Source organism: Mya arenaria, chromosome 10, assembly GCF_026914265.1.
Source record: "Mya arenaria isolate MELC-2E11 chromosome 10, ASM2691426v1".
Lineage (NCBI taxonomy): Eukaryota > Metazoa > Mollusca > Bivalvia > Myida > Myidae > Mya > Mya arenaria.
The window spans coordinates 19,250,079-19,322,167 of NC_069131.1; the positions used below are offsets into that span (position 1 = coordinate 19,250,079).

The following is a 72,089-nucleotide window of genomic DNA, read 5'->3' on the forward strand; positions in this document are numbered from 1 at the left end:
TTCGTCGACATGACTCATAACCAAACCTGACCTAGGAGTTAATGAGGGGGCGGGCGGTGATGAAAATCTAGCAATTTATTTATACTCGCCTATAAATGACTCAGTGAAAACCTCTTCGTCGACATGACTCATAACCAAACCTGACCTAGGAGTTAATGAGGGAGCGGGCGGGGATGAAAATCTAGCAATTTATTTATACTCGCCTATAAATGACTCAGTGAAAACCTCTTCGTCGACATGACTCATAACCAAACCTGACTTAGGAGTTAATGAGGGGCGGGCGGGGATGAAAATCTAGCAATTTATTTATACTCGCCTATATATGACTCAGTGAAAACCTCTTCATCGACATGACTCATAACCAAACCTGACTTAGGAGTTAATGAGGGGGCGGGCGGGGATGAAAATCTAGCAATTTATTTATACTTGCCTATAAATGACTCAGTGAAAACCTCTTCATCGACATGACTCATAACCAAACCTGACTTAGGAGTTAATGAGGGGGCGGGCGGGGATGAAAATCTAGCAATTAATTTATACTCGCCTATAAATGACTCCGTGAAAACCTCTTCATCGACATGACTCATAATCAAACCTGACTTAGGAGTTAATGAGGGTGCGGGCGGGGATGAAAATCTAGCAATTTATTTATACACGCCTATAAATGACTCAGTGAAAACCTCTTCATCGACATGACTCATAACCAAACCTGACTTAGGAGTTAATGAGGGGGCGGGCGGGGATGAAAATCTAGCAATTTATTTATACTCGCCTATAAATGACTCAGTGAAAACCATTTCATCGACATGACTCATAATCAAACCTGACTTAGGAGTTAATGAGGGGGCGGGCGGGGATGGAAATCTAGCAATTTATTTATACTCGCCTATAAATGACACAGTGAAAACCTCTTCATCGACATGACTCATAACCAAACCTGACTTAGGAGTTAATGAGGGGGCGGGCGGGGATGGAAATCTAGCAATTTATTTATACTCGCCTATAAATGACACAGTGAAAACCTCTTCATCGACATGACTCATAACCAAACCTGACTTAGGAGTTAAAGAGGGGGCGGGCGGGGATGAAAATCTAGCAATTTATTTATACTCGCCTATAAATGACTCAGTGAAAACCTCTTCATCGACATGACTCATAACCAAACCTGACTTAGGAGTTAAAGAGTGGGCAGGCGGGGATGAAAATATAGCAATTTATTTATACTCGCCTATAAATGACTCAGTGAAAACCTCTTCATCGACATGACTCATAACCAAACCTGACTTAGGAGTTAATGAGGGGGCGGGCGGGGATGAAAATCTAGCAATTTATTTATACTCGCCTATAAATGACTCAGTAAAAACCTTTTCATCGACATGACTCATAATCAAACCTGACTTAGGAGTTAATGAGGGGGCGGACGGGGATGAAAATCTAGCAATTTATTTATACTCGCCTATAAATGACTCAGTGAAAACCTCTTCATCGACATGACTTATAACCAAACCTGACTTAGGAGTTAATGAGGGGGCGGGCGGGGATGAAAATCTAGCAATTTATTTATACACGCCTATAAATGACTCAGTGAAAACCTCTTCGTCAACATGACTCATAACCAAACCTGACTTAGGAGTTAATGAGGGGGCGGGCGGGGATGAAAATCTAGCAATTTATTTATACACGCCTATAAATGACTCAGTGAAAACCTCTTCGTGGACATGACTCATAACCAAACCTGACTAAGGAGTTAATGAGGGGGCGGGCGGGGATGAAAATCTAGCAATTTATTTATACTCGCCTATAAATGACTCAGTGAAAACCTCTTCATCTACATGACTCATAATCAAACCTGACTTAGGAGTTAATGAGGGGGCGGGCGGGGATGAAAATCTAGCAATTTATTTATACTTGCCTATAAATGACTCAGTGAAAACCTCTTCATCGACATGACTCATAATCAAACCTGACTTAGGAGTTAATGAGGGGGCGGGCGGTGATGAAAATCTAGCAATTTATTTATACTCGCCTATAAATGACTCAGTGAAAACCTCTTCATCGACATGACTCATAACCAAACCTGACTTAGGAGTTAATGAGGGGGCGGACGGGGATGAAAATCTAGCAATTTATTTATACTCGCCTATAAATGACTCAGTGAAAACCTCTTCATCGACATGACTCATAACCAAACCTGACTTAGGAGTTAATGAGGGGGCGGACGTGGATGGAAATCTAGCAATTTATTTATACTCGCCTATAAATGACTCAGTGAAAACCTCTTCATCGACATGACTAATAACCAAACCTGACTTAGGAGTTAATGAGGGGGCGGGCGGGGATGAAAATCTAGCAATTTATTTATACTCGCCTATAAATGACTCAGTAAAAACCTCTTCATCGATATGACTCATAACCAAACCTGACTTAGGAGTTAATGAGGGGGCGGGCGGGGATGAAAATCTAGCAATTTATTTATACTCGCCTATAAATGACTCAGTGAAAACCTCTTCATCGACATGACTCATAACCAAACCTGACTAAGGAGTTAATGTGGGGCGGGCGGGGATGAAAATCTAGCAATTTATTTATACTCGCCTATAAATGACTCAGTGAAAACCTCTTCATCGACATGACTCATAACCAAACCTGACTTAGGAGTTAATGAGGGGGCGGGCGGGGATGAAAATCTAGCAATTTATTTATACTCGCCTATAAATGACTCAGTGAAAACCTCTTCGTGGACATGACTCATAACCAAACCTGACTTAGGAGTTAATGAGGGGAGGGCGGGGATGAAAATCTAGCAATTTATTTATACTCGCCTATAAATGACTCAGTGAAAACCTCTTCGTCGACATGACTCATAACCAAACCTGACTTAGGAGTTAATGAGGGGAGGGCGGGGATGAAAATCTAGCAATTTATTTATACTCGCCTATAAATGACTCAGTGAAAACCTCTTCATCGGCATGACTCATAACCAAACCTGACTTAGGAGTTAATGAGGGGCGGGCGGGGATGAAAATCTAGCAATTTATTTATACTCGCCTATAAATGACTCAGTGAAAACCTCTTCATCGACATGACTCATAACCAAACCTGACTTAGGAGTTAATGAGGGGCGGGCGGGGATGAAAATTTAGCAATTTATTTATACTCGCCTATAAATGACTCAGTGAAAACCTCTTCATCGACATGACTCATAACCAAACCTGACTTAGGAGTTAATGAGGGGAGGGCGGGGATGAAAATCTAGCAATTTATTTATACTCGCCTATAAATGACTCAGTGAAAACCTCTTCATCGACATGACTCATAACCAAACCTGACTTAGGAGTTAATGTGGGGCGGGCGGGGATGAAAATCTAGCAATTTATTTATACTCGCCTATAAATGACTCAGTGAAAACCTCTTCATCGACATGACTCATAACCAAACCTGACTTAGGAGTTAATGAGGGGGCGGGCGGGGATGAAAATCTACCAATTTATTTATACTCGCCTATAAATGACTCAGTGAAAACCTCTTCATCGACATGACTTATAACCAAACCTGACTTAGGAGTTAATGAGGGGCGGGCGGGGATGAAAATCTAGCAATTTATTTATACACGCCTATAAATGACTCAGTGAAAACCTCTTCATCAACATGACTCATAACCAAACCTGACTTAGGAGTTAATGAGGGGGCGGGCGGGGATGAAAATCTAGCAATTTATTTATACTCGCCTATAAATGACTCAGTGAAAACCTCTTCATCGGCATGACTCATAACCAAACCTGACTTAGGAGTTAATGAGGGGGCGGGCGGGGATGAAAATCTAGCAATCTATTTATACTCGCCTATAAATGACTCAGTGAAAACCTCTTCATCGACATGACTCATAACCAAACCTGACTTAGGAGTTAATGAGGGGGCGGGCGGGGATGAAAATCTAGCAATTTATTTATACACGCCTATAAATGACTCAGTGAAAACCTCTTCATCGACATGACTCATAACCAAACCTGACTTAGGAGTTAATGAGGGGGCGGGCGGGGATGAAAATCTAGCAATTTATTTATACACGCCTATAAATGACTCAGTGAAAACCTCTTCATCGACATGACTCATAATCAAACCTGACTTAGGAGTTAATGAGGGGGCGGGCGGGGATGGAAATCTAGCAATTTATTTATACACGCCTATAAATGACTCAGTGAAAACCTCTTCATCGGCATGACTCATAATCAAACCTGACTTAGGAGTTAATGAGGGGGTGGGCGGGGATGAAAATCTAGCAATTTATTTATACACGCCTATAAATGACTCAGTGAAAACCTCTTCATCGACATGACTCATAATCAAACCTGACTTAGGAGTTAATGAGGGGGTGGGCGGGGATGAAAATCTAGCAATTTATTTATACACGCCTATAAATGACTCAGTGAAAACCTCTTCATCGACATGACTCATAATCAAACCTGACTTAGGAGTTAATGAGGGGGCAGGCGGGGATGAAAATCTAGCAATTTATTTATACTCGCCTATAAATGACTCAGTGAAAACCTCTTCATCGACATGACTCATAACCAAACCTGACGTAGGAGTTAATGAGGGGGCGGGCGGGGATGAAAATCTAGCAATTTATTTATACTCGCCTATAAATGACTCAGTGAAAACCTCTTCATCGACATGACTCATAATCAAACCTGACTTAGGAGTTAATGAGGGGGCGGGCGGGGATGGCAATCTAGCAATTTATTTATACTCGCCTATAAATGACTCAGTGAAAACCTCTTCAACGACATGACTCATAACCAAACCTGACTTAGGAGTTAATGAGGGGACGGGCGGGGATGGAAATCTAGCAATTTATTCATACTCGCCTATAAATGACTCAGTGAAAACCTCTTCATCGACATGACTCATAACCAAACCTGACTTAGGAGTTAATGAGGGGGCGGGCGGGGATGAAAATCTAGCAATTTATTTATACACACCTATAAATGACTCAGTGAAAACCTCTTCATCGACATGACTCATAATCAAACCTGACTTAGGAGTTAATGAGGGGGCGGGCGGGGATGAAAATCTAGAAATTTATTTATACACGCCTATAAATGACTGAGTGAAAACCTCTTCATCGACATGACTTATAACCAAACCTGACTTAGGAGTTAATGAGGGGGCGGGCGGGGATGAAAATCTAGAAATTTATTTATACTCGCCTATAAATGACTCAGTGAAAACCTCTTCATCGACATGACTCATAACCAAACCTGACTTAGGAGTTAATGAGGGGGTGGGCGGGGATGAAAATCTAGAAATTTATTTATACTCGCCTATAAATGACTCAGTGAAAACCTCTTCATCGACATGACTCATAACCAAACCTGACTTAGGAGTTAATGAGGGGGCGGGCGGTGATGAAAATCTAGCAATTTATTTATACTCGCCTATAAATGACTCAGTGATAACCTCTTCATCGACATGACTCATAATCAAACCTGACTTAGGAGTTAATGAGGGGGCGGACGGGGATGAAAATCTAGCAATTTATTTATACTCGCCTATAAATGACTCAGTGAAAACCTCTTCATCGACATGACTCATAACCAAACCTGACTAAGGAGTTAATGAGGGGGCGGGCGGGGATGGAAATCTAGCAATTTATTTATACTCGCCTATAAATGACTCAGTGAAAACCTCTTCATCGACATGACTCATAACCAAACCTGACTTAGGAGTTAATGAGGGGGCGGGCGGTGATGAAAATCTAGCAATTTATTTAAACTCGCCTATAAATGACTCAGTGAAAACCTCTTCATCGACATGACTCATAACCAAACCTGACTTAGGAGTAAATGAGGGGCGGGCGGGGATGAATATCTAGCAATTTATTTATACTCGCCTATAAATGACTCAGTGAAAACCTCTTCATCGACATGACTCATAACCAAACCTGACTTAGGAGTTAATGAGGGGGCGGACGGGGATGAAAATCTAGCAATTTATTTATACTCGCCTATAAATGACTCAGTGAAAACCTCTTCATCGACATGACTCATAACCAAACCTGACTTAGGAGTTAATGAGGGGGCGGGCGGGGATGAAAATCTAGCAATTTATTTATACTCGCCTATAAATGACTCAGTGAAAACCTCTTCATCGACATGACTCATAACCAAACCTGACTAAGGAGTTAATGTGGGGCGGGCGGGGATGAAAATCTAGCAATTTATTTATACTCGCCTATAAATGACTCAGTGAAAACCTCTTCATCGACATGACTCATAACCAAACCTGACTTAGGAGTTAATGAGGGGGCGGGCGGGGATGAAAATCTAGCAATTTATTTATACTCGCCTATAAATGACTCAGTGAAAACCTCTTCGTGGACATGACTCATAACCAAACCTGACTTAGGAGTTAATGAGGGGAGGGCGGGGATGAAAATCTAGCAATTTATTTATACTCGCCTATAAATGACTCAGTGAAAACCTCTTCGTCGACATGACTCATAACCAAACCTGACTTAGGAGTTAATGAGGGGAGGGCGGGGATGAAAATCTAGCAATTTATTTATACTCGCCTATAAATGACTCAGTGAAAACCTCTTCATCGGCATGACTCATAACCAAACCTGACTTAGGAGTTAATGAGGGGCGGGCGGGGATGAAAATCTAGCAATTTATTTATACTCGCCTATAAATGACTCAGTGAAAACCTCTTCATCGACATGACTCATAACCAAACCTGACTTAGGAGTTAATGAGGGGCGGGCGGGGATGAAAATTTAGCAATTTATTTATACTCGCCTATAAATGACTCAGTGAAAACCTCTTCATCGACATGACTCATAACCAAACCTGACTTAGGAGTTAATGAGGGGAGGGCGGGGATGAAAATCTAGCAATTTATTTATACTCGCCTATAAATGACTCAGTGAAAACCTCTTCATCGACATGACTCATAACCAAACCTGACTTAGGAGTTAATGAGGGGCGGGCGGGGATGAAAATCTAGCAATTTATTTATACTCGCCTATAAATGACTCAGTGAAAACCTCTTCATCGACATGACTCATAACCAAACCTGACTTAGGAGTTAATGAGGGGGCGGGCGGGGATGAAAATCTACCAATTTATTTATACTCGCCTATAAATGACTCAGTGAAAACCTCTTCATCGACATGACTTATAACCAAACCTGACTTAGGAGTTAATGAGGGGCGGGCGGGGATGAAAATCTAGCAATTTATTTATACACGCCTATAAATGACTCAGTGAAAACCTCTTCATCAACATGACTCATAACCAAACCTGACTTAGGAGTTAATGAGGGGGCGGGCGGGGATGAAAATCTAGCAATTTATTTATACTCGCCTATAAATGACTCAGTGAAAACCTCTTCATCGGCATGACTCATAACCAAACCTGACTTAGGAGTTAATGAGGGGGCGGGCGGGGATGAAAATCTAGCAATCTATTTATACTCGCCTATAAATGACTCAGTGAAAACCTCTTCATCGACATGACTCATAACCAAACCTGACTTAGGAGTTAATGAGGGGGCGGGCGGGGATGAAAATCTAGCAATTTATTTATACACGCCTATAAATGACTCAGTGAAAACCTCTTCATCGACATGACTCATAACCAAACCTGACTTAGGAGTTAATGAGGGGGCGGGCGGGGATGAAAATCTAGCAATTTATTTATACTCGCCTATAAATGACTCAGTGAAAACCTCTTCATCGACATGACTCATAATCAAACCTGACTTAGGAGTTAATGAGGGGGCGGGCGGGGATGGAAATCTAGCAATTTATTTATACACGCCTATAAATGACTCAGTGAAAACCTCTTCATCGGCATGACTCATAATCAAACCTGACTTAGGAGTTAATGAGGGGGTGGGCGGGGATGAAAATCTAGCAATTTATTTATACACGCCTATAAATGACTCAGTGAAAACCTCTTCATCGACATGACTCATAATCAAACCTGACTTAGGAGTTAATGAGGGGGTGGGCGGGGATGAAAATCTAGCAATTTATTTATACACGCCTATAAATGACTCAGTGAAAACCTCTTCATCGACATGACTCATAATCAAACCTGACTTAGGAGTTAATGAGGGGGCGGGCAGGGATGAAAATCTAGCAATTAATTTATACTCGCCTATAAATGACTCAGTGAAAACCTCTTCATCGACATGACTCATAACCAAACCTGACTTAGGAGTTAATGAGGGGGCGGGCGGGGATGAAAATCTAGCAATTTATTTATACTCGCCTATAAATGACTCAGTGAAAACCTCTTCATCGACATGACTCATAACCAAACCTGACTTAGGAGTTAATGTGGGGCGGGCGGGGATGAAAATCTAGCAATTTATTTATACTCGCCTATAAATGACTCAGTGAAAACCTCTTCATCGACATGACTCATAACCAAACCTGACTTAGGAGTTAATGAGGAGGCGGGCGGGGATGGAAATCTAGCAATTTATTTATACTCGCCTATAAATGACTCAGTGAAAACCTCTTCATCGACATGACTCATAACCAAACCTGACTTAGGAGTTAATGAGGGGGCGGGCGGGGATGGAAATCTAGCAATTTATTTATACTCGCCTATAAATGACTCAGTGAAAACCTCTTCATCGACATGACTCATAACCAAACCTGACTTAGGAGTTAATGAGGAGGCGGGCGGGGATGGAAATCTAGCAATTTATTTATACTCGCCTATAAATGACTCAGTGAAAACCTCTTCATCGACATGACTCATAACCAAACCTGACTTAGGAGTTAATGAGGGGGCGGGCGGGGATGAAAATCTAGCAATTTATTTATACACGCCTATAAATGACACAGTGAAAACCTCTTCATCGACATGACTCATAACCAAACCTGACTTAGGAGTTAATGAGGGGGCGGGCGGGGATGAAAATCTAGCAATTTATTTATACTCGCCTATAAATGACTCAGTGAAAACCTCTTCATCGACATGACTCATAACCAAACCTGACTTAGGAGTTAATGAGGGGGCGGGCGGGGATGAAAATCTAGCAATTTATTTATACTCGCCTATAAATGACTCAGTGAAAACCTCTTCATCGACATGACTCATAACCAAACCTGACTTAGGAGTTAATGTGGGGGCGGGCGGGGATGAAAATCTAGCAATTTATTTATACACGCCTATAAATGACACAGTGAAAACCTCTTCATCGACATGACTCATAACCAAACCTGACTTAGGAGTTAATGTGGGGCGGGCGGGGATGAAAATCTAGCAATTTATTTATACTCGCCTATAAATGACTCAGTGAAAACCTCTTCATCGACATGACTCATAACCAAACCTGACTGAGGAGTTAATGTGGGGGCAGGCGGGGATGAAAATCTAGCAATTTATTTATACTCGCCTATAAATGACTCAGTGAAAACCTCTTCATCGACATGACTCATAACCAAACCTGACGTAGGAGTTAATGAGGGGGCGGGCGGGGATGAAAATCTAGCAATTTATTTATACTCGCCTATAAATGACTCAGTGAAAACCTCTTCATCGACATGACTCATAATCAAACCTGACTTAGGAGTTAATGAGGGGGCGGGCGGGGATGGCAATCTAGCAATTTATTTATACTCGCCTATAAATGACTCAGTGAAAACCTCTTCAACGACATGACTCATAACCAAACCTGACTTAGGAGTTAATGAGGGGACGGGCGGGGATGGAAATCTAGCAATTTATTCATACTCGCCTATAAATGACTCAGTGAAAACCTCTTCATCGACATGACTCATAACCAAACCTGACTTAGGAGTTAATGAGGGGGCGGGCGGGGATGAAAATCTAGCAATTTATTTATACACACCTATAAATGACTCAGTGAAAACCTCTTCATCGACATGACTCATAATCAAACCTGACTTAGGAGTTAATGAGGGGGCGGGCGGGGATGAAAATCTAGAAATTTATTTATACACGCCTATAAATGACTGAGTGAAAACCTCTTCATCGACATGACTTATAACCAAACCTGACTTAGGAGTTAATGAGGGGGCGGGCGGGGATGAAAATCTAGAAATTTATTTATACTCGCCTATAAATGACTCAGTGAAAACCTCTTCATCGACATGACTCATAACCAAACCTGACTTAGGAGTTAATGAGGGGGTGGGCGGGGATGAAAATCTAGAAATTTATTTATACTCGCCTATAAATGACTCAGTGAAAACCTCTTCATCGACATGACTCATAACCAAACCTGACTTAGGAGTTAATGAGGGGGCGGGCGGTGATGAAAATCTAGCAATTTATTTATACTCGCCTATAAATGACTCAGTGATAACCTCTTCATCGACATGACTCATAATCAAACCTGACTTAGGAGTTAATGAGGGGGCGGACGGGGATGAAAATCTAGCAATTTATTTATACTCGCCTATAAATGACTCAGTGAAAACCTCTTCATCGACATGACTCATAACCAAACCTGACTAAGGAGTTAATGAGGGGGCGGGCGGGGATGGAAATCTAGCAATTTATTTATACTCGCCTATAAATGACTCAGTGAAAACCTCTTCATCGACATGACTCATAACCAAACCTGACTTAGGAGTTAATGAGGGGGCGGGCGGTGATGAAAATCTAGCAATTTATTTAAACTCGCCTATAAATGACTCAGTGAAAACCTCTTCATCGACATGACTCATAACCAAACCTGACTTAGGAGTAAATGAGGGGCGGGCGGGGATGAATATCTAGCAATTTATTTATACTCGCCTATAAATGACTCAGTGAAAACCTCTTCATCGACATGACTCATAACCAAACCTGACTTAGGAGTTAATGAGGGGGCGGACGGGGATGAAAATCTAGCAATTTATTTATACTCGCCTATAAATGACTCAGTGAAAACCTCTTCATCGACATGACTCATAACCAAACCTGACTTAGGAGTTAATGAGGGGCGGGCGGGGATGAAAATCTAGCAATTTATTTATACTCGCCTATAAATGACTCAGTGAAAACCTCTTCATCGACATGACTCATAACCAAACCTGACTTAGGAGTTAATGAGGGGGCGGGCGGGGATGAAAATCTAGCAATTTATTTATACTCGCCTATAAATGACTCAGTGAAAACCTCTTCATCGACATGACTCATAACCAAACCTGACTTAGGAGTTAATGTGGGGGCGGGCGGGGATGAAAATCTAGCAATTTATTTATACACGCCTATAAATGACTCAGTGAAAACCTCTTCATCGACATGACTCATAACCAAACCTGACTTAGGAGTTAATGAGGGGGCGGGCGGGGATGAAAATCTAGCAATTTATTTATACTCGCCTATAAATGACTCAGTGAAAACCTCTTCATCGACATGACTCATAACCAAACCTGACTTAGGAGTTAATGAGGGGGCGGGTGGGGATGAAAATCTAGCAATTTATTTATACTCGCCTATAAATGACACAGTGAAAACCTCTTCATCGGCATGACTCATGACCAAACCTGACTTAGGAGTTAATGAGGGGGCGGGCGGGGATGAAAATCTAGCAATTTATTTATACACGCCTATAAATGACTCAGTGAAAACCTCTTCATCGACATAACTCATAACTAAACCTGACTTAGGAGTTAATGAGGGGGCGGGCGGGGATGAAAATCTAGCAATTTATTTATACACGCCTATAAATGACTCAGTGAAAACCTCTTCATCGGCATGACTCATAATCAAACCTGACTTAGGAGTTAATGAGGGGGCGGGCGGGGATGAAAATCTAGCAATTTATTTATACACGCCTATAAATGACACAGTGAAAACCTCTTCATCGACATAACTCATAACCAAACCTGACTTAGGAGTTAATGAGGGGGCGGGCGGGGATGAAAATCTAGCAATTTATTTATACACGCCTATAAATGACACAGTGAAAACCTCTTCATCGACATAACTCATAACCAAACCTGACTTAGGAGTTAATGAGGGGGCGGGCGGGGATGAAAATCTAGCAATTTATTTATACTCGCCTATAAATGACTCAGTGAAAACCTCTTCATCGACATGACTCATAATCAAACCTGACTTAGGAGTTAATGAGGGGGCGGGCAGTGATGAAAATCTAGCAATTTATTTATACACGCCTATAAATGACTCAGTGAAAACCTCTTCATCGACATGACTCATAACCAAACCTGACTTAGGAGTTAATGAGGGGGCGGGCGGGGATGAAAATCTAGCAATTTATTTATACTTGCCTATAAATGACTCAGTGAAAACCTCTTCATCGACATGACTCATAATCAAACCTGACGTAGGAGTTAATGAGGGGGCGGACGGGGATGAAAATCTAGCAATTTATTTATACTCGCCTATAAATTACTCAGTGATAACCTCTTCATCGACATGACTCATAATCAAACCTGACTTAGGAGTTAATGAGGGGGCGGACGGGGATGAAAATCTAGCAATTTATTTATACTCGCCTATAAATGACTCAGTGATAACCTCTTCATCGACATGACTCATAATCAAACCTGACTTAGGAGTTAATGAGGGGGCGGGCGGGGATGAAAATCTAGCAATTTATTTATACTTGCCTATAAATGACTCAGTGAAAATCTCTTCATCGACATGACTCATAACCAAACCTGACTTAGGAGTTAATGAGGGGGCGGGCGGGGATGAAAATCTAGCAATTTATTTATACTTGCCTATAAATGACTCAGTGAAAACCTCTTCATCGACATGACTCATAACCAAACCTGACTTAGGAGTTAATGAGGGGGCGGGCGGGGATGAAAATCTAGCAATTCATTTATACACGCCTATAAATGACTCAGTGAAAACCTCTTCATCGACATGACTCATAACCAAACCTGACTTAGGAGTTAATAATGCAAGCATTCTAAATAAGATCTATGTATTATGGTAAGGGTGTTATAAAGAAAAAAATCGCCTTATTTCCATAATCCCGATAGTCCATAGTTTGTCGTGTGATACGATTGGTTTATTTGATTGCAATTCAATTCAGCACTTATTTTGTTTTCGAAAGTCTAAAAATGGCAAATACAAATCGTCTTAACAATTGTACTGAAATAAAATGTTTAGACTTGATGTAACACCTTCGCAGATCATAAAAATAACAACATGGACATATTGCGACACAATGTTGACTAAATACGATAGCCGACGGACAGCGACTGATACTAACTAAGAGCACTTCGTGTTAAAAACGCCTTTTATGATAAGCCCATTTCATATTTCTTAGTCAAAGTTCCGATAAAACACAGCTAACAACCTTTACTACAATTTCTGAAATCGTATAGCTGTGTAACGCACTTACGCTTACGTTATGATATCATTTCTCACTGCCAGATTGTAGTGTATTCCCGGCTTAGCCGTCATGAACAAATAAGCCGCCCGCCATCATTTTCTCAGCGCACCCGCAATCATCTCCGTAAATGGATACCGGCGTCTGAGAGGAAATAATATAAAACTTCGAGTAATATCTAAACAGTCACCATAAATATCATTTGGCAAATGAGTATACGTGTAACCGCCTTTAGTTCGATTCCCAGTAGACAAATGTTGCACACAAGTCAATGTTGGTTAAAATTTGGCACACATTGCTAAGGGCAAATTAGAAACTGTATCAGACACGATCTGCACAAAAAATCGAAACATACTGTTACACGTTTAATATCCAGTTCAGACTCAGTTTTCAATATTGACAGGTCGATCAAAATAGTAAAATCTTAATCTGAAACTTCAGTTCAATCTAAAATCGTTATTGAATACGACGATGTACATTTCTATCTGAATACGATTCCGCTGATTTACATTTCTATCTGAATACGAACCCACTGATGTACATTTTTATCTGAATACGACCGCACTGATGTAGGATTTTATCTGAATACGACCACTCCGATGTACATTTCTATCTGAATACGACCCCACTGATGTAGGATTTTATCTGAATACGACCACACCGATGTACATTTCTATCTGAATACGACCCCACTGATGTAGGATTTTATCTGAATACGACCACACCGATGTACATTTTTATCTGAATACGACCCCACTGATGTAGGATGTTTATCCGAATACGACCCCACTGATGTACATTTCTATCTGAATACGACCCCACTGATGTAGGATTTTATCTGAATACGACCTCACTGATGTACATTTCTATCTGAATACGACCCCACTGATGTACATTTCTATCTGAATACGACCCCACTGATGTACATTTCTATCTGAATACGACCCCACTGATGTACATTTCTATCTGAATACGACACCACTGATGTACACTTCTATATGAAAACGACCCCACCGATGTACATTTCTATCTGAATACGACCCCACTGATGTACATTTCTATCTGAATACGACACCACTGATGTACATTTCTATCTGAATACGACCCCACTGATGTACATTTCTATCTGAATACGACCCCACTGATGTACATTTCTATCTGAATACGACCCCACTGATGTACATTTCTATCTGAATACGACCACACTGATGTACATTTCTATCTGAATACGACCCCACTGATGTACATTTCTATCTGAATACGGCCTCACTGATGTACATTTCTATCTGAATACGACCCCACTGATGTACATTTCTATCTGAATACGACCTCACTGATGTACATTTTTATCTACTTACAACTCCACTGATGTACATTTCTATCTGAATACGACCCCACTGATGTACATTTCTATCTGAATACGACCCCACTGATGTACATTTCTATCGTTTGTTCTTTAAGGAAAGTTTTTCCGCTTACAAAAATGATTTCATCAGTATTATTATATTGATCCTGCATTTTATGATAATATAAGTTATGATATGGTGGACATTTGCTGTAACGAGATGTCTATGATAACGCTTTTAAAATTACAATGCGTGGGACGAAAAATACATTTGTAAACTAATGCAGTATTAGCCAAAGTTTGACTCACTGATTCATCGTTTAAGCCTTGTTTATTGAGCACATTGATGCTTTTAGATAATTGACATTTCCTTTAATAAAGTTAGAAAGAGATCCTCGAGATGCGACACTAATTACTTGGCGATCTACGAAAATACAGTTGCTTACTAATGTTGCACTTAACCAAAATTGGATTTACGGAATTTTCGCTTGATCTTAATATACCCTACCGCAATTGCATAATTGTCTAGATCTGATAAGCGCTTGCGGAGACAGTCCCGTCCATGAAGGTCCCCCTAAACCACTGAGGTCCCTGTCGCTACCAGCACATAGAGTTCAGAGAATATTCGGCTCAGATTTCTAGAAGGCGTCGAGCGCGTGTCCACCAAAGTCGAGCATCGAGGTATTCCACTTACAAGAAAACCCGGACAAGCGCTACCAAGTCTAGACAATTGTACCATCGTTAGAGTGACCAAGATTGTAATGTAATTAAATTCATAATGATGTTTTAGCATAATACCATTTATTTAACACGAAATGTCCACCTATACCTTATGTATCATTTGTAATTTGAAAAAAGATAAATAAATTTAAATAGCCAAAACATGCTTTATAAAATGTCCACAATAAAAATCCACAAACCTGTCAACCGTATTTACTTATAAACATAATGTCACATAAAGAAAGCACAAGCATGTATTCAACTCACAGGAAACAATACAATAGTGAAACAATACATATTTATAGTACTTATACAACTTAGCTCGATTTCTGCTTCGTCCGAGTAATATGCCAAACTGCTGGTACTGAAGTGTGAGTATTGTCAATGAAAAAAATGAGAAATACTTTTTTGTCCGTAACTAATTGTGCGCCTTTCATATATATATATATGTATATGTTATATTTAAGTTAAATAATAAACCTGAAATTAAACCTTCTTCTGACTTTTTGTACTCTTATATTGGAATAACATACATGTATGTAATAACATATCATGCATATATTTTTATACATAACATTCCTTTGTTAAGTTTGTTCACAACTTTTTATATGTTGTTTTTTACTGCTATAAACTTTGTAAGTTTAAGCTGAAATAAACGTATTGTATTCTATTTCGTTTTGTAAACAGAGTAGATTTATAAATTAGTTCGTGCGTGCGTGTATGCGAAGATGCGTGCGTGTTTATGGGCGTGCGTGTGTTTGTGTGTGAGTGTATATATATATGTGCGTGTGTGTGTGTGTGTGTGGGTTTGCACACACCGCCAACTGAGGACAATCCTTAGAAATAACAGCAACGATTGAGACCATTACCGCCAACTGAGGACGGTCTCATTTGGCATTTTTTTAAGGTAGTCTCAAAGTTCGTTTTATGACTTGAAACGAAAAATAAAATCATAAAAATAGACTGTCCTCAGTTGGAGGTCAGAAGGGTCAAGTGTATGGGAAGTGCGTGACCGTCCGTAAATTTCCATTTTTTGGGCGATACTATTTCCCGGTCCCGGTCTCCTCCGGTCCCGGTCTCCTCCGGTCTCTGTTTTATAGTAGCTATCGGGCGTGATCAAAAAGGTGTTAATGACCGCGGGGGGTAATAGGATTACAAAAGATTACAGTTGATTAAAACATTAGATATTTGATGATAATTATGTCACTATTTATTTCAAATTTTATATCAATAAAACATAAAATAAATTTAGGCAAAGATAAAAACATGAAATATGCACATGTACTGAAATTAATGTCATGAATAACAAACACATTGAGTGTGTGTTGTTTTCATATTAAATTCAGTTATAAGTATACTATTGATAATAGTAATACAAAAAATAACAATGCTTGACTACATGTAAGTTATCTCAGTACTTCAGGAATTCTATTATCCTTCTTTTGTTTAACTATTGATTTTGTTGCAGCAGATGCGCTTCCACGACCAGTTGCCTTATGTATTTCTGCCAACTGATCGTCTAATTTTAATGTTTATGCCGACGCATTTCATGTGGAATCTTTTCCTGCATGTCCTATTTTCGCAAATAACTAAATTATCGACGAATTCTGGCATTTCACATGAACAGAATGTTTTTAATTTGAAATTCATAGGGATCGCGACTTTTCATTTTCTCTATAAAACGGATTTTTTTTTATTTTCTAGCTGACTAGATGTTCCCTCATTTCACTTACAACAAAATTGACGTTTGTATTTACATAGCCATTCTTAAAACAAAAATCCACAGCATTAGCAGTTGCAAAGACACCACAGGCATGTACATTTGGTTGTTATAGAAGTCGTGGAACTTTTATAAGCTGAGATTTGTTACTTTTTATAAATTAGGAGCATCGTAGTTCCACCGATCATGACGACTTTAAATAAAGATTATTGTATGTTGTAAGTTATATTTCATTTGTAAAATAGCCTTCCGAATATTTCAGAAGTTTATTTATTATCATTTTATTTTGTCAAGGAACTCTTCATAACAGGTTTATGACAATACACAATAATGTCATATCATGAAAGGTGTAAATGCGTTATGCAACGCGTGTCAGAGATTAGCGAATGTCCCTCGATAAGGGCATGATAAACGGATTAGTGTTTTTTATAACACACGCACGGCTACTGTTCGGTTCATACCCTAAAAATATTGTTGTTTATTATAAAGGCAATTTTATAGAATAAATGATTGTTATGCAAAGGCTCTAATAATCTTAATTAGAAATAATACGATGATAACATATAACCAAATTCAAAAATAAATAAAATAATCAGCATCAGATTTCTTAAACAGCTAGAGTTTTATTGCAAACTTCAAGTTGACAAATAAAATATATTCGGCTAAAGTTGTGTAATAATGACGAAGGTATTCAAATGTATTCAATGTTAGCGAATAGCACAAAATTATAAACGAAAAATGGAGACATAATGTGTTGATTACTTCAGAATGGCGCAACTTCAAAGAAACACTCTTCATCTAGTAGCTTTAATGTCTAAGCACACGCATACTTACTATAATAGGATGTTATAACATTGCAACTTTTAGCTCCAGAAAATGTGTTTGTGTACTTTTTCTCCATTCATTGATTTACTTGTTTACATGCGATGAACATTGTATAATGTTTTACGCAATAAACATATCGTATCGTATCGATATGAGTCGGATATGCAAACATGGAATTTTTCAACTGTAATCATTTATGCTTAAAAAAAATTATGTCGGGCGGAGGGGGGGGTAAACAAAAAAGGAAGAACAATAAACAACTTTGACATAACATAATTTAAAAGGTGCAATTCTAAGTTACTTCATACTCTAGCCGTCCTCAATCTTTTATGCAAAAAAACATGAGCATTTGTACTGCATCGCATCTTTCTCTACACCTTTAACACGAATTGCATAAATAGTGTATACCTATAACAAATTGCATAAATTAAGACATAATGTTTATATATTTTATACCATTTTGTTACATATAAAAACAAATAAGATTGTCAAAATCGTGTTATAAACATCAGCAACACAATCCGTTGCCTGGGGCCATAAGTTATGAACCGGGAATTATGAGACCGGATGAGACCGGATTTTACGAGGAGAGACCGGGAAATAGTATCGCCCCCATTTTTTGCCTCTTTTTTGGTCACACTCCAGTGCATTCGGAGCTCCTCGGCCATTTTTTCAAAAACAACCTCGGATGTATATGGACGGTTTACATACTTAAAAAGTGGTACGTTTAAGTCCGCTGCAAATAGATCGCGTAGTAATCTTATTTAGTAGTTAAAATTTATGACTTAACTCTTGGGAATCGTAATTATGTTTGCAATAATACACTTCAATGGCAATCAATTTAAACCGAGAGCAATAAATACAACTCTTAAACACTACATTTAATTAATGATTTTATTCAAAAAAATACGGACTACTTCAACAGATGTACCGGCATACATCCGAGGTTGTTTTTGAAAAAATGGCCGAGGAGTTCCGAATGACTCCAGTGGTCTCGATTGGCGGTGTTACGCGCATCATCAAGTGAGTGAAAAATCTGTTTTCAATTGTTAATTTACTTTATAACAATATTTTATCGTAAAATATATGTTTAAAGGTGTTATCTTATCAGTATGATACGGTCATGACCAGACGTTGTTTACTTCGATTGATATTTGAGAATGTCATATGTTTTCGCGATGTCTGACCCGGAAACGGAAAATTTCATTAAAATGAAGATACAGTGATGGTTTCTACAATTATGATGTGCCCATTAGCTGTTTATATAAGACACTATATACTTTTCTTTGAAATAGAAATTTATTACATTTTTTATGCTAATTTAAAGAATTATTATATGTCAACACGACGAGTTTTCGGAGACATTCAGTGTACAGTATTCTTGTAAAAATGAACAAAACAAGATTTAAGTTGGTCAGCTGTTATGCTTAAACACCAGCTATTCGCCAGTAGTTATTATTGAATGGTTTAATTTATTAAAGCTTATGTATCTACAAAAGCAGTGCATTAAAGCATTATGCTTAATAGCATACATCTTAGTCCAAATAATTGTACGTTGTCGTTGATGAATGATAGCTTCAGTCTTCAGAGACGGTTTTTATTTGGCGACTCTAAGCGTCCATGTCCTACCTGTTGTTTTCCTAGCCAAGAATGACAGAGCCCAGCGCTAAGTTTATTGAGCGGAAAGATAAAGGGCACCTGCTAGGTAGTTTAAATTGGTGATGCTTTGTTGACAGATCAATATGAATTAGCAACCCCTGCATTGGAAAAATGTCTTCCGGGCTTGTTAAAATTCTGAATTTTATATACAGGGCGCAGGGCTTGTTAAAAAAATTGATGCCAAGCAAAAGTTTAAGAATTCAGGCTAGTTCATCCAAAAGTCTAATATTGATGACTGGTTTCATGAAACACTTATGCACCAGCCAATTGTAACCACGGTCCACCCCAAGGTCCAATGGAATAGCCGGGACTTTGACTTTCATTCCAGCAAACCCCGGGTAAAATCCCCGCCTTGCGGGGACGAACTGATTGTTAAACGCCGACCAAATGCCCCCGCACCCCAGAGACTCTATATAAGGCCCAATCTCCGCTAAATTTGCCGTTATGACTAAACCATCGCGATCACCCGGCCCTGCGGGGGCACCTGGAAAATAAAAACACAACCCTTTTCCCCGGCTATCCCCGGTATACCCCCGGACCTGGGGGGGGGGGCGAGGTTACAATTGACTGGTGCATTAAGTGTAATAAGAGAATGGTATTGTCTAAAAATAATTCAAGTGTAACCTTTGTGGTTTAATTTAACAACGCATTGTTGTTAAGCTTGGCATAATTGTAGTCTGTGTTAGTCGAGTTTCGTTTTATTGCAATTTAATGCTTTTTTTGTGCAAAATATATTTGCACAAGTTACATGGTAAAATATGAATATGAACCTTTATAAAATTCTTCTCGAAATAAAATTTCAATACGTGTCAAAAACCCCCTGTTTTTGCACAAACCTGTTTAGACGTTATGTATTGGAAGAATCCTGTATAACACGTCTATTTTTTTAGACTAGCATACAATCATGCTTGTAGCTAACAACCATGCATGAACTTCATCAAACACGTGATTACAAGAGCCGTCGTACCAACACAAACTAGTACTTCTATGAAGTCTCACCATATATAGAGAGAAGGCGCCCCGCATATGGATTATATACGGTAGTACATATTATTTCTGTCAAATTTTACAACATTTATTGGATATCTTTTTTAAAGGTATTTTATTGATTAAGAATTGATGATGGTAAATTAATATAAAGTCTATATGACAAGCTACTTATATGAATCTTCCCATACCGCCTTAAAATACATATGTGGGGCGACCTGTCCGTATATTGCACGACTCGTATTGGTGCGAGTTTGTGTTGGTACGACTTCTGTTAGCAAACTTGTAGCCCTCTGAAAAATAAACTACAATATGATTTGAATAGGTTTTCAAGACAACCAAACCCTACCGACAAAGAATCATGACCCGATTATGTTTTTTTATGTTAAGGTGACTGTGAATGCAAAATTATTCTGTTTAGGGTACAGTGACTAACCTTAACTTTCTAATGTTAATGTTTAAGTCAAGTGTGGTCATAAGGAATTAAAACAATCAAAATCAAAAATAATATAGATCTATATGTCCAAAATTTACTGTCGCTTATGCTCAGAAGTTGTATGTGAACTGATGTGATGTTAAACACTTATCTTTAAGATACATGGTTGTTTTGCAGTCAGATTTATTGTTAATGTAGCAGAAGTCCAAAACAATATCATATTTAACGGCGTACATTTTGTTTAATTTCATCTTTATAAAAAAACTCCAAATACGATTGAATGTTACCACTAGCCGGTTGAAAGCAAGATATGATATAATGTTTATTTTTTATTTCTTTAAAAAACAATCTAAGAGTCTAAATCAGTCTTTACCATGTATATCCGATAAAATACATAAAATTCATCTTAGAGTGACTTACTGTTATATATAACAGTTAAACAGTATATAAATAGCAACAGCTTTCCAATTACAGCCAATATCTAATCAGTTGATTGTAACCAATAATTGATTGTAAAATAGAATACTGTTTAAAACAAGGAAGCATAATTAAAAAAAATGCAAAATATAATTATTATCAAAGTAGAAATGAATGTAAGTGATAATGTGCCATATAAACATTTGCATTCACATATTCTAGTGGAGGCATAATTAATTATTTTATTGCAGACAAAGTTTTTTTCTTGGCCAATTCTTACCTGATTTCTATCAAATGTTTTTTCATAAATAGGACAATCTAAAGGAAAATATTGTCGCAGAATTGGGGAAAATACATACTCACCTATTTTATATGTATAACAGGACATAACTTTGTTGGCAGAAAGTTATAGTTCAGGCCCCAGCATAAGGTGTTAACCAATGATTTTTTAGCTTGACTATTCAAAGAATAAGGAGAGCTATCCTAGTCACCCGAGCGTCGGCAGCAGCGTCGGTGTAACCACTTATATTAAAGTTTGTGTACCACTTCAAATATTTTCAAAGTCCATTGACATATGGCTTCGAAACTTTGCACGCTTGTTCACCATCATTCCCCCAACCTGTTCACAGGAAGAGGTAACTTTATCAAGCATTTTGAGAAAATTATGCCCCTTTTTCTTCTTAGGATTTACGTTAATGTTTACGTACCACCTCAAATATTTTCAAAGTCCATTGACATCTGGCTTTGAAACTTTGCATGCTTGTTCACCATCATGCCCCGACCTTTATTTTAAATGAAGAGTAATTCTTTGGTATAACGTACATGTTTTGTTTACAATTAAAATTACTTGAAAGTTTTTATTTGCCGTCAGTGCAATTGGTAAACTCCAAGGTTGCTCTGTTAAATTGTATTGAATTGTCCCCTGGTTTGAGAAAGCATAAGTGATTGAAGATTTTTGTTGTCTTTCATACGCTTGAAATATGGTGTGTTTTTCTTAACTAGGAGTTGCAAAGTGTTATAATATTGGTTGTCAGTGGGTGTGCTATAAAGAACTTCCAGTAAACGTGCCTCAAGTTTTATGAGACAAAACTGGTTGAAGTGCTTAGCTTAAATGAAATTTTATACCAGAGATATTTAAGAAATAGTTTTGTATGTGTTATTCAAGGGTAATAACTTGTCCTCAATTGGAGGTGTTTGTGCTTGAATTGTCCTCAGTTTGAGGTCATTCACACTGCACTGTATTTAGTAGTTTTTCTTCCAAGTTAAATACCATAATGTATAGTCTTGTTCTGTTTTTGATGCTTCTGTCACTTTTCAGTGATGTGATGTTTTTGTATTGCAGCTGAACATTGCCATGATGTGAATACTGTTGATACTGATGATGTGGATGCTGATGATGTGGATGTTGATAATGTTGATGCCTCCGTTGATCAACCAGGGACTAATAGAGGTACGCTTTTTCACTTACCTTTCTACTTATATGAGATGAATGGTTGCCTGATATTTAAGTAAAATTGCAATTTAATTTTGTTCCATTATAAGCCTTGAAATTTAGTTTTTTTCTTAAAGGTCTAACAGTTGCAAAGTGTTAAATATTGGTCGTCAGTGGGTTTGCTATAAAACACTTTAAGTAGAGGTGTCTCCAGTCTTATGAAACGGAACTGACTTTGAAGTTCCTAGCATAAAAGGAATTAAATGCTAGAGATATTTATGAAATAGTTTTATGTGTTGTCCAAAGGTATTAACTTGTCCTCAATTGGAGGTGTTTGTGCTAGAATTGTCCTCAGTTGGAGGTCATTTACACTGCACTGTATTCAGTAGTTTTTCTTCCATGGTAAATACCATAATGTATAGTCTTGTTCTGTTTTTGATGCTTTTGTCACTTTTCAGTGATGTGATGTTTTTGTATTGCAGCTGGACAGTGCCATGATGTGAATACTGTTGATACTGATGATGGGGATGCTGATGATGTGGATGTTGATAATGTTGATGCCTCCGTTGATCAACCAGGGACTGAAATAGGTTCTTTAATCTTTCTTATAATATAAGATGAATGGGTGCCTGTAATTAAAGTAATATTTCAATTATTTTTTGTTCTAGTATAAGCCTAGAGGAATATAGTTTTTTTCTTAACTAGAAGTTGCAGTGTTTTGATATTGGTCTTCAGTGGGGTTTCTATCAAATACTTTCAGTAGAGGTCCCTCCTATCTTATGAGACAGAACTGTTTGAAGTGCCTAGAGTTAAAGGAATTAGATACTAGAGACTTTTACGAAATAGTTTTATGTGTTGTCCAAAGGTATTAATTTGTCCTCAATTGGAGGTGTTTGTGCTTGAATTGTCCTCAGTTGGAAGTCATTCACACTGCACTGTATTCAGTAGTTTTTCTTCCATGGTAAATACCATAATGTATAATCTTGCTCTGTTTTTGATGCTTCTGTCACTTTTCAGTGATGTGATGTTTTTATATTGCAGCTGGACAGTGCCATGATGTGAATACTGATGATACTGATGATGTGGATGCTGATGATGTGGATGCCTCCATTGATCAACCAGGGACTGAAATAGGTACACTTATCTTTCTTATAATATGAGATAAATTTGTGCCTGATATTTGAGCAAAATTGCAAAAAAAATTGTTTTATGATAAGCCTTGGAATATAGTTTTTAGCTCGATTATTCGAAGAATTAGGAGGGCTATACTACTCACCCCAGTGTCAGCGTCCGGTTAGAAATTGCAATTTAGGGCAAGTTGGGATTTTCACTTAGAGAAGTCCAATACATTCATTCAATTAACTTAATACTTAACATAGTTGTTCATGACCATCAAACAATGAGGTTAGATAACTCCATATTATCCTTTTTACAAATTATGACCCCTGATTGACTATTGAACTTCGGTTAAAGATTTAGGACAGGTTGGGATATTAATTAACAACTTCTATACCCTTTGTTCAATTGACTTAATACTTCACACAGTTGTTCAGGACCATCACCCCTTTGAGGTTACATAACTCCATATTATCCTTAATACAAGTTATGGCCCCTGATTGACTTGGGTTAAACTTTTAGGGCAGGTTCAAGTTTTAGGGCAAGTTGGGATTTTCACTTATTAGTCCAATACCCTTCATTCAATTGACTTAATACTTCACACAATTGTTTAGGACTATCACACAATGAGGTTACATAACTCCATATTATCCTTAATACAAGTTATGGCCCCTGATTGACTTAGGTTAAAGTTTTAGGGCAGGTCAAATTTAAAGGGCAGGTTAAAGTTGTAGGGCAAGTTGGGATTTTAATTAAAAAAATGTCTATACCCTTCATTCAATGCCCTTAATACTTTGCATAATTATTGACGACCATCTTAGAACAAGGAACATAACTCCATTTTAACCCTTAATACAATTTATGGGAATGATTTTTTTTTTCAATTTTTCTTTTTATATTTTTTGAAAGGCACATTTTTATATATATTCTTAACCACATTTTCATAAAGGGAAAACCAGTTATTTGAATGTCAACTTGTGTCATTGTTCGGGCGGCTGGTGGGAGGCAGCGTCAAAGTCACCTTATGAATGGAATAATTTTAGCTAGGTTTGAAATAAATAGACCAAACTTGGTATATAGGAAGAGTTTATAGAGACCTTTTCTGAGATTGTGTTTTGGGCCCTAGAGTTATGGTCTAGGTCAATGTCACTGTTGCTAAAAATAGAAATATGCTTATACTAAATAACTCAAGTAAAGGTTGACATAGTGTGACCAAACTTGGTATATAGGACAAGTTTATGCAGAGCTTTCATGGATTGACTTCGCTCTATGTAACCGAACCTCAACAAGTGGTAGTAAGCCGCACGGGCGGTTACAAGAACCCTCAGGTTCGACACAGGGCAAAGGCAGGGAGGTTGGGTGTGAAGAACAACTGAGATGTTTGCATTTTTTTATACAATCTATTCAAGAATTCAAGTTCATTAATTAAATTCAAATGGAAATAACACTGTAAAAACCAAACTAACTATGAAATTAATAAATGCCTTAGATATACCTAGCTGCTCAGGCAAGCCATAATGCAACTTTAGGCTGTAAGTTTAAAACAATTCTGTTGAGTGTCAAAAATTGACAAACACAGTATAAAAAAATAAACTCCAAGTAACTTATTTCTAACTATCAAAAATCAGAGAAATTTAACATCTCAGGTACAATAATCAAGTTTTTAAATTGGAAAACCTATATGAAAAAATGTGAGTGGCCCACAGGGAATCCACGCACTACCTTAACAGAGCCCAGGAAAGTAAAAATGGTGAAGGTACCTTCAGAGGACAGATAACTTACTGAAACTAATTCAGTCGGTCTTTAAGCAGTAAGAAAAACCAATCCAAATAAAAGTAATGAACTTCTGTAGAACAGGAAAATGTAGTAACAGTTATGGTTGACATACTTTGACCAAACTTAATATGTAGGAAGAGTTTATAGAGGACTTCCATTGGATTGTGTTTGGGGCCAATCGAATCAAGGTCACTGCTACTAAAAATAAAAATATGCTTAGTACTGAATATCTCAAGTAAGGGTTGACATAGTGTGACCAAACTTGGTATATAGGACAAGTTTATGCAGAGCTTTCATGGATTGCCTTTCGGCCCCCTTGGGTCAAAGTCACTGTTACTAAAATAGATTACTGTTTCAGTTATGGTTGACATACTTTGACCAAACTTAATATGTAGGGAGAGTTTATGGAGGACTTCCATTGGATTGTGTTTGGGGCCCATGGAATCAAGGTCACTGCTACTAAAAATAGAAATATGCTAAGTACCGGTACTGAATATCTCAAGTAAGGGTTGACATAGTGTGACCAAACTTGGAATATAGGACAATATGCAGAGCTTTGATGGATTGCCTTTCGGCCCTCTTGGGTCAAAGTCACTGTTACTAAAAATAGATTACTGTTTCAGTTATGTTTGACATACTGTGACCAAACTTAATATGTAGGAAGAGTTTATGGAGGACTTCCATGGGATTGTGTTTGGGGCCCATGGCATCAAGGTCACTGCTTCTAAAGATAGAAGAAAGCAGTTGAAACTGAATCTCTTCTGCCATCATTAAAAACCTGGTTTTGTCACATCCCGCTTCTTGTTCACTTTTTTAATTTGATTGTTTTATTGTGTTTGACAGGCACATATAACATTGTTATTGTTTTCACTTCTAAGTCAAAGCGGCGTAGTCAAGCGCGCTGTCTTATAACAGCTCTTGTTTCTTAACTAGAAGTTGCAGAAGTTTTTTTATATTGGTTGTCAGTGGGTTTTCTTTAAAATACTTTCTTTAAACGTGCCTCCTGTCTTAAAGACTAAATTGTTTGAAGTGCCTAGATTAGGATGATATTTGAAACAAGAGATATTTATGAAATAGTTCTATGTGTTGTCCAAAGGTATTAACTTGTCCTCAATTGGAGGTGTTTGTGCTAGAATTGTCCTCAGTTGGAGGTCATTCACACTGCACTATATTCAGTAGTTTTTCTTCTATGGTAAATACCATAATGTATAATCTTGTTCTGTTTTTGATGCTTTTGTCACTTTTCAGTGATGTGATGTTTTTGTATTGCAGCTGGACAGTGCCATGATGTGAATACTGTTGATACTGATGATGGGGATGCTGATGATGTGGATGTTGATAATGTTGATGCCTCCGTTGATCAACCAGGGACTGAAATAGGTACACTTATCGTTTTTATAATATAAGATGAACGGGTGCCTGATATTTAATGTTTTCATGTATAGATTTGCCCTTGTTGTAAAAGAATTAGTCTTGGAATGTAGTTTTCATAATGGGTTCAAAGTGATTGGAATGAAGTGTCTTCATTTGGACATCAATGGGTGTTCGACCAAATTCATTGTCTTTTGAGGTGATGACTACATGTAGAAATTTGCTTAACAAATAAGAAATTCAAACCACCAGAGATATTAAAATCAGTTTGACATCATTCTAGTCGTAGGTTGAAGGTCATTTCACAATCTTGGTTGTACATCATTGTATGTAAATAACATTATCATTAACCGAAATGTTTAATATATGTACCTGTATGTGCTTACAATCAGTAAAGCTGAATACTTTTTTTCAGTATTATGCTTACCACAGAACAAAATCAAAATACCAGAGGTTCAAAAGACAAAATACTATGTCATTTTGTTGCAACATGTCTCTTTTAGCCTAGTTGTGTAGAGATAGTTGTGTGTGTGTGTGTTTGAGATAAATTATCTCCTGTATTAAAAACACTACACCTTCAATATTTCAGAACCAGTACTGCATTTTAAATAATAGGCATCAAGGAAATTTGAAATACCTGAGATCTCAATACAGGCATGGTGTCTAATAAAAGTAACTGGCCTCCATTGGAGGTGATATTTTTAGAAAAGTCCTCAGAAAGAGGTTTTGTTAATGTACATCAATTTCATTCAAATAATACTTGTCGAGAGACACCTGTTTCATTATTATAAATAGCATTAATTGTTAGCGTTAAGAAACATAGCAGACCTATTTGCATATATAATATGTTTTTGTCTCCATAGGTCAACTCGAAGCAGTCGTAAATGCTGGGATTGGCACAAACCATGTAAGAATCATATTGAAATTTGTAACAATTAGAAATTTCTATTCTTAAAGCAAATTTAATTTAAAAAGTGTTGTTTCTGTAAAGGAGTAAGTGCACTTTTGTGATCAGGCTTTTCTGTTGTCTTCCTTAGTGTACAATTAATTTTGTGTAACAACCATACTTGTAATCTTAAAAAAAACCTATTCAGTGTTTAAATTAGCCAGAATGTGTGTCATGTTACTGATCAGTGTAAAAAGTTACAGTGAAAATATCTAATTGTATTTAACAGAAAGGCCTTGAATTGAATCTCTACATATCAAATAAAATCCTGAAGTCAAACATGTTTAACATGGACAACAATGTATATTATATAGCACTGTAAGACATGTTGCTCAGGTCAGTGCTACAGAAAAATGAGTTTGCTTACCGTGCCCATTTTATTGTACAAATTAAGAAATCAAATAATATAAAGGTTATCAGTGAAAACACATCATTTTGAATACAGGTCATATTTATATATTGACTTGCAGAGGCACTGTTGCTAATTCCTAGACAACTTCAATTGATAAAACATGTTTTAATATAGGATTTTATGGTTATTTGTCCTAAAGAGGACTATCAAGAACACACTTTCATATTTTAGTGCTCAAAATAGATGAAAATATAGTGATTTTTTTTGTCTATGAAATAGCCTGTATTTCTGTGTTTTAGGAAAAACGAACAGCCACAGTCAGAACACCTTGGAGCTAGGCTGAAGAAAACGTGGTAGAAAATGGCCTTAAAAAGTGTTTTAAGCTTAATACTACCCCAAAAATAAGTTAGAATGTCTTGAACTTATAAAGAACTTATAAAGAAGTATCCAATTCTTGCCAGGCGATCAAGGACAATGGTGAAAGGGTACATTAGAACAAGGCAACTGGCCTTGCAATAGGCTCATCAAAAAGCAAACAACTAAACAAATAGATACACAAAATTATAGAATAGACTATATTGCATTTTGATTTAAGCTTTATATCTGAATACCATCAGTGATTGACATTTTCTTTGGATATTGTTCTATTTTTATTTATTTTTTAACAATTAAAAATTTGAAATTGAATATGGTAATAACTTGTCCTCAATTGGAGGTGATTTTGCTAGAATTGTCCATGATGTTTGTGGTCATTTACACTGCAGTGTATTCAATTGTTTTTTTTTGTTCCATGGTAAATAATGGTGTGTGGTATTGCTTTGTATTGAATGCTTCTGTCACTTCTCAGTGATGTGATGTTTTTCGTGTTGTTGGATAAATTGATGAAATGCAAATGAAATATCATCATGTATGAACATGTCAAACAAAAATGTATTAACTTTCTTCTGTTTGCTATCAAAACGTTTAGTATTTGTTTGGTTGAATTGTATCTAGAGCCAATGAATGAAGATTTGTTTATTTCTTAAATTTGATATGCATTAATTTTTGTAAAAGAAAATTTTTCAGAAAAAAGTATCTTGGTATTGTGATATGCCTTGGCACCTGTCAGGGCTGTGGGCATCATGCAGTATTTTACCTAGGACAGTAACTAAATCACTTCATATTTAAATAAAACTTGGTTAAGATGTTGCCAGGGACAATATGCATGTGTACATCAAGGGGCATAACTCTGGCTTTAGTTTGTATTGAGTTATGCCTCATTTTCGAAGGGAAAAAACAGACGAGCGCTGGTGTTCTCTTCATGGCGCTCTTGTTGACCTTGGCAAGATCAAGGTTCAATGTTGAAATAAGATATGCCTTGTAAGTTATTTTAACTAACAGGGGAAAGTCTGACAATCAAGTTTAGACTTTAATAGCTTTAATAGTGATTGTTGTGTAAAGTGGACTTTCAACATATTTTATCATATAAATAAAAGTATGAATTCTGCTCTTTGGAGATAAAAATCATCTACTTTCCGGCTATTGATAATTATGTACTTATTTCACATATCCGACAATGTTATGTATCCGAGGTTCTTTTGACATGTATTTGTATCCATTTGTCTACATTATACTGATTACTTAGTATTGATATATTCGTATTTAATACCTGTCTTGTAATGATCAGCTATATGAATATATCCATCCATCTGAAGTTTCTGTTAATTGACACTTAACTATTACAGTATTACAATCAGACCAATAAAATACTTCTGAAAACTTTACTGACTTGCTGACATTATCCTTGATGTATATGCAAACAGATATCTGTGTCACATCCTGAAAGTGCAAAGGAGTCATTTTAGTTCCACAAGATGATGCGTTGTTCGCATTACATTACAGTATTAGTCCCATGTAACACACTGGGTGATTCAGTTGTTTCAACGCAGTCGTTATCACACGCTGAAATAGCCATTGAAATTAAGGGCAGTTAGTATAACTATCTGTTTTACTTCCATATAAGAGTTACAATATGCAGAGGTGTTACTTTTTTAGAAAAGAAACAGTGAGAAAGATTTTACCAGCTTGACCTATAAACGCACCGACAACATTTCTGTTCTGTAGTACAGTACGAATTCGCTGGATTGATACCCGTCGGCGTCGCTAAATTAGGCATTTTTCATGCATCAAAAATGCAAAAAGTATGGTCTGATCATATATTCAATGAATAGCAACAACAACATAATAAAAGCATTTCACAAATACATTAAAACACCCTTTCCAAGTTCCATCCATTTGAAGGCAGCCAGATCCTACTCGCCGAAGACAAAAAATATTTCAAGTAGCAAAGAGCCTCAACATTACTTAACACTGGTGGATTGAATTTCGTTTATGGACCAGAACTAAGATACATGAATGGCTCTGACTAGTCCGGATGGTGTGTGTGTGGGGGGGGGGGGGGTTGAGTAGGGGCCGAACAAATCAATCCATGTGTTCTTCTTACGATCATATCTAGGAACAAAAATAGAAATAAAGTTTACAGTTAGGAAGATACCAAGCGGGGTATCTTTCGAAACGAACACATCAGGCGCAAAGGACTCCAAATGACATTTGGTCCGCGGAAGGGTTGGGCTCGTGTCACGCCCGGGTGATTTTTTTCAATTGTAAGCATTGAAAGACTCGGATTTCCAGTGAGTTCAGGTTTTGTTTTCATGTTTTTTTCTCTAAACCTTTTTACATTTCAAATAGGTGTTAGATCTAAAACTAATATCGTTTGGTAACATTTATTCACTGAGAAAGAAATTGCTAATATGATAAAACAGTAATACACATGTTATGGACACGTTTGTAAGCACACATTTAATACTAGTAATTTCTATTTCTGTAGCAAATACAAACAGTCACAACAGTCACAAATAGTCACAAATTAATAAATCACACACATTAAATTCATTTTAATCAATTAGGGTAATCATGCCATGGTGACCTGTATATTCAATATCGTGTCAGACATGTATTAATCTATATGCGCGTAGCTTCATTTGAAATACAATTTAAAAAAAATGGTATCAAATTTTGCGGCCCAATTGCCGTTACTAGCTAGAATAATGGGACCGCGGCCACGGCCCATGTGGTACCAGCTCCTACGCGCCTGAACAAACTGAGAAAATCTCGAACAAACATTACATGATTTTTCGAATAAGTGTAGAGCACTCGAACAATGGATTTTTGAAAGTAAAAAATGGGTAATTTATCTGCCTATAGTCGAGGCTGATATTTCTTAGCATTAAAGGGTCTGCAACCCTGCTATTATAATGAAGAGAACTGGTTATTAATTTGCATTATTTTAATAATCATACATAATTATATGCATGAATTTACATTACATGCACCCTGACGATGATTTACCAAGATATCGCTCCATTAAATGAAGTAACCCTTTGCCATGACAATGATATACATTGGAGGATTGTACATAGTTCCATTATACATTTATGCTTGGGTTCACCATAAGTAGGACACTGAAGTATTTTAGGCTTAAGATAATGTCAAAGATTCTAATGCTGGAATTTCTGATGTTTTGAAGCACAGAATCTATGGTTTTGGGTCACAAAGGGTAAATTTTGGTAATAAAAATAATAACTTGAAAACAGATTTGGCGTCAAACCTACCCTTTTTTAAAGATGCACTCTTATACCCATGTAAGATTTACCATAACTAATACGATTGTTTAAAAATACCAAAAAGGATGAATAAATGTCAAAACAATGGTTCTTATGAAGGATACCGAGTTATATTTGAAAGAAAGTTGCAGAAAACACGGTATTCCAACCTGATACGACTATTGTTAATCACAGGAAATCTTTTAGCATTCACCAATCATTTAATATTTTTGCGTTTTTAGCCATTCAAAACACGATAACAATCGTGCTATCAGTAAGTTATACTTTCCATATATGTATTATTTAGTAAGTAGTTAAAGGTTTATCGCTTAAAATGTATGTTTCTTATACATGGGTATGAGTTGATTTTGAATAAGAGTGTCACTTTAAGGCAGGTGACCGGAGACAGAGCTTGTTTGCCTACCTAAAACTTATACCTTTTAAGTTATTATTATGGTGTAAATATTTGCAATAAATACACATGTATCGACTTCGTATATAAACACAAATCAATCGCGGTACTCGATAAATATGGTATAAGCCAACCATCACAAATTTAGTGCAACGCAACCTTTTACAGTAATCAATCGGAACACCTCGGCCGTCGTTTTATGGCGGAGATGGTCAGGGTGTTCCGATTGTAAACTAGTGTAAAATGCGGCCCAAGTAAGGCCCTATGATATTTGTATACGGAAAACACGGCCCTTGCGGGGATCATGTAAAATGTTTATTATTTCTTAATTCATTGTTAAATTTCGTTCGAGCGTTCCGACCGTAAACTTATTTGGTAATAGTGTGAATAACTGTATAGGGTAAAACACCGCCCTATTATGTGATATACGACTCTATAGATATATTGAAAAAAAATCTTTATTCATTGAAGTTCGGCTTATGAAAAAGAAAAAAAAAATGCATAAGAAATTCCCTACCAATACAGCTATCAAAGAACAGTATTAAAATGCTTTAAAATATGCAAGTTTGAAAAGTGACCGTAGATTTCACAGTCTTTGGCGACAAAGTTTTTCAAATGAATATCCCATGGTCCTATTTGTTTTATCTAAATTTATTTTCGAAATTAAGAAAAAAGTTAAGGAAATATATTATTCAAAATCGTAGAATGCTGGCGAAGTCAACCATATATAAGAATATTTATAAAGTTGTCATGGATCACGGCTATATTTATGCTAGCTTTTCTTATGCCTTGGCCCAAAATGATAATGTTTCTATTTGTGTGAATTTCTTTCCCGCTGTGCACTTTTTTATGATGTTGCTTATTATGATGTTAAACGTGTCGGAAAATAGCTCATTTGTTAACACACGTGTATTACAAATAAACATTTCTTGCCTTGTTCTAGTGATACAAAGGAAAGTGCCGGTGCTTTAAAGAACCAAGCGGTTGCATGCTTCGCACACGGATCTCTTGTCACGGATCACTCTGTTTCTTCAAATGTTCATATAAATTGACTGAGAAGTGCAGTCACTGCTATCTTCATCTTACTAAGTTCATTAACCACAACACATCCCAGCAAACATGCACATATGGGTCCCATATGGGCTGTATGTGGGCAAGCCCATATGGGCTTGTCCATAAAGGACCAATATGGGTCCCATAAGGGCAACGCCCATATGGGCTTGCCCATATGGGACCCATGAGGGTCCCTTATGTCGATATGAAGTAAAACACTGACCAATGCAACAAATATGTGTTTAGGAAATAGATATTTATATGTTTTGAGATGGGTGTAAGTCACTCAGATGATGAAAAACGCAGATAGTATTCTTTTGTTTGCCCTTATGGGTCCTCTGTGGGTCCCATATGGGCTCTGCTTATATGGGTTGGCCTATATGGGACCCATTAGGGTCCCATATGCTGCTATGTAGTATAAAAATGATATTTCTGACACTCATCCCGAGTATTGCTTGCAGTTATCAAAGTTATGTTGTTTTTGTATTGTTTCGAGGCACTCGGGTGAAAAAAAAATGCACACATTGTTTGTACATGTACCTATATTGGCCCCATGTGGGTCCCATATGGGCTCGGCCCACATGGGAATGCCCATATGGGACCCTTGTGGGTCCCTTATACAGATGTATAGTGAAAAAAACCTGATCATTGCAAGGACAATGCGTTTGAGAAATATAAGTTTTGATATTATTTCAAAATGTTTTTCTTTTGACACAGAATCTCGAGATCGATGAGAAAAACGAAAAATAATTTTTATGGTTACCCTTATGGGTCCCATGTGGGCCCCATCTGGGCTAGGCCTATAATTATATATATTATATATATATATATATATATGGGTCGTACCCATGATCGAGGGTCCCTTCATACTGCTGCATGTAGTAAAAAACATAGCTTAATGTGTTTTCATTGTTTATTAAAGTCACACGGATCAGATAAAAACGCACGTGTATCCTTATGGGACCCATGAGGGACCCATTTGGATAGCCCATATGAAAAAACAAAATGTTTACGGGTGTATAAGAAAATATCTTTTATCTTTTCTTTTTTCGTTTCGTAGGCATTATGACAAAAATAGTTTCCCATTCTGCCAACTCATTGCGTGTATAAATGGCACGTTTAAATTTTTTATAATACAAAAAAAATACAAAATCCGCGCATGCATATCACGAATTTCCTGTGCCGCCAGAAACAAGATCGGTAAATATTGGTTTCGAAAATCAAATCGTTTTTATAAATAAACCAAGCTCCCGGGAAGTCCTGACATAATTATGTATTAGAGGTATTCCCTATTATAATTACCAACGTCTTTAAACAATATTTTAATTGTTGAAATATCACGGATGAATGGTAATTAATCTGATTCACCTTTAGTAACCTATTTTCGCGATTCTGGAAATTGAATAATCCATCGTTGAATACGAGATTTTGGGCATTGCAGTAGATTTTATATTTATTTTTTGAAATTTTGTTTCTGTTTTAAATTACCGTTTACCACTTGTATATATATTTACGCAATTGACACATTTTTTTTTATCTAATCCACGTTTTCTGGCTTGCTCTCCTTTCTAAATTTGGACTTTGATTTCATGATATGGTAGAAATGCAATATGCCCTTCTCTGCTTAATGTAAGGAGTGTAAAGTTTTGAATCCCAAAAACCGTTGTGATTAGTTGAATTTGAGCTTTCTTGTTCAAATTTTTAGTACATTTTCTGCTGCTTATTTAGCTTTTTTGTTTCATTATGAAGGATGCTAAATATTATAAGGACTATCGTAGTGTAAAATCAAAGGTTGCTAAACATTTATCTTTAATTCAGCTGGACCTTTCCAATGCACATGATGATCATAATAAAAATTCTGACCCTAGCGCAGTTTCACCATCAGGGGACTCTTCTCAGCATAGTGAAGAAAGTTTGTTTTCAAATCTGGGTCATATTCAACAGTCATTGTCTGCATTTGAATGTGACCTCACTGTCCATGAGGATACTGTTGAAAACGAGTCGAGAGTATCTACTAGGTTAGGTCAAATTTGCCCCTCTGTTACTGACGACAGCATCTTTGATATAGATGCTGCATGTGAGAATAGGTGTCTTTCAGATTTTGATTCTGACTCGTCAGATGACACATTGGATGATTCAGAACTTGAAGATGATCTGCGTGTCTGGGTTTCACTGTTCAATATCCCAATAAATGCAGTAAGAGATCTCCTTGGAAAGTTAAGAAAATTCCATCCTAATCTGCCAAAAGATCCACGCACACTACTTAAAACAAAAATAAATTACGAAATAGAGAGTATTGGTACTGGTTCTTACCATCATTTTGGTCTAGAAAACTGTTTGTTGGAACAGATTCAACTTCAAACCGTATTGGATATAGGTGACATACCTCTAGTACAAGTACAGCTCAACATTGATGGTTTACCTTTGTTCAAAAGCTCAAGCACACAGTTTTGGCCTATATTAGGCAGAATATGTCGCCCTTTTGTTTCTAAGCCATTTCCTATTGGGATTTACCTTGGAAAGGAAAAACCCAATAGTGTAAACAATTACCTACAACGGTTGGTCAATGACATCACTGTAATGAAACATTCTGGTATGAAAGTGCCACAAACAGACCGGGTTATTCAAGTGGAAATTTCTTGTGTAGTTTGTGATACCCCAGCTAGAGCATATGTCAAGCAAAATAAAGGTCACTCTGGGTATTATGGATGTGATAAATGTATACAAAGAGGAAGGTACATAAACCACCGTGTTACATTTACAGAGACAAATTCAACTCTGCGAACAGATGTTCAGTTTGACGAAATGGAATATGCTGATCATCACATAGGTCAATCCCCACTTTCCCGATCAGGTTTAGGTCTAGTTAGCCAGTTTCCTCTAGACTACATGCATCTTGTGTGTTTGGGAGTTATGAAAAGGCTTCTTTTGCTTTGGACAAGAGGGGTTGCTAGGCAAGGCTCAATATTCATTTCGCGTGTTTCCGACCGAATCTCTCATCTTGGGTCATTCTTGCCAAAAGAGTTTCTTAGAAAAGGTCGGTCTTTGCATGAAATAGACAGATGGAAGGCTACAGAGTTTCGAATGTTTTTAGTATACACTGGTCAAGTTGCATTCAAAGGAATTTTGTCAAAAGAAATGTATGAACATTTCAGGTTACTGTGTGTTTCCATATATTGTCTGTCAAGCCCAGTTTTATGTCGGCATTATAAGGACTTTGCAAATGAACTTCTCATAACATTTGTGAGACAGTTTGGTCATTTATATGGAGAAGACCAGTATGTGTACAATGTTCACGGTTTAGTCCATTAAGCAGATGATGTTATGAGGTTTGGTGAACTTGACAGCTACTCAAGCTTTCCTTTTGAAAGCTATTTAGGGAATTTGAAAAAGCTTGTTCGTAAACCTAACTACCCTCTTCAGCAAGTCATCAGAAGGCTGTCTGAGAAGTCAAATGCTACAAGAGAGCTGATCATTCCAAATACAGGAATTGTGAAGAAAAGGCATAATAATGGTCCACGCATTCGTGAGTTTGTTGATCATTGTCAATTTGAAGAGGCCATTTTTCCTGGTTTTGTAATTTCGACCGAAAAGGGAGATAATTGTATTCTCTGTGGTGAAAAGGTTGGTCTGGTCAGAAACATTTTGACACCATCTGAGGAATCAGTTGACAGAGTCTTTGTTGTACAATGGTTTAGGTCTCATGTTGTCAGCTCCTTTTACACAGAGCCCCTTCATTCCTCAGATTTAAGAGTGTTCAAAGTTTCCCAACTGTGTGATGATATTGCTACAGTTAGATTGCAAGAAGTCACATGCAAATGTGTTTTGATGCCATACAAAAACAATTCTGTTGTTGTTCCACTAATTCACACAATTTGAAGGTTTATTATATATATCTTGTCGCTTATTGAATTTTGTTTAATATATGTTTCATGATAAACAAATTTGAAATTTATTTAAATCATTATTTTATAAAGTCTATTGGATGTTTCGTTTTGTTTGTGGTCGCTTATAGTGTGATGTCACTGATAAATACGTTTTTAATACCGAAGATTTTACGAATGAATTGGGGAGCGGGCCTTTAAACAATGTAAACAAATACTCTTATTTTGACTGTTTGACTGGCAGCCAAAATACTGTAACAAATGAGAGAACATTATGGATGATTTTTGATATTATTTTGAATACTAACATATCTTGAATTTGATTAACGAATTTTGCAGAGAGTGAGGAGTGACAGCTAGGATATGTTATAGAAATATGACAGGCCTTTTTCACCTCTTGTCCAGGGTCAGAATATCTGACCCTTCCCAATTCAAAAATAGGCTTTTTTCCAATTCAAAAGAAAAATTCCAAATTAAAACCCAGATTTTCACTACAAAAAAGGTTTTGGTAAACAAAGTACAGTTCTGCTGTATTGAGATTGGAATATCTTGAGAGTATGTATTATTGTATAAGGGGATTTAAGCTTTAGTTTGTAACTTAATTTTCCTAAATATTTAGCATAAAAATCCCCAATTAAGACCAGGGGCCTGTATGATATGAAATTAATAATGAATAAGTTTGGTAAGATCATTAGCAAGTATGTAATATAGATTGATCAAAAGAGAACTAATAAGTATAGCTAGTTGAAATATGGTAATACATATGGGTGGTAAGAAAAGAGTCTGTGAGAAGGGACCAACTATGGAGATTGATTAAGATGAAATAAAGTAACAGTTAGGTGTGAATTATGGTAATGAGAGAAAGGGAACATTATATATAGGTGTGAATTATGGTAATGAGAGAAAGAGAACATGGATTCTGGAATGGATGAATATGATTGACAGATAATGATGATGGATGATTGGATATTGTAGAGGTGTTAAGTTTTGGAAATGAGTAGTAATTGGATGTAAGGAGTCATGTGATATAAGAAGGTGTGTTTAGATCTTGGAGGGAAAACTCAGAAAAAGTATATCAGTCAGTAAGAAGTTAGTATTAAGATTGTTAAGTTTGAGCTAGGTTGCAAGTTTTGGAATATTAAATTAAAGGTTGGTTAAGTTTGAGCTAGGTTGCAAGTTTTGGAATATTAAATTAAAGGTTGGTTTCTTTATTTTTGTCACTAAAATCAAATTTGAAATGCGATATTGTTTCACAATGACTTTGTGAATAGGTTGTCCGCTGCTACTTATTGTTGGGTTATTGCAATAATAAATGTTTCGCATTCACCAGATAAACGTTGAAAACAGGTATATTACTCCTATCCTGTTCGCCAGACGAACAAAGCTATTTATAACCATAATAAATAACACGGACAATTTTGTAGTGTAAACTAATGACCATTCATAATGATTTTTTTAGTATTTTTAACATTCACAAGTAAAAATGTGTAAAATGTAGGTTTGTCAACCCGTACATGCATGGTTTTAAAGTTACCAAAAGGTGAATCAGAGAGAGGTTGGGTTTTACGTTTTGCTTTTGACAGCCATGTGATGCTGCATTTATATTTTGGGGTTCAAATTATGACAAGCATACTATTAAGATAAAAGCTGTCCAGATTTGAGAAAAGCTAGAGAACTTTGAATGCACTAGCTAAAATTTTAAACTGAATGCAATTCGTGTATCAAAATTAATAATGTTTGAACAATTTCCATCAGTACATTATTTCTTGAATTAATACCATTGAAATTCATTAAAATGATGTAATTGGTGTTACCGCAGAGCGGGTAAATGTCAGAACTTACCAAGTCCAAAAGAATTGACTTCTAAACTTAGGTTTATATATTAAATGGTCTGTTTAGTTAACAAATCATTATCTGGTCAGTGAAAGTCTATATAAACAGAGCTTGTGTTTCTTGTATGGCACAAGCTTATTTAAGCTGTATAACATATATATGTATTCTTGATTTATAATAAAAATCCTATTGTAGACAAACATACTTTAAAATATGCATCTTGTCACTTACAGAGGACTATGAAAAGGTGAGCCTTCGAATGAAAAAGGCAGAAGAGACCACTGACCTGGCCACCTCTGATGAAGAAAGAAGCAAAAGAAAGAGAAAGTAAGTAACCACATTTTTAGCTCGGGTAAATATTAAGTTTTAACACCATTGTTACGGAGCATAGTTTCCATTTTAATATTATCGTGTAAATTATGTTAGAATCGAAATAATAAGTTCCCTATCGGGATATATCTTTCTCGTTTTCATGCTGAAAATATATCTCTCTATCAGGCCTTCATAATATATTCTTCCGCATGAAAACTCGCAACCGTGGTTTATTTACATATAAACCCCTCTTGGGAACTTTTATTATTTCTTAAAAAACCACTTGGTGCATTGCAATGGAACTTCACACAAGGCTTCCCAGTCATCAAACCTACTAAATTAATCAAGTGAGAAAACTCTTGCTTGCATGTAGTTCTGAACAGCTGTCATTTTTGTCTTCTGTCAGCTTTGTACTTCTCCTGTGATATAGTCTTTCCTTATGTCTTTTTACCATTTAATTTTTTTTCAGCGCTATATATGGCTTAAACGTGTGTTGCTGTGCAGTAAAGTCCAATCAATCAAATACTACAAATATTGAGTACAATACCCTTAAGACACCGTTAATTATGAATGATATTTAAGGTCATTTGGTTAAATCACATTTATTTTTATTTTATAGGCCAGCGAAAAAATTGTATGAATCTGACTCTGATTCTGACTTGTCAGATGACAATGAAGGACCAAAGAGGAAGCCAGCCTCATCATCCGCACTGACTTCTGACAGTCCAGGATCGCAGTCACTGTTTGCTGCTACAAGATGTACCTACACTCCACCACCATTACCATCACTGCATATGTCTGCTGTTTCCTCGCCATCAGTTTCCCACAGGCCACCACAAGCAACACCCAGTCCTGTAGCAGGAGGCTGTTCTAGTACACCAGTTCGTCCAGTGCAGGCCCCACTGGCACATTCCATTGGAACAGGTAATATTTGTTCAGTGCCCACTTTATGATACACAGTCTAGTTTGCATGTGTCATGTTTGTATCACAGTATATACAGATTTGCAGGTTTTTTTACCAGGTTTTCCAAAGGAAAACTGGTTATTAGATTGGCGATTGCAGAATGTCGGCGGAAGGACCCCAAAACCTTAAAAACTAAGATTATCTCACGGCAATGTGCCAAATCACCTGATAAATGTTCACTCAAATACAAAGCCTTTGTGATCCTACTGATCCCTTGTTTATTTATTATTTTTGTGTAAAATTGTAAATGATAAAAGTTTGTTTGCAAGAAGAAATAGAAATGTAGATATAATGTTTTAAAGTGTAAAAATGGGATAGGATGGTCTTATATGACAAACAGATGATATATTAAGTACATATATATTTTAGGTGCGGTCACACAGATTTTGACAATCTTGGAGGAAATGCGGGAAGAGCAAAGGGGGATTAAGAGACTTCTTAATCAGTTGGTGTTGCAAGGAGGCCCGGTCCCAGACAACATGAATGCTCTTCCGGAGGGAATTTCCTTCCCAGTGTCATCCCTGGAAGCAATGGAAGCCTTGGAGGAGCTACTTCAGGACGCCAACAATGCAACAGCTGTGGTAAGCATATTGTGCATTTAGAAGGAAATGTCAGACTGATGAATACTGTTATAAACTTTGAAATCTTCTTAGATAACAGGGAGAATCGGTTCATTTTAACCTTAAAACACTGAGTATTTATAATGAACTGATCAAAAGTCGAGCAGCAGACATTTCATTGAAAATGTAAATCCATGCTGTCAACAGAACATAGCCTGGTTAGACTGAAGGGCAAGCCTTTTACTTTCGCCCTTAGCATGGCAAGGGTTTACTAATATATGCATCTGACTTCCCTAGCGGTTAGACTGATGTTACAATGATATTAAATGTTTTTTGTGAAAAGACATCTTAAACTATAGACTGTTAGGGATTTATAATAAATAATAACTTTGGCAGCATATGGATTCATAATTTGCCATGTTCCATTTAAGGCGAGATACATGTATACCATTGGTGGGGTAGATATAAGAGAGATGGTTGACAGATTTATGAAGGAGACGCTCACCAACAATGTTGCAAAAATGTACAACATGAAGGGGTTGAAGGGCAAACAGAAGTTCGGAGCTTGTCACTGCTGAAAATCCTGTTCCGTAAGTTGATGATTGTGAAAATTTTTTTGTGATTGATTAATCCTTGAAGAATTTATCAGAAAGACATGAGAAAAAGATTTAACAGTATATATATGGCCAGCATCATGCTAAATTAGAAAATGGACCTTGTGACATAAACAATCCAGAAAATAACTGTAAATATTATTTGTGCTAGTCGATCATTTTCTGAAAATTGCATGATACAATTTATATTTAAGTAGATGTTTCAAAGCATCACACATTAAGCAAATTTAAAAACATTTTCAAACGTCAAATGATTACATCTGAACAATTTTGGTTTTATGTATTGTTTTCCATACAGACATTGTAATAAAGACTGAAATACTGTCAAAACAGTCGTAACACACATACAAACAAAACAAGAATTAGCCTGCATTTCAGATTTTATCATTCCTTGACAGTTGCAGACCTGCGTCCTACCCTGCTGTATATTTATAAAAAGCTATCTAAATCCTTTTATAATCTTTGTTGCTAGGATGTGTCCAGAGGAACCCAGCCACCCGTCAATCGACATTGAAGGACGTTGAACTGGAAGTTTCCAAATGGTTGACAGGTTCAAGAGACCGTGATGGGGGGAGGACAAACCGGAGAAAGAGACCAACGCAAGGAAATTCTTCAGACAATGCTGAGGAAAACTGAAATTGTTTTTGAACTTTATAAAAGCATGCCTCAAAACATTTTGTTTGTAGGGACCTCGTGTTTGAAATGTGAGTTCAACCAGTTGCTAGTATGTATGTTGCACCAACACTGTTTATAGGTCGTATGGGGCCGAACAGGACTGCAAATGTTGGAATTAAAAATTCCAGTCCTGTTTGGGGCCATTTGACCTATAAACAGTGTTGGTGCTACATAAAACCCAACCAATAAGTGATCTTATATTGTCGTTTAAAATTCTTGTAAAGTTTTACATAGCGACTGGTTGTACTCACAGTAGGTTTTTCTTATTAATTAGTATAAAACTTACAATGTCAAGGCAATTTTTGAAATATTCAATTAGATATTTTTGTAGTTATTAATGTAAATTGGCACCTCCACAATTTCATTTCTTATTAACACATGTTACTCCACCATCTGTACCAAAACAATAAGTTTTGGAAGCATTTAAACAGTGCTTTTGATATGCATGTTGCAAAAATCTGGCCAAGCAGAGGTGTGCAAATAAACAAACTCGCATTATTTCTTTTCATAAATGTGACTTTATTGTTTGGTCCGTCCTTATTTGTATTTGCTGCCATCATGAGATTCGTTGCTCTTTATATTTTTTTTTTAATCCTTTAATTGTTAGAATGTTTCTGTATTATCAGGGCTCTCACTGGGTCAAAAAAAGTTTTAGCCAATTGACTCGCGCTGAAAATCACGGGGTTGCTAGAAATACCATAGTCATCAGCTTCCCAACCTGATAACCCCCAAAAATAGTACAATTCTTCAAGTTATGATTTTTTGAATATATACTAGAGGCAATATTTAAGATTTCATGTTTTTATTTGTTTTCACAAAAGCTATTTATTTCATCATAATAAATAATACAGCTCTAATTTATCCTTAAAGACGACCATGCAAAATCATGTGTGATATATATATTTAAATATGAAAATTACAACATTTGTATCTACAAAATCAGTTTCATAAGTATGTACTGACAGAGTCATTTAAACTTAATAATTAATATAATATTTCAAATCTTGCAGACTCAACTTAATCTTAAACAAGGAACAATCCATGATGTCTGATCATATCACTGTGTATACAGTAAGCATCATTTTGACCCCCTAATTACACAGGTTTAAACAAATCTACATATTGATTTATAGCCCCAATTTTAAACATGCTGTAACTAGACATTCATTTACTTGAATTAGGGGAAACTGGTTAAGATATATAGATTTTAAAATTAATTTATTTTTATATGGAAACATACATTTTAGACACTTTAGCCAATTCCATCATTTTTTGTAGCCAATTTTTAGTCTTTGTAGCCAATGGAGCCATTGGCGAATGGCAGTGGGAGCCCTGATTATCTAGCCAATCATTTATTTGTTACCATTTATTTGTTAGAGAATTTTTCTGTATTATCTAGTCAATTATTTATTTGTTAAAATCTGTATAATCTAGTCTACGTAGTTTTTCAAGCTCACATTGAGCATCCATCGGTTCTATCGACATTTTGTTGTTGATCATGTACGTTTCTGTATTCTTTCATCCAACATGCGATCTGGAATTCTACATCTTGTGTCCACATAAACTGATTCAAAATTTGGCTATTGTAAATATTTGTCCATTGTTTTTGTTTTGTTGCTTTTTGCAAACAATGATGAGCTGTTTTATTTTATTTACTCCTGCATTGTTTGATAAAGAATATCTTATACCAATTGTATACACCCAAAAAGGGACCTTGTGGGTGGATTTATGACATACCTGTTTCTTAAAATCATATAAGAATAGTGCCTGTTCTGTGGTTAAAACATTTACTTTCAACAACTTCAACCATTATGACAGAGAATTACAAAAAACATCCTATATATGAAGGCAATGTAGAAAATACAATGACGTCAAAATGACAACAAACTTAGCGAGTTCATTTATCGCAATGGCGTTCATCCATAAGGTCCCCTTTTGCGTGGTGAAACACATTTTCATTTTTCTGTTTTTTTAATACCTTTTAACTTTGTTAATGCATTTTTACATGTTTTTTATGCAGTCGTATACCTAATCTAGTCAGATAATTTGAATAAATTGGCAGGGATTGAAACCTTTGATGAGATTTTGTTGTTTTATGAAATTGTTGTTAGAATTTGACTAAGCCATAGTGATTTTGTATGAATTAATTTTTACAGAACCTGTATGTTATTTGTTTGGCTTATCCAAATTCAAAAGGACATTGTGTCTAACATTTCTAGTTAATACATGTAATTCAATCAGTGTGGCTTTGTCAAAGATAAGCTTATATATCACAAAGGAATGACATCTTCCTAGGATCACCGTACACAATGCTTGGTCATTAGTTTTCAAACAAGTGACCCATGCCTTGTATGTACTGGTTTGTAACTTGATTAAATAGTGGATGCTTTCAGGTTGTAGTCCAAAAAGTTCAGACTTGCCGAAGTATTTCAGACCTCGACCCTTCGAACAATACATCAAACTCACAAGGAAGGGCTGCTCATATTGGACCAACATGGGTATAATATTACTTGAATGGACTGCCAATATGGATTGAAAGGACTGCCCATATAGTACCTATATGGGTCCCATATGTAGGACCAATATTGCCTAAATGGCCTGTGTGGGTCCCATATGGGCAAGCCCATATACATTCATATGGGACCCATGTGGGTCCTATATGGGTAGCCCATTTACTTCATATGGGACCCATATGGGTCATAAGGGCTGCCCATATAGGACCCACATGGGTCCCATATGAATGTATATGGGCTTGCCCATATGGGACCCACACGGGGCCCGGTTGCACTTTCCAGATGGGTCCCATATGGGCAACCCATATGGGTCCCATATAGGTGCCCATATAGGACCCATATGGGTCCCATATAAAATGTCTGCTGGGATGTATTGATAGCATCATAAATAAAATAAACATAAGCGAAATCTAGCGAAATTCCATTGAACTGTTTGATTTACATACGTACAACGCCTTATCTGGTCAATTACCTAATTGATTTACTAAGAATAAGTGTCCGCCCAGTGTTATCTTGTATATTGACAATATAGTCTGACCAAGCGCTTCAAAGACCACGACCCCAACCAGTGATACAGCTCTTCAACGACCAAGTCTGTCTTCACACGACCAGGCGCTGGAACGAACATGACTCAAACCCCGCGAGCCTATGTTTCAACGATCATGACTCCTATCCCGCGACCTAGCGCTCCAACAACAACGTCACTCATCACACGACCAAACGTTTCCGCGACCATGACTACATTTCCGGATCCTAGCGCTCCAACGACCACGTCTCTCATCACACGACCCGGCGTTTCAACGACCATGACTCCAATCCCGCGATCTTATGCTTTAAAGACAATGTCTCTCTTCACACGACCCAGCATTTCAACGACCATGACTCCATTCTCACGTCCTAGCGCTCCAACGACCACGTCTCTCATTACACGATCCAGTGTTTCAACGACCATGACTCAAATTTCGCAACCTAGCGCTCTAACGACCACGTCTCCCATCACACGACCCAGCGTTTCAACAACCATGACTCCATTCCAGTGTCCTAGCGCTCCAACGACCACGTCTCTAAATGCACGACCCAGCGTTTCAACGACCATGACTCCATTCCCGCGACCTAGCGCTCTAACGACCACGTCTCTCAATGCACGACTCAGCGTTTCAACAACCATGACTCCATTCCCGCGACCTAGCGCTCCAACGACCACGTCTCTAAATGCACGACCCAGCGTTTCAACGACCATGACTCCATTGCCGCGACATAGCGCTCTAACGACCACGTCTCTCAATGCACGACCCAGCATTTCAACGACCATGACTCCTTTCCTTCGACCTAGCGCTCTAACGGTCACGTCTCTCATCACACGACTCAGCGTTTCAACAACCATGACTCCATTCCCGCGACCTAGCGCTCTAACGACCACGTCTCTCAATGCACGACCCATCATTTCAACGACCATGACTCCTTTCCTTCGACCTAGCGCTCTAACGACCACGTCTATCATCACACGACTCAGCGTTTCAACAACCATGACTTCATTCCCGCGACCTAGCGCTCTAACGAAAACGTGTCTCATCACAAGCCGATGGTTTCAACGACATTGACTCCTATCCCGCGACCTAGCGCTCTAATGACCACGTCTCTCATCAAACAACCCAGCGCTGTAACTACTCTGACTCTAACCCCGCAACCTAGCGCTCAAACGACTACGTATCTCGTCACGCGACCCAGCGCCGGAACTACCATGACTCCAAGGCCGCGAGCCTGTGTTTCAACGTCCATGACACCAACTCTGCCATCTAGCGCTCCAACGGCCACGAAACGAGTCCCATGGACCAGTGAAAAAAACACAACGGAGAAACAATGTCGACTTTGACAGAATAATGAAATCGAAATCGAAGGCCCATCTAGAATGAACATACTTGATAATGTGCATCCTGGACAGATTCTGAGATTTAGAAGTTGTTATTTGTCGTAAACAAAGAATATCGAGGGATATATGTGGATCAAGGAAGCAAACATTTAAGAATGACAGACGGAATCTGTTAAAAAACGCCATGCAGAATGTTAAACAAATGAACCAATGAGGTCGGTGTGACCCCCGTTGGGTTCTTCGTTGTCCGAGTATATTTTTTTTCTTAAATGAGGGTTTACAGTCAAATCACACAACGAACAGGTTGACGTATAACGTTTACCGAACAACCGCTTTGTTTTTTTCTTCAAATTTGCCTGGTAATAAATTGTCCTCATTTGGAGGTCGGAGGCAGAATGTCCTTGGTTGGAGGTGTTTCGTTCGCATTTTTTGGGTGTGTCAATGTCCCTGGTTGGCGGTGGTTTGTTATAAAATGTTTACGTATTTAAACCTCTACCCAGATAGCTTTAAGTCCGTTTAAAACATTGACGTAATTATTTTTCGAAATGACACCCTGGAAAATGGTGTCCTCATTTGGATGTGAAATGTTGCGTGTCCTCATTTGGCGGTGCTTGCAAGTATGTGTGTGTGTGTGTGTGCGTGCGTGCGTGCGTGCGTGCGTGCGCGTGAGTTTGTGTTTTACTATGACAAATCATACGGATTGCCATGGTATATAAACCTTTTCATATAGCACTCTGAAACACAGTAAATGGCCAACCCGTTTGAAGGTATGAATGCTTCACAAGTTATGCTTTAGGTGACAACAACAAAAACATCTCTGTTTTGCCGTAATATATAAAAAGGAATAATAGTTCACGAGAAAAAAGTGTGTTTTTAAAAATAAAAATATAAGCGGGCTTTGATTTCTTATTATGTTCGTAGAAAATGTCCAGAAGACAGAGAACCACCAATGTATTCAAATGCTAGGTCATTTGTTATTTATCACATCGGCTCACTTCAACTGAATCTGCAAAATTGTTTCTGAAACCTTATAAGGCGCAGACGTGGTAAATGGGTATTTTTAAAAGGACAGACAAATTCAATTTCTCAGATGCATTTGAAACTTCCTGTTTTAATGTCGCGGAGAACGATATATTATACAAAGAGCTTCCTATATATTAACAATACAGTGGCTGTCTCTCATCATGCTCACAAAGTGGGCATTTCAGTTAATATAAATATTTCTCTGGCGGCATATTGAGCAAAATAAAACATGTTTTCGAGTTGTGATGTTAATGCAATTAAGTAAAACAATTGTTGTATTATAGAATTCATTTTCTGGTTTTTAAAATCAAACTCACTTCACATCTACAAGGAAAACATTGATACGCGATGTTTGTTTATACTTACTACGTCTTTGGCGTTTACCCTGTGTCAGTAAACCGGGTTTATGTTTAAACTTTTTGCTACTGAGCTTGTTTCTGTAGTTTTTCATATAAGTATTAATAGTGTGAAGCTTGTCATTCGATATACAGTACTCAATGAAATAGCAAAACAACGGTATTTTAGTACGTGCTCCATGAGCACACGTCCGAATAATGAACACATTACCCCAATTCCTTCTCTGATATATCCATTCCTTTCCCGTCACAAACGACTTCCGTATCACTTTACTTACAAGTACAAAATTGTTGTAGGAGACAGCAAAAAAGGCTCGCTCTAAAACGATCCCTAGCAATGTACAGATAGTGTTTTGTAAAATGGGCGGTTTCAGTACTGACACATGGAAATTTTAATCAGCCTAGGTTGGTTTTATAACATATATACAATGCAAAAATGGATGAGTTCACATATCGTATTCAAATAATGCAGGACATCTTTCAAGCTTTATTTTACTTTAAGACATATTTGAGTAATATACATTGAAACGGCCATGACCGAAGTGCTCCGATTGTTGTAAAACTGTGAACTGCAGCCTTGCGTTATGTTTTGACAGAATGAAATGAAGAAAACCCCATCAAACTCATAATTATTCGTTGGATATTTATGTTTTGTGTACGGACTAATATAAAATAACATTATCTAGAAATATTTCTTGTTTTTATGATATTTTATGGACGCAATATGCTTTATTTAACCCGGAATCCCGATCGGAACATCTACCCACTTCAGGTACCAAACAATCTTTACATGAAGGATTTGCCATATCAAAAATCGTAAAAAAAAATCCGTCCACGTACAATTATTTTGACTAAGCTCAGTGGGTTCGACGCTTGACTGCAATTTTTTTTTTACATTTTGGTATCTTTTTTACAATTATGATATCAAAGCGTAACACCTTCTGTTAAATAATTGTCCTGCGATTTGTTACAAAATAAAACACCTTTTTTGGTGCCAATCTGGTGTACAGTCCCTTCAAATGAATAGTGTGAAATGGGATAAATGGATGTTAACATATATACATACTTATATACAACAAAGCACAACACAGTGAAGCAGTCTTTAGAAGAGTCCAATACAAAAGGCAGTATTCGTTTTGAGAAATAAAGATTAAAGTACATTTGTTTTTAAGATGAAGAATTTTAGCAACAACATACAAATAGATGATTTCAAAATTTTAAAAAGAAATGCAAAACAAATGTTGGTATTTTTTATGTGAATAACATTAACATACAAATGAATGCTTTCAAAGAACAATTTGTAGGAACAGTTTTATGAAATGAACATGTAAATCAAACTGCGTCCTTCAACGGTCAGAGATTATACAACAGTTTGGCCAAATTGCTGTTGGAGATCAATACTGAAAAGCAGTTAACAACAGCATGCAAATCAAACTGCGGCCTTCAACCGTCAGACATTATACAACAGTTTGGCCAAATAATTGTAAGAGATCAATACTGAAAAGTAGTTAACAATAGCATGTAAATGAAACTGCGGCCTTCAACTGTCAGAGATAATACAACAGTTTGGCCTAATTACTGTAAAATATCAATACTGAAAAGTAGTTAACAACGGCATAAAAATCAAACTGCGGCCTTCAACTGTCAGACATTATACAAGTATAAGTGTGGCCAAATTACTGTGGGAGATCAATACTGAAGAGTAATTAACAACAGCATGTAAATCAAACTGCGGCCTTCAACGGTCAGAGATTATACAACAGTTTGGCCAAATTACTGTAAGATATCAATACTGAAGAGTAGTTAACAACAGCATGCTTTTTAAACAGCGGCCTTCAAGGGTCAGACATTATACAACAGTTTGGCCAAATTACTGTAAGAGATCAATACTGCAACGTAGTTAACAACAGCATGTAAATCAAACTGCGGCCTTCAACCGTCAGACATTATACAACAGTGTGGCCAAATAACTGTGTGAGATCAATACTGAAGAATAGTTAACAATAGCATGTAAATCAAACTGCGGCCTTCAACCGTCAGTGATAATACAACAGTTTGGTCAAATTACTTTAAAATATCAATACTGAAAAGTAGATAACAGCAGCATGTAAATCTAACTGCGGCCTTCAACCGTCAGATATTATAAAAGTATAAGTGTGGCCAAATTATCAGTTAACAACATGTAAATTGAACTGCTGCCTTTAACTGTCAAGACTGGACAATAATTTGGCAAAATTTTACTGGTGATCAATATTAAGCAATCAGCAACAATAGCATGTATATCAAATTAACATTTCAAATGATCTTTATAATGATACTGCATTTTTACAAAAAGAAATAAAACATAATTGTATATAGTTAGCTACATATTTACTGATTGTGTTTAAATTCACACATACAAAGTTAAAATAATGTCCATTAAATAACATGTATTTAAAAGCAATCTGTGTATTAATGTGGACATCGTGTTAATATTGGTGTCAACATGCAGAAAGTTTAAATATGAGGAGTGAAATAGTTGTTGTGTCAATAGTTGATAAAGTAGATTAAAATGCACCTGTTCAAAGTTTGTTCAACATGTTCGAAAGTTAAAATACTAAAATGAGCAAAAGTTGGTGTGTCAATGGCCATTATTTAAAGAGTGATTAGCTCCTGTGCAAAGTATTTGTTAGCAAAAATCGAAACTTCAAATATAAAGTTGTGCAAAAGTGGTTGGGTCAATAGCCATTATGAGGGATTTGCACTTATGCAGAGTATTAACGAACGTTCATATACTTGAAAAATTTGGTGATTTGCACCTGTGGGAAGTATTTGTAAACAAAAAGCGAAAGTTCAAATACTACGGTTTGCAAAAGTTGCAATGTCAATATATAGCCGTAAGAAGTGATTTGCACCTGTGTAAATTGCTCTAACTTCTTCATATTTTGACCATCTTCGATAAAATTTGAAATATAAATTTTTTATGAGGCACTTTCCAATATATATACAAAAAAATAAAAAAAATATTAATTGAAATAAATGAGTTAAAATTGCTCCAACTTCTTTATTTTTTTAACAATTTCAATAAAATTTGAAATATAAACCCTTTAAGAGGCACTTTCCAAAATATTTACAAAAAAGTAAAATTATTAATTAAAATAAATGAATTATGAGTGGATTTCACTTTTCGAAATCTGGATTTTACCCTGATTTCCTATCTATTTTCGAAAAAAAAATCGAACAATTGCTCTAACTTCTTCATATTTTGACAATTTTAATAAAATTGGAAACATTTACCCTTCATGGGGCACTTTCCAAAATAAATACAACAAAAATAATTTATTAATTAGATTAAATGAGTTAATAATGGATTTCACGTTTTGAGCGATTTCACGAAATCCACTGGATTTCTGTATCACCCCGCACCGCATGCGTAGAATTACTTTGCGCATGCTCAAGAATTGAAAGGAGTTATTGACCTCAGGGCTCTTGTTTATACGCCCCGAAATAGACAAATTACATTATTTCGTTACACTTTTTGCCAATTAGGTAAATAAAAAAAAGATAAATAGAAATCACTCCAACAGTAGTCAAAATAATATCATTCTCTAATTCTAAATATTCAACAACACTTTTCTGTGCATACACTTACAATCGAAAGGCTAAAATCATTCATTTCCGTCTCCAGTGCGATCTCATAACCCAATCACTAAAAAAGGCTCGCTCTGTGCAGCGAGCCTAATTATGTTATTTCATGTCACATTCAAGAGAAAGTACTAAACCACATATTTGATGGATGACCCAGCATGATTTAAACGTGTTTTTTTTTACAAAATCTATACTTATGTACTTTAAATATGGAAATATAAGTTAAAGTAAATTGTTATCATAGGGGGAAAAACCTTTGTTTTATGACTCTTGTAATGCATCCCAGGCGCAATGCGTTTTATATTCTCAAATTCTTCTTAAATTCCTGTCAACCAGGATTTGATATGGCGAGTAAAAGTCGGGGCTTCGTATATCTATTACATAACTTTTCATTTATTTCTTAACATTTACATTGGTAATATACTGTAAGGATTTAACTTGCAATCTTTCAAAAGCATTTTGTGCTTTAAGTGGGTGCCAACCAGTAAGAAATTAAACTTTCAATGTTTAGGCCACCTTTTACGTAAACCATGGCCAGTTTTGATTGGATTATTTTCAATATAATGATTTTCGATCAGTCTACTATTGCGTGAAAGCATGAGTGGACTCCGAAAACGGACCTGGATATCCCGTTATTTCACCCATTGAAGATAGGTTTACCTGGTAAGGGTAATACGCTACTAACAAACCTTACCCCGATCCCTTATCTGACCAGTGCCTGTACCGCCCTCATTTCACCTTCCCTTTCTTCTACCTTTATCCTTTCATTCTTATAACTAACGAATTACAGACTAAAACAACTTGATTCTTACATACCATAGTTTACACAATACGACTATAAGATTATATTTATTCGAGTCACCGCAACTTGCGCACCAGCCTAAGCAACGTAAAAGACTTACAGAAGCGAGAAATAGTATAGGCCTTAATGTTTTCTTCTCAATACTGTTAACACTATTGTTTTCTGCATAATTTACATGTTCTTTGTTTCAATGCATTACATATTTGCTCTTTGTTAACGTTGACTATGCTCAAATGTGTTGAACTTAACTAACTGTAAATTTTATATCGAAATAAATATTATTTAAACGTAATACGTAATACGCTCGGATTTATGGGACTACTGTTTGCCTACAGTTGTCAAACATTCGTCTTTTGCCTGATATGCATCCTCTGTTGCATGGATTTATCCAATGAAAATAAAATCCAACGGATTTATGTCACACTCCTTTTAAGTCTTATATGCATAGAAGGGAGGTAACTTGTGTACTTGCTCAAGCAAATGCTGGGTTGATTATTTGGACAGCTGTGGAAAAAGATGGCGAGTTGTTTATTCAACTCATCAATAGCTCACTAGGTAACACATTTACTGAACCCTTTGACCAAAATTCTGTATTATATGATGACTGTTGACATTTTATATGTATTTAAAAATTGAAAACTTCCAGTCATTGATTTAGCCTTCGTTGGCTATTAAAAACCTGATAATAAGAGATACTGATTGTTCTGCAGTGACAGTCGGAAAACTTAAAAAACATGATGCAGCAGCCATCATCTAAGATACATTCTCCCGGTAGTGGAATCCCTTATGCCTTAGTCGAACATCTTGTAATTGGCCATTCTTCATGTTTTTCAAATACGAAAATGACTACTTATCCAAATAGCAACAATAAAATGCTAAAAGTGAATTATCTCGCAAAAAGATGGGTTATTTTGCAATATGATGTATACGGTTTTCATATCACTTATGTCTTTTCATAATAATTATTGGTCGTGATTGGCAGAAGTATCCACTAATTCAATTCTCATATTCATGTCTAAACCAGGTATCATATGTTTGCCAGATATGTTGACAGCCACATAAAGAAAAAAACAACAACAGCATGTATGGTTGATGAGCTTTTTCTGTATGATAGGAAACATCATAATTTTCATAAGTGTTGTTATTCCTGAAAATGATGCCTAGTGAACCGATAAAATTGTTATATCTTTTAAACGTATTTGTTAGCTGATTACCTATAAAATTATGTAAAATGAATCACCTACATAACAATAAAACACCATCAGGTGATTTACATTTTGCATATAAGCATTTTATTTCAAAACTATCCAAACTCAACTATTTTGCAATCCTTGTAGGTCTAAAACATTTTTGATAAGTTTAACAATCTCCTGTTTAGCAGATAAAACTTGTTCAATTCATAGCCAACCAACAATGGGTCACCAAACAGCTGAACTCATATATTCAAGACGAACTTGCATTAATCATGACGAACATCAACACATGCTTTTTAAAAACTGCATCCTAGACGAGATATCATTCTGAAACCCGAAATTTATTTGTTGTGCGTACAATATTATTAAACATTTCTTTACTACAATCGTTAGCACTATTCTACTTTCAAAGTTGTTAAGCAAGTAAGACCAGGGGCCATTTTATCGACGTGTTTTCAAAATCCTAGGTATGAAACAATTATTGTGAGACTTGCTGTACCTGATGCAAACAGACTCCATAGAATCCATAGACAGGTATCAATTAGAGATGTTTATTGTTAATGGTTGTTGGTAATTAGTTGCTGTATGGCAATCGATTGGTATCTGAAGCTCCGACACAACTGTGATACGTCTGTCTACATACAAAACAATATAATCTTTATTCATATACAGTCTAAACCCGTTGGCTCGAACTCCGAGGGACCGGCGAAAATACCTAGAGCTTCGGAAATTTCGAGCCAAGCGGGAATGCTTGCCCTCTATATAGAGAAATTTGTCCTTTACCTCCTGTTTTAGCCAACGCAGTACTCGAACCAATCCAGTTCGAGCCAACGGGGCTCGACTATATGTACACTATTTTGATACCATATGGCAATGCTATATTAATTGACGTATTCGATCTATAGTTATATGCGTTCAAAGGCATAATAACGTTAAAATAGACACTAATACAGCATGTTACATATCAATTTATCGCATGGACTAAGAGAATATTTCATGGAACTTTATGATTGCGAAAAACCTTCCAAGCGTAACCCTCAAATCATCCTAATCTAATTAAATATGTTGATGAGTTATATATATAATACTAGAATGACTCTCTTAGTTTATTGTAGAAAACTACAGTGAAGTGTTGGATTTTCCATAAGATCATGATATATATATATTTTTCTAACATTGGTATTTCAGCGGTCTGCTTGTTTCACGAATACAAAAAAGACGTTTGATCCTTAACTTTTAATTACACAAAATATTATCATTTATATAATAACACAAAGTCACATAGTGAGAAACATCAAGGCCAGGATGTACTATAGTTCGCGCACGTTGAATCCCGTGTATGATGACCATAACAGTATACTATCTGTTTTTAATGATAAGAAAATGGCAATTTATGGTTCAACAATTTAGCAATATGGTTAAAGTTTATTTTCAAAGCAAATTTATATTTCCCCCCACATATCGCGAGTAGTACGTAAGTATTCACCGTACTTCTGTTGCATTCGATGTATACATACAATTTAAATGACAACGGTAGATTTATACAGTCAGTTGTGCAGTCGAAGGGAATAAATAACTAGTTCAAAGGCGATTACCATCGACATAGAGAATACTAGGTCATGCCGTAGATGGAGGAAGTTTATCTGGGAAGGCGGAGGAATTGATAAATTCCGCAGCCGAGCCAGATAAACTTTCTCCATCCACGGCACTAACCTAGTATTATATTTATCCTGTTACTTTTTTAAACACTTCAAATAACCTTAAAATTATTAAGTATCTTTAAAAATAAGGGGGGGGGGGGCAACTGTTTTTTTCCCTGTTGACGTCAGCACACTCGGTATCAATGTTTAATTCGCCCCAAAAATAGTTCTCAAAACTGTCCAACTATTTTAAGTGAGATTTTGTCATTAACCAAAGAAATGGAATTAACTATCGTTGAATGCTGCACAGTTTCTGGCATTTGCGGGTGGGGTAAGATTTTCACATCACATGTAGATATTCTGGTCGATTGTTTTGCAAGTGTCATGGGACCTTATGGGCGAGTGATTGTTGAGGTCGGTTATTGGCGGACTATTGATTAGATAATGAAACATTATTTGTGGTTTTCCTCTGATATTTCAGAATATAAAAAGTCTGTTTTCGCGGACACATGACCAACTGACTGTAGATAAACATCACGTGGTATACTATCCTAATAAACTAAAATTAACACGGCACCTTGTTATTGGGCCGATTTGTATGCAAGTGGCAGAATAAAAGATAATAAAACTAATTTAGTCTATAAAAAAAACATTGCGACAAAAAGGGCATAATACATCAACAACGATCATGGCTAAAACTAGCCAGGCCTTTACAGTTCTTTGCGACAAGGCAGTATAGCACGTGCCACTATTTGACTGTGCCGATATGGTGAAGCCACTGTTATTCAAACACAGCGAAAGTATTGGAATTTAAACATCGTTCTTCGAAAAGCTCTGAACCGACGCATGCATCGGAAAGATAATAAAAGTCCGCTTTGCTGGAATCGCTGACACTTCTTTCGCCATTCTACAGGATGGCATTTTTCTTGTTACTGAAGTCGGATTTTACACGCAGAAGCGCGCATGTCTCATGGAGGAAAAGACGTGATTTGTTTCTTTTCAGTGTCACTCAGAAATAAATGTTGATTAACCTTGTTTGTATCAGATAGTGTCAGCTGTGACTGTCAAGTTTAGGAATAATGCGACAAGAGATATATAAAATATAACATATATTCCAAATGTTTTATTTTTTACCATCAGAACTTGAAATGTGGAAACACAATGAATGACCACATTGCTATTACAACAGGTATATCTTGTGTTGTAAATTAGATATTAATTCGACATTTTGTTAACATTTTTATAACAATGATAGCGATAATCATTATTGTACTTTCCTATTGCGATTCCTTTAGATTAAAGTTTTTTCTTTTTAGTTGACTCTATCTTCTCATTGAAATTGCGACTTCGAAATGTATCAGATATTTAAATAACGACACTAATGATGTTTTTATCGCGGTAAAACGCCGCCGCTGTTCAAAGAGGCGAATTAATACTACGTCAAGTTGGCTTGGAAGCTTTATTTTGATTCATGATGAAATTAATAATAAATATTTGAGAATTGTACTTCAATTTCATATTATTTTGTTTTGTTTTGTGCTCATATACTCGTTTTTTGGGCTGCATTACCAAATGTTGGCATACACCGATTAAGCGCAATACTGGCATATTTATTCTTTAAGTGATTTGCTGTTTATATGTTTAATCATTTTATCGTTTGCATCTCATTTAAAACTCCTTTTTGAATTTGTTTGTGGAATTGTTCCTCCCAAATGCTTTTGTGGGCTAAATAAAGAATCAAACTTTAACCGTCTTATGAACGAAAGTACGACAACAATTTTTATTAGTATATGCTTTCCGCTGGAGACTCATATGTAAACTGAAATTTTTATTTCACTGTTTTGAAATGTTAGCCCGTTTTCACATCCAAATCAATCTTCAGCGCGCACATAGCTGGTCAAGGAATACAATTTCAACGACGTCATTTCCTAAGTTTACAAAACAATTGGCGCGCTTTTTTTAAATAAAAAAAACACTTATCACACATTTAGTTCAACATTGCTTTAAGATCACCAAATATGTAAAAAGTTTCCACTTTCGAACTAGCTGATTTGTACGTAAATACCAACCAACTTGTTAGAAATAATCCACATTATTAATTGGAATTGACGTATATACTTTTTTAAGACTTGGTCAGATAAGACTTCATTTGTAAGCGGATAGTGCTCCGAATCGCGATTGTCTGACTTAATTCAAAGGTGTTTTTACTCATTACCATTACAATTAACAGTTAATACTTTCTCAAATTATCAATACGTATATCTCGAACAGGCACGGCACGAAGGGAAATGTATATATTAAGTTGTTAATGGTTTTATTTGTGTTCATATGATCTAGAAACAAAGAACGAATGCAATTTGAGTTGAAGATACAGTTTGTACGTCATCGTTTTTTGTTCAAATGCTAGGTAGCTTTTATCTTAATATTCTCCGGAAATTAAATCTCAAATACGGGTTATTCTGAAGTAATGAAAATCGTTTGACGTAAAGAAAAGATGTACAGAAACAATTATATTTCGTTAGGCCTTTCAAATACTTACAACAAATAATTACTAAAACTAAAACTAAAGCTCTTTATAGAGAAAGTTATTGCCTGTATCATATAAGCATATGCAAGTATTGAAATGGGGTTAGTTTACATTGTTATGTTGCTACTTTCAACAAACCAGCTATACGGTGTCATCATTTTAAAAAATATTAAAAAATAAGTGTCTAATAAAAGGCAAGATATGTTCTACTATAAACAAAACTTATCAGAATAGTTTACAATAATAGACCTTTTATGAGGTATAAACGATAGTGCTATAAACTATTGCCATAAAAAGTGATACACATCGAGATGCAATTTGGATGAATAACATGAACGATACATTCTCCGATAGTATCAGTCTGTGAGCTCCATTATAATAAACATTTACTAATTATCTTCAAAATCGTTTTTTGCAATATTATTCGCAAGAAATGCATTGCCCTGAAATTAACTTTTATAAATTAATGTCGTGTATTTTACTTTTGCTTATTTTATGACAACGTACAACAAACCATTTCCTGGTTTCGTTATTAAAGATTATCGACTGGTGCAAATTATTTTTTTTATCATAGTTTTGACCATGACAATGGATAACATTTATTGCATAAATATCATATAAAGTCTGAACGAACGACATTCGTTTATCGTTTGCTTTTCAGATGTTGACCTACTGCTCAATTGAAGCGAGATGATTCCAATAAAGGCTTCGAAATACTACTGAGAGTCAACATTAATATTGGCTTCAAAATGACGATCCCTCCCTACATGCAGTACACGCCATGTTCTCTTCTGTAAATACAAGCGTTAACGTAGAAATGTTGAACGACACCGCAAGTGACTTCTTTGATACTCCGTGTGACAACGACTATTCACTCGAGATTACACGATTTATCGTTCAAAAGATTCTAGTGCCTTTAATAACATCTATTGGATTTGTTGGAAACCTTCTCTGTATTATTGTTCTTACAAACAAGTCAATGGTGTCTTCTACCAATTGCTATCTTGCCGCGCTTGCCATTTTCGATATTTCATACCTGATGTTTAGTTTTCAATTGAGTTTGAAACATTTCGCTGCTGTAAATTGTTTGGCAGTCTATACTTACTGGTATCCATACGCAAGAACATTGACAGACATATGTAGCAACGTTTCCGTATGTCTTACTGTAACATTTTCCCTAGAACGCCTGATTGCTGTGTGTTATCCGATGAAGGGTAGAGTAATATGTACACCACAAAGGGCAAAGATCATTACATCGAGTGTTGTTATTTTTGCAGTTGTGAGCACATTTCCAGAATTTTTCGAAGTGAAAACTGTAAATATTGAGAAAAACAGTACAGTTTTGCTGAGAAATATTGAAACTGATTTCGCCAATACCGGTGCTTATAAAATAGTATATTATCACTATTTAGTATTTACTTTCACGCTTCTGCCTTTCATTTTATTGTCAACCTTTAACGGAATCTTAGTAAAAACAGTATATTCAGCTAGGAAGAAAAGGAAACGCATGACCCAAACATGTTCATCATACCGGCAAAATGCTCGTCAACAAACGATACAGAATAGAATAACAATCATGCTCATTGGTGTAGTTATAGTGTTTTTACTGTGTCAGTCTCCAAACGCAGCATTGCTTCTTTATTTGACCTACCTGGAATATAAGGATAGGCATCTTACTGCGTGCGATGCAAACAACCTCATAATCGCCGGAAACATTGTGAATATGTTAATACTTATCAACGCGTCTATTAATTTCATTCTTTATTCAGTTATGAGTACAAAATTCAGACGTGTTTTTGTGCGCCTGATATGTTTCTGTGAGCGATTTGGGCTTGATTTCGTTACTAAAACGGAAACAAATTTTAACAATGGCCAAACATTGAAGCAACAGGACATTCCTTTGCGTTTGATATCACGAAGACCTTATTGCTATGGCTACAGTCCAAGTGTACGTATTCGACAAATCACAAACAGGAATAGGAGATATCACCAAAATGGACATCATGACCAGAAAAAGCAGCTTACATCCTTGAAAACTTCCAGATCAAGCTCAAGTTCCCAAAACAAGGCGGACTCTTCAAATTGTGACGGTACTTTTACTCCAATAGTTTTGAGAAAAACAAATATACAACGAATCATCAGGTCTACACAATGCCATAGGTTTAGAAGAAACGAAAACAGCAAAAGTACACGGTATTTAGCTTTTTCTGAAAAGAGCAGAAAATCATATGGGACAGAAACGTGTAAGAACGTAAAAATGATTTAACTGATAACAAACGTTCATAATAGTGCTCTCTAAAATTATTCAAATTAATATTATTAATGTTAGACTTATAGTTACCGTGATGTTATTTATTGCAAATAAATTGTTACCACAGAGGTGTCATTTTATTAAATTCGTTCTCGTGAATTGGTGTGTTGGTGGGAAATATGCCACATTACAATAATTTATCAAAAACATAAATAATAACAGATATTTTTTTCCTATAAAAATGACATTAATACTCAATTCATGTAAAACGTGTATGACTTATAACAAATGCTTTGCTAAATGTGTAAGTAAATGTTTTTTAATAAGCTTATGCCTTAAACTGCGTAAGTTTTAGCTATATTTATCTCCAGCAACATCAGAAAGAGCAAAAAGCATTTTATTTTATTATAATTAAGAAGAAAACAAAACCTTTAAAAATAATCAACACAAATGTTTTTCTTCATTACTACGAAGAGGCAAATAAAATGAACAAACCTCAGACGATATCAAATCTGCTATACGCCGAGTAATAATGTTTAATGCAATAGTTATCTTAGATATACGTAGTATCTTTATAAAAAAACATGTACTTATACATGTCAAAATATATTATTAATACAGATACCTATATGTACCGAGACAATTCTGTAGAAAAGCGAACTTCATACATTCTTGAGAGGGATTCTTCCAAATTACAATCATCCAAACCTCTATTGATTCACCTTGTATGTCAACGGTTAATGCATGATTACTGCCCCAATAATTTATCCCCGGTCCCCTGGATTAACGATAGTCTTAAGTGTCGAATTGACGGTGGAACTTTTGAATAAAGTATGGCAATGGTCTAGAATCAATTGAATAAAGTATAATGAGCAAAAATAAGGTTTTGTTTTGCAAAATTTATTATGATATATAAACGTAAAAATGTTTATCTAAAAAAGTATTTCGGTATGTCAAATAGTTCTGCGGTTGGTTCAGCACTTCATCCAAAGTAAATGTGAGGCACTAAAGTACACAGAACATCGCGGTTATTATAGAATGAAATCCAAAGTTCAACAAAAAGTGTATGGTTATAAGTATGTACACCTTAAACTAATCTAGAATTGTTGGCTTTTAGGTTACACAATACTAATTAATAATTAATTTCCCAATACATTTCAAACCAAACAGACACCAATTCGAATTTGAAAATTGCCATTTCAAGCATTTCAAGTATATGACAACCATACAGTTCTTTAACATTCAATTCAAACCAATTGATTTAAACAATAAATGAGATGACGTGTTTTTCCCAAGAAAATTCACTCACTTTGAAGATTTGCACTGTTTCAAGGAATGCATGTTCCAACAAAACTAGTTAATCTTTGAAATATGTATGTTTTATTCTCTCTGAGTGTTATAAAGTGGTATACTTTGACTTTCAACACATAAACATTCACTACAGTCTAAACATTAAGTTCATCGCGGCACTATGCGGCATTTGATTTTGTAGACAAATTCATTGGTAACGGCCACATAAATAATTACACTAATAACACTAATTATACCACTCATGCTGAATGAAAGAATAAATGTGACGCCTTTCTTATTATTCATCCGTTTATATCTAAAATTATGAATCCCTAACGAGGCCAATACTGACTTATTCAACCCTAATGATTATACTTCATTTTATAACTCATTTTGTTTTAAATATTATTCTGCTGCATGTGAAATAACAAATTAAATCATTTCATGCTAACAGAGATGTTCTCAAAAAAACAAACATGCATAGCTGATGAAGAAATTTCTTTCACCTAGTAATCATTATTTGATATGTGCGTTGTGCGTTTCCTTTTCTTGTCACATTGTATGTATTTTGTCTAATAGTAGACCTTTGTTGTTATTGTAACACTCTTTGTATCTTGTTAAGAGGTATCCGATTTTTGTCCTTTTGTATGAATCTTTTTAAGTGGTCTGCCTTTGTTTTTGTCCTGTTACATTGTATGTAGGATATTTTGACCTGATAAGTAAGTTAGTATCACTTTTATCACCATATACAAATGTCTACCAGGTGGCCAGAGGTATAAGTATTTCTCAGTTTTTCAACCAATGTTTCTAGAGACCTTAACGAAAAAGTTATTGAATGTATAAACTGACAGGTTGCTTGATTACAAAGTGAAAATAGAAAATTGCGTGACTTGAAACTGTGTTTTAGACACCATTCTTTTACCTATTTAAGCTATTTTATATTGAGTTTTTGCATATGTTTTCTTCTTTTTGACAGCTTGTGCACTTAACATGGGCACTATACGGTCATTTTTCTAAGTATTAACACCTTCTTGTCTGGCGTGGAAGTTTTTGTAGTTTTCGTTCGATACAGAATCAGAATAAGCGTGCGTTAATTTTATAACTGTAGGTAGGACACACGTTGTGATACATGTTAACAATGAGAGCATGAATTTGAACAAGTTAAACCTATTCAAGTTTATATCGCTGTACAACTGTTCTTGCTGAGGAACTTGCTCACGCCTACTTATCTAGTAAATGTTAAAAACGTAAATCAAGTTTTGCCCGAGTGTTATATGCGATTTGCTACTTTAAGTAGTCATATGCACATGTTTACACCATTTGGTGTTTCAAAGATGGAAATACAATCTAATTCCACCCACATGGTGGAAATCATTGGATTTAGTTGGGTCTCTTAATATACCATTTCCATTTAATATCTTAATCGTTTGCCAGCTGGTGTTAAAGCATATATTTAGCGTGAATGAGCCCCAAGGGATGTGATAGATATCTTTTTATACTGGCACGTTATCATCATCATACCATCGCGTAATCATCACCGTACTCTCGCGTATTCATCATAATACGCTCGCGTAATCATCATCGTACTGTCGCTTAATCATTACCGTATTCTCGCGTTATCATAACCGTACTCTTGCGTAATCATCACCGTACTGTCGCGTTATTATCACCGTACTGTCGCGTAATCATCACCGTACTCTCGCGTATTCATCATAATACGCTCGCGTAATCATCATCGTACTGTCGCTTAATCATTATCGTATTCTCGCGTTATCATAACCGTACTCTTGCGTAATCATCACCGTACTGTCGCGTTATTATCACCGTACTGTCGCGTAATCATCACCGTACTCTCGCGTAATCATCACCGTACTGTCGCGTAATCATCACCGTATTCTCGCGTAATCATCACCGTATTCTCGCGTAATCATCATCATACTATCGCGTAATCATCATCATACTATCGCGTTATCATCACCGTACTCTCGCGTTATCATCGAGAATCGCGTTTCAGATCGACACATCCACAGGAGATGGCCACAACGGAATTCCGTACTAAACTACTTTCGAAGACATCACATGCGCAGTACGTTGATATGAAACATTTGTAAACCAATATGCGGTTTAACATTCGTTACACTATTTTCTGAAAAAAATGCTTGCTAATAAAGTTTTCCTGACGACTCAAGAAATGAGATTTGAGCGGTAACTAACAATCCTTGATAAACACATATACTTTTTCTTTATATAGTATGTATGCACTGTGTTGTTTGTGGAGTTGTGTGCTGTTGTTTCATGTTTCTTGTTTGTGATTTTTTGTTTTTGTGTTCGATGTCTTTGGCGTTAACACTGTGCCATTAAACAGGGTTTATGTTTAAACTTTCGGCTACTGAGCTCCTTTCTGTCGTATTTCCATACAAATATTGATTACAAAAGTAAATCATATTTTCTTGTTTATCTAAATTCTTAGTTCAATGATACATTTATGATGTGTGCATTACTCGAAGAGGTGAAAATATCCTTAACATAAAAATAATATGTGTTTTTCATCTATATTCACCAATGTGGTTTAAACTTCGAACGTAAAACTGATGATATAAAGCATCTGATTGATCATAGAACGAAAATAAATTTAACTGCGAGATCGAAACAGTTAAACAATACTAATAATGTTTCGTTATTTATTTAGAGATGACTTTACAGCTATGTTGCTCTACATTCGGAAACATTTTTTGTTTCTACACTGCTAAATGGTTTGTTGTTGATAAACGTTATGTAAACCGCTGCAGTGTACAAGACGTATGGCACTTAAAAACATACGTGGGATGTGGCTCGAAATAGCTGCGTATATAAGACTGGTGGTGTATCCCAGCCATCAGAAACGCGGATGCCTGCTTGCTTTAACATTGCGAAACAGTGCCAAATCTTTAGCTGGATAAAACTAAAGCGGAGTAATCATTTCCATGCGGACAAGGTATGTTTGTATATTTGTAAATTATTTTTTATGTATGAAAATATCTTGAATTTTCAATTTTTCAGAGACACTTCATCAAACTATTATCTTGTTATTTTTATTTAATACATGTTTATTATGTTAATTGCTCATAGTTGGATTAGGGAGATATTTAACCTAAGAAAACACCGTAGTATTAACGAAAATGGTCCCGGTACAGATGACTTGGGAGGTTGTATTTTTATTGGGAATGGTGTGGACATATTCCAATACAGAATAACAATGTATCCGGCTAATAAAAATGTTTGAGACTTTTTTTATTGTTTACGTTATTACGAATAACTTTATAGTTTCTTTAATAATACATACATGGTGCCAGTTTCACGAAAATTGAAATGAGAGAAAATAGTTACCCACCTGCAGCCAATTGTATAAACAGATTTACCCAGGGTAATATTTTACCGGCGGTAATTCACTAGCGGATTAAGAGGGGGGCGCATCCGGCGCGCGCCCCCTCTAAAATCGTCAAAGTTTACTTTTTATGTCAATTTAGGAGATAAAAATTAATAAAATACGCCCATAATGCATCATTTCCAACTACAAATTGTTAATTTTTCTTGATTGCTTAACCCCCAATCCATATGCAAACAGTTTATGCCATACACTTTCGGTTCAGAGGGAGGGGTGCATGTCAAAAGGTTGCGCCCCTAAGCTACGCCCCCTCTAACGTTGATTCCTGGATCCGCCCGTGGTAATTTTTCTGGTAAATTGGCGGTAAGCAATTGTATAAAACAAAACTAAGATTTTACCAAGCTACTTACCGCGGTAATATTTACCCTCCTCCAAGAGGTGGGTAAATTGATTTACCGTCTCAGTTACCAGAATCAAGATGGCCGACCAGACATAAACAAGCGCTCGATTCACAACTCATTTTGTCGATTTTAAAGACAAATTGAAACTTCGTGAATAGAAAACTGTTCCATTTCATCCATATCAATAGAAGACAGGAATACAGAGGTAAGAAATCGCCAATAACCACTGTGTAAACAAATAAATGCTTTGGAAATATTTCAACGAACAAGTTTCATGTGCAAAAACGGCGACCCAAGAAATCTTCAGTTTAAGAATGTATTTACCTTGTTTCGCGTTTAAATAATTCCAAAATCTTTCAAAATTAAATGCAAATGGTTCGAGACCAACACTTGATTGCTGGTCTCGACCTTACTTTGTTGAAATGTATCCCACTTTGCACATATTTTGAGTATTTTGCAAATAAATATTTACAATCAAATTGAACCGCCTGTAAACATTCAACAATAAATGACAGCTATGACGTCATTTTCTATGAAAAATACCTCAGTCTATCGTCTATTTCTACAGTTTTCTTTTATATAGAGAGGTACACAATGGGGTGGTTGCTAACCAAATAATGTAAAGTGCATTGATAATATAAAGGTTTACTGTATATTTGACAAACACAACAGCTGTGGTATGATAACATACCCAAGTATGTTACTTTGAGTTTAAAAATGTATATATATTATACCAGTACTGTGACATATACAGTTCTATGATAAACATGTTTATGTTCAATTGTACACAACCATTTCATAATTGTGATAATGAATAAAAATAATCATTTTAGGCTTTTCATCAGCGAAAGCCTGCAGAGCCAGTGTGATGTTAGAACATTTAACAGGCACATGATTAAAGACACCAAGAGCAGTGAGGTAATAATAAGATGATTTTTTCTTCTGTAAATTATCATTATACTGTCATTTTAGTGAAAGCAAAATATTAATAACTTGTTTGTTTATTGTGAAAGACATCATCTCTTACCGACGCTCTTGTTAATTTACCTTTCAAATTTATAGAAACATTGGCCTCTAGGGAACGCCGTCACCCCCCCCCCCCCCCCCCCCCAAAAAAAAAAAAAGTGTGCATAATTTCATATCTGCGCCAAATATTCATTAATCAGCCATTTAAGATATGAAGCTGATTTTCACAGACAACATATAATTTTAATGATTACAAAATATTTTTTTCTTTTTTTTTAGATTGCTACCAGTGGAGGACCAAGGTTATATGACAAATGTGCCGTCAAGAAAACATCACAAAATGAACTTCATGGAGCCGCTAGTGTATTATATGCTGTTTAACATTGCTGATTCTGGTTATTGGTATATACATAAGAATCGACTTTGATTTTGAATTTAAGACCATTTATAGTTTAATGAAAATAAATGTTACACTCCTTGTATATTGACTTTATGCTCCTGTAAAATGGAAATATGGTGACTATATGAGTAAGTACTTTTAACACTTAAATTTGACATCCACAATGGGACTGCTTAGTTTTTATATAGTTCAAAAATACTATTAAATAGTGCTGACAATAACTGAAGAGATCATGTTTTATTCTATTTTAAACAGAAACAATGATGACATAAATAAGCAGACACTAAAATAATTTCATTAAGTTAATTATACATGATTGCACTTTTAGTGCCAAGTTGAGACTACTGCAAGCCTATTGGTAGGAACATAATCATACAAATATATATATACTACAAACAAGATCAAAGAAAAAGATTCAAGATCATTTGGTCATTAATAATAAGCATAACTGATATATTATACAAATGTCGCATGTAGTTTAATAATCTTATGAATTTTCAAAGTGGTCGGATGCAGCATTTAATAAATGGAATTCTTCAAGAAATGACATTTCACATAGGAGATATAGAAAAGATCAAGACTTAATACACTTATAATATGTGATTGTATTGACACTAAAAGAATCAAAAGTGTTTTAATTTAAGCAATAATTCAGTTTAAAATATAATAATGGACTCACAGCCTTAATTAAGAAATACATGGAATACTGAAAAATGGTACATACATATTAGATTAAATTATGAATTATTGACCACTTTAATGAGAATCAATTCTATGAAAGTCAGTGCATCATTTCTATGACAAGTTGAAACTGACTATAAATTCCTTAGGTGTCAGCGTGAGAAAAACGGAAGATGCCATTAAATTTTATTCAAAGATATATTTGTAATTTGTGTAAGCAAGTATAATTTCTTGTCAGTTAATATCTGTTTTTTAAATTATTCAGATATGTTGTGTCATTATGACTTGCATATCATTGCAATAATGTTCACATTTTTCTGGGTATTCGTTGACCGTTTTCTATGAAGTAAAGAGAAACACCCCTGAATTCAGAATAAACCTACCCCTTAAAGTGTTGCATGTGTTTTATTGATCAGCCACGGGAGTAGCTTATAAATACTTTTAAAGTTACTTTGTACTGTTTTGTTGAATATTTACCATGTAACCACTGGCACCGGATTTTCAAACTCAAACATTTTTTTAAAAAATCAAAAAAAATCTTATAATTGCTTACTAAAAATTATAATACCGAATATGTAAAAAAATATTGAAAAATATTTTTTTTTTTAAATAATGCACTTTGTACTGTATAATATAGTATATTATACAGTACAAAGTGCATATTTGAAAAAAAATATTCGGTATTATAATTTTTAGTAAGCAATTATAAGATTTTTTTTGATTTTTCAATAGCCTTGGTAATTTCTTTTATACAACATACTTACCGCCATGGTAATATCACCACGGAATTTACCGGTGGTTTTACTTACCGAGGTAATTATTTACCTGTGTTTATACAATTGGCTGCTGAAATACAATTATCCGGTTAGAAAGCAATATCAACGTTCAACTCAGGTAGCAGAGAAGACTGCTCAGTGTGTAAAGTTGGATGTCTGTTTCCTATTCTGAGTGAGTTTGTGAAGTTTATTTGCTGATAAGTTTACGGTCTCCCACTAAAAGTTTTTATTCCAATACAGGAGAAAGAAAGTGGTAAACTAGGCCCAAAATGCACCATTTTTCTGCGTGGGGATACCCACTAACCCATCTGCCAACACTTTAAAACAACTAAGTTTCTGTTCTAAAGGAGGGGCCCAAATCAAAATGTTATGCCCCTTAGTAACGCCCTGCCTAACGTCAAATCCTGGACCGACCCTGTTTATTATGATGCATGCGTGATTTGTCTGTATTGTTTGGTATATTGTGTCCATATCGTTTAACTGTTTGTTTGGCCTTGGCCTTGTGCTTTAAAATAGAGACTTCGTAGGTTGTGTGCTACTAGGCGTATCCCTATGGTTATAGAATTGGCCATGGCTTAAACTTGATAATTTCCCAAATGGAAAGACTATTTGGCCGATTGCTTTAGCCCGAGGGTAATTTATATTTCACTGGGGCCATTATCAGCCAAACGCCTTGGTCAACAACACCTTAACCTGTATAATACATATGTTTTTGTGATAGGACATTAAAAGTTTACCAGCGAAATACGCAATGCAAGATGCAGCTAGTATTCATACATTGACACATTTAAAATTATGAATTACTATTTAGCTATTTTGAGAAAAGGGTCTTAACATCCGTGCGGGGACGTTTGATCTGACTTTGTGGAAATGTGCCAGGATTTTGGATAAATTCAAAGCGATTTCTACACTAAATTTTCCACGATTGACGAGAATGCTTTTCCGGTCTTTTAATGATGCGCCAACAAGGCTGAAATATATTTTAGTATCATTCAAATCATCTTTGGCAACCCGACCCGACGCGCGTCAGCCGGAAACGAGCATTGTCGCACAGCGTGCCCGAGGGTCGGATTTTTTTTATCCGGACCGGAAAAACATGATTAATGTTTTTCTTGCTTATCTAGAGTTATCAATTTGTTACTCAATTGACGTAGAAAACGCTCACCAAAAAGCGCGTGCGACGTTGTTTACTGACGTCATGAAGCGCAGTAATTTTAAATCACAATAGTTTCTCTAAAAATCGCGTTTTTACCATTATTTTTTTCATGTCATAGAAGTCATGCATACTTATATATTTGATTGCGCTTTATTGAAATGGCATAATATACGTTTCATAAACCATACATTAAAATAAATGAGAAACGGCGCGTTGTTGCGCGTGACTCATCTTTTAGGGGGTGTGTACGTCTGGTTTTTCCAGCACTAGTCACATGACCGTAAACACACATCCGATATGCAAGAAAAATATTAACGGCGACTTATTTTGTATAACTTAATATGAAAAAACACGAAGTAATCGCATTGGCATAGATTCGCTATATGTTCCAATTCGGCACCAACAAAACTCATATTGATGATTACAAGCTTTTCCTAGCGAAACGTCCCCCAGGTTTCAACGACGTACAGCGTTAACCGACACTGCATTCAAATTTGACAATCTAGTATTCCATGTTGCCCGAAGAAATCCAAATGTCACATAAACACCAATTGTTATATTGTTGTACGCAAACGATGAACACAGAGAAGGTTTAAATAATTCTTTTTATCCTATTGATATTATCATACAGCAGATGTAATTAGACAGTTGTTCGCTCATTTAAATTAAACGTAATCAGAACAATCATCTGCCATTCATAGTTCCGAATCTTACGGTTCAGGAAAGCATCAATGAAAATGGATTGCATTCATTATAATTCCGTCTTATTTGCCCAGACTATAAAAGTAAATTTTAAATATTGAATCATTCACGTTATTTTTTTTTTATTTTTCTTGGTTAAAAAGTACTGTTTTTATCAATTTGATGTTTTCAGAATGGTAAGGTTACGTTTCGTTGTTCTGTTGGCGATGCTTACAACCTGTCTTGCAGACCGGTTGGACGTGTTGGAAAGTCAGATGAAAAGGATGAAATATTTCCAGTCCTACGTTGAAGTGGTATGTATAGATTATGTTATTGAAGACTTGTTTCCATGTCATTACTCGTATAGCGTTTGGCTGATCTGTTCTGTGATATTGTCTGAAGACGCTAGCCAGTCATTTCTACCTAATAGCTACAAATATATATTATACAGTTGTAGATTTTCAGGTCGATATGTTGTTTTGCTTGGCTGTCAAGTAATATTGATAGAGGACTCTAGCTTATCACTCCATCTTGCAATTTTGACATTGACGGCGCACTCAGTTAGTCTTTGAATGTAAGAACCGTTTTCATTGGACGGCTTTGGAATGTTTCACTGCTGTCCAATGAAATCAGCTTTAATAACATGAATGACGTAATAAGGTGGCTTTCAAATGTGATTTAAAGTGTAAGTAGATTTCTCGCAAAAAAACACCAAAATTCGTTCAGGATTAATACACGTCTTAATTATCGAATTCACAGCGGTAAGGGTAATTGTATAAGCTTCTGTATGTAGTGCATGCGAAAATGTTGCATGTTAGTCAATATTGAGGTTGTTTTAGAGGGGACTTTTGGTAGTTCTCGAACCTTTCCATTGTTTCTTAATATGCATTTTCAGTGTTTAATCTGCGCATATCGTCTGATTATGTAAGAATTGTAGCATTAGCTGTCATTAAAGTGATGTGTGTAGCTTTGTATTTCACCTTTCTGATAATATAAAATGTTTAAGAGGTTGTTAATCATTTTAGGAATTATTTGACGATGTTTGGGGCAGTGCAGTTCTGGGAATTTTTGGACATGTTTACTTTTTATATCTAATGATTTGTTTTCATGTAAAACTCTTAGAATTGTATTGAAATATCAAATTATTACATTTTTAACAATATCAAAGGATTGAAGGGCCATATATTAGTGTCAAGCTATCTGACGATCACCTGTGCATGTGGCATTTTCAAGAAAGTTTTCTTTTACAAACGAGATTTGTTCTAACAAACGTTCAATAATAATTAAGTCTTTTCAACCAAACCTAAAATAAAGGTCAGTATTTAGGACAATAACAAACACAGCTTTTATTTTTCCACATTTAAATGAGAAACATCGAGTGGTCGACTAAGATAAAGTGCTGACTCACGCTGACATTTAGCGAAATTAATCATTATTAACAAAAATGCAAAATGAACTGATTACAAAATTACTGTTAAAATATAGGCTTCTTAATAATGTACAATGTCCGTGCATAGTCATATCATTGCTGCATGTTGAACCCAGCAAAGTCCCATCCATTAATGATAAGTGGAAGAAGTTTCAATAGTAAGTAAAGGAAGATTTATGACATGCTTACCCTTGTTTTCCGTGTAATATACCCATTACGAATATTTTTATCTTATACATGTGTAAGATAACCTATCAGACATTTCGATTGGCCAGACTAATCACACGCAACCTAGATATCCCTACGCATTGTTTATAAACAAAATGGTTTAAATGCCAGCAAATACTTACCGTAAAAATGAAGCTGTAAGACTTTCGGGAGAGAAATGGCTAACGAATCATAATGCCAGAAAGCATCTTGTACACAAACTTTCTGATAACAATGTTCCGCCAACCAGATAATGCAGATTACTAGTCACAGAAATATCCAGTCAGTCAACAAATACAGCCACAATAGTGACAAACACCACAGGAACATTCCAAACATCTCCATCTTGACCAACACAAGCAATATGCAAGCAATGTCATTTGCTTGCCAATTTAATCAGCTGTCGGTTACCGAAAACACAAATACGAATTCCGCAGCACAGACATCTCATTACACATCCCATGGCGGCTAGAACATCATGTTCTCTGGAAACATTCCTGGTGGAAATTAACTTTTTCAACAGCAACATCCATGCAGTACAGAGT

The 72,089-nt window shown here is 36.0% G+C and overlaps 3 protein-coding genes and 1 long non-coding RNA gene across 5 annotated transcripts in view; all 4 read left to right on the forward strand.

The window, feature by feature from the left end:
• Positions 1–19,586: 19,586 nt before the first annotated feature.
• Positions 19,587–29,707, forward strand: LOC128205107 (serine-aspartate repeat-containing protein I-like). Of its 2 annotated transcripts, XM_052906539.1 has the most exons (7): positions 19,587–19,656; positions 22,793–22,900; positions 23,365–23,472; positions 23,924–24,016; positions 27,047–27,154; positions 28,009–28,052; positions 28,743–29,707. In XM_052906539.1, exons 1-7 carry the CDS (start codon positions 19,602–19,604, stop codon positions 28,779–28,781), a joined length of 555 nt encoding a protein of 184 aa, XP_052762499.1. In that variant the 5' UTR covers positions 19,587–19,601; the 3' UTR covers positions 28,782–29,707. The 2 variants fall into 2 exon arrangements, with proteins under 2 accessions (XP_052762499.1, XP_052762500.1); XM_052906540.1 differs by lacking the exon at positions 23,924–24,016.
• Positions 29,708–35,292: 5,585 nt separating this feature from the next.
• Positions 35,293–41,680, forward strand: LOC128204423 (uncharacterized). Its single transcript, XM_052905838.1, has 6 exons — positions 35,293–35,745; positions 36,973–37,075; positions 39,500–39,593; positions 40,198–40,502; positions 40,912–41,123; positions 41,534–41,680. Exons 1-6 carry the CDS (start codon positions 35,293–35,295, stop codon positions 41,678–41,680), a joined length of 1,314 nt encoding a protein of 437 aa, XP_052761798.1.
• Positions 41,681–64,326: 22,646 nt separating this feature from the next.
• The window catches only part of LOC128205572 (angiopoietin-1-like), a 26,076-nt gene continuing 18,313 nt past the window's right edge, over positions 64,327–72,089 (forward strand). Inside the window, exons 1-2 of the mRNA XM_052907305.1 lie at positions 64,327–64,457; positions 70,102–70,222. Of these exons, the coding sequence (XP_052763265.1) occupies positions 64,447–64,457; positions 70,102–70,222 (132 nt within the window). The 5' untranslated portion in view covers positions 64,327–64,446. The remainder of the gene's footprint in view (positions 64,458–70,101; positions 70,223–72,089) is intronic.
• On the forward strand, positions 65,233–66,648 carry LOC128205573 (uncharacterized). Its single transcript, XR_008256283.1, has 3 exons — positions 65,233–65,453; positions 66,082–66,166; positions 66,494–66,648. It is a non-coding gene; the product is annotated as an uncharacterized LOC128205573 (long non-coding RNA).

Excerpts from the sequence above, each read along its gene's own strand:
- LOC128205107 (XM_052906539.1), top strand. The coding sequence starts at position 19,602 with ATGACAGAGCCCAGCGCTAAGTTTATTGAGCGGAAAGATAAAGGGCAC. Across the intron at positions 19,657-22,792 it reads AGATAAAGGGCACCTGCTAG|CTGAACATTGCCATGATGTG; the intron begins GTAGTTTAAATT and ends TTTGTATTGCAG. Across the intron at positions 28,053-28,742 it reads CTGGGATTGGCACAAACCAT|GAAAAACGAACAGCCACAGT; the intron begins GTAAGAATCATA and ends TCTGTGTTTTAG.
- LOC128204423 (XM_052905838.1), top strand. The coding sequence starts at position 35,293 with ATGAAGGATGCTAAATATTATAAGGACTATCGTAGTGTAAAATCAAAG. Across the intron at positions 39,594-40,197 it reads AGAAGCAAAAGAAAGAGAAA|GCCAGCGAAAAAATTGTATG; the intron begins GTAAGTAACCAC and ends TTTATTTTATAG. Across the intron at positions 40,503-40,911 it reads GGCACATTCCATTGGAACAG|GTGCGGTCACACAGATTTTG; the intron begins GTAATATTTGTT and ends TATATATTTTAG.